Raw genomic sequence first — 72,089 nt, 5'->3', positions numbered from 1 at the left:
CCTGTGGCCTTGAAGGAAACCAGCTTAAGCTGAGGCTATCATTCATAGGAAGACAGCTGAGACCAAAAAATAAACAAAATAAGCAACAGCAACGGAAATGGGAGATGTAGCCACAGATTAACAGATTATTCATAATCCACAATCTTTATTGCTGAAGAGGATTCGAATAGAACTCCCTGTCTCTGGCTAAAAACCAAAAACAAACAAACAAACAAAACATCAACAACAACAAAAATGGTCTACTAACTGATGAGGCTGTGTGAAGAACTTGAGTAGACATCCTTGCAGTCTCAGGGGCTGTGTTGAGAGGATGAGTTTCAGACACAGATGCATAGTTTCCAGTCCACTTGTTACATGGTTTGGATCTTAATTACCGCCCCTGCTCACAATCTCATATGTGAAAGACTTGGTCTCTGGTTGACAGCACTATTAGAAGCTGGGTGTGGGGTCTAGGAGGAGAAATAGGTTGTTAGATATGCTTTTGAAGGTCAAATCAGGACTACCTTCCCTGCTCCAACATCCTCCTTGTCCTTTGCGACCACCGTGAAGTCAACAGCGGCTTTAGTCTCCCTTCATACCATGGCGTTCTGCCTATTTACAAGTCCAGAAATAACAGAGTTGGCCCACCATGGACTGAATCATCTAAAGCTATGAGCCAAAATAAAATTTTGATCCTTTACATTGATTTTAGTCACAAGATGGAAAGCTGACAACCTAAGTGTAGAATTAACCCAAAACAGTGTGGTAGGAAAATGCAGCAAAATTTGAATTGGTTAAGGGGAGCAATGCCACGATAGCAGGAGTTAATACATGTCAGGTGTGTGTTAGGAGCAAGAAACCTCACTGCTACTTCTCTGCAGTTTGCTACCTGTGCAATGACAAGAAAGCCTCATAGGGTTGTTGTAAACCCTAACCACAACCACAACCTTAACCCCAACCCTAACCAAAACCCTATCCCTAACCCTAACCCTAACCCCAACCCCAACTCCTAACCCCTAACCTTAACCAAAACCCTATCCCTAACCCTAACCCCAACCCCAACTCCTAACCCCTAACCCTAACCTTAACCCTATCCCTATCCCTAACCCTAACCCTAACCCTATCCCTAACCCTAACCCCAACCACAACCACAACCCTAACCCCTAACCCTAACCCCAACCCCAACTCCTAACCACTTACACTAACCCTGACCCTAACCCTATCTCTAACTCTAACCCTATCCCTATCCCTAACCCTTGCTTGTCTTTAGTGCATTCTCTCTCTTGACTAGTGTTGTACTTTAGTGGTGGCTTCGAGAACAAATCATGGAATACAGCAAACCTACAGGGAAGTTTATTGACAGGGGCTGGGCTCGGGGAGGGGGCTGCCAGCTGACAGGGGGCAGGTCAGCATTATGCCAGAATGCCAACAGTTAAACTTGTAACTCTACAAGGACCTGCGATCTTGTGTTTTGTTCAACAACGTAGCATGGGGTCTAGGGCTCCATGGGTGCCTGGCAACTGTGATCGGGTGAATGGGAGAGAGCCTGCCATTCTGCACAAGGAGAAACCCCATGTTGAATGGACCCTGATCGTTGCTTCTGCAGCTCAGTGATATTATTCAAAGATATGCCTTCCATCTTCACTGCCTGCTGTTCTTAGTGATATGGCTTGGCCTCGTTGCCTGGCTTTCTTCATGATTCCTAGATAGCTGCTAAATGGGACTAGAGGGATGACTCAGTATCTAAGAACACTTGAGTGCTTGCAGTGGACCAGGGTTCAGGTCCTAATATTCACAACCGCTTGTGACTACATTTCCAGGGGATCTGATGCCCAGAGGACTCTTGTAAACATGTGTGTGATGCATATAAACTCATACAGCTTCAGACACCACATCTTGACAAGACTTAGCTAATGGCCGCAGAAGGCTGGCTGCTTCTCATCTGCTTACATATTATCTCTTCTTTTTTGGTAGTCAGTGAAGAGTAACATTATTTTTAAAGACCACACTTGAGTCTGTTTGAAAATAAATGCATATAATTGCCCGAGAGTCTGAACCAATGCTGACAAACAAGAATATGTACTGTTAATCTAAGTTAACTTGAACACTGTGCTAGTTTTGAATGAAGTGTGTCAGTGTCTGTCTGTGAAATGTTAAAAATGGCATTTCAGGGTGTACTGAGTTCAGTGGCTTACAAATTGCTTTAGAAAAGTTTAATAGGTAAAAAAGTTAATTAAAACCTATATTAATTTCTTTTAATAAAATTCTTAGAGGAGAAACGTTTTATGTACATGACTAAAAAAAGAGACAGCTCTGAACATATCAAAGACAAAGTATCTGAAACTTGTGAAATTGTAAATTAAAACACAACTTCCCATAAAGGGGTCATGCAGCCCAAATGCACAGACTGTGTGTGTGATCAACGGAATACATATTTCATTTAACTTAGCTCATATTTTAAATGGGTTAAGAAAGTTTACTCTTCAAAGAACAAAGAAAGTTATAAGGGGCCAATTCTAGTAGATTCAATATCGACTATTTTGAATATACAATGTGAAAGGGTTCGATGAAAGGATCTCACTGGATAAAAAAATTAACATATGTGAGGCTCCTGCTCATAAAACCTGGAAGTGAAATAACTACAAATCACTCTTTTAATCCTTTGGGCATTCCTAGCTGAATTACGTTTGTCCTTGCTAAAGCAATTATCCCCCACCCCACCCCACCCCAAGGCATGCATGTAAAGCAGTTCCTGTCTGGATGGACATGTGCCTAAGGCGGGAAGTTCACTGTTCAATTACCTGCTAACTGGAGTCCTGTTTTCCTCTGACCTCTGCTCTTTTCTTCCCCTCAGCCCTTGCAGCTGTTTGGTATAGGAAGGTCTTGACCTGAGGAAACCATCTTGGGTAACCACGGCAAGAAAGAGGAAAATGCAACACCTAGGAGATTTCAGCAAACAGTAGAATCATGCCAGCCTAATCTGTGTGAAAATGCTAGGAATGTGGGAGCCGCTGGTGATGTCTGTTGTCTGTGTGTCTCACGGAATCCTTTCTTTTTTAAGAGCGGCAAAGCCAAGCCTGGGAACCAGGCCAAACGCCTGCCACTTACCTTAAATTGATCAGCCACTTTGAGATTAAAACCCCTGAAAGCTGCCACACCGTGAAAACAAGGCCTCCTTCACATTAAAGGCAAATTGCGACTTTGGGTTCGCTGTGATCTTTTTTCCCACTTTATCCAGTTTTTCAGAGTGTGGACTTTTCTTCCCCCTCCTCATGGCTCCCATGTGGAAGCCAATAGTTATAGCATCTTGACCAAGCATTCATTAAGGTTTATAAGAACAAAATCTATGGTTATTTAGGAGTTGGCACAGAAGCTGGCTGTGTGTGTGTGTGTGTGTGTGTGTGTGTGTGTGTGTGTGTGTGTGTGTGTGAGAGAGAGAGAGAGAGAGAGAGAGAGAGAGAGAGAGAGAGAGAGAGAGAGGTACAGGTGGGAAATATAAGTCTTGACAAAGGCCTGCACTGTAGAGCAATATGCTAGGCAGTCTGAGGGAAAACTAAATACTATTAGAAACCACTTACTCCTCTCTTCTGGATCTTTCATTTTATGACTCTGTAGATTATTGAAACAAGTATTCTGATGATTCCAATAATTTTATATTATATTTTTGTCTTGTCTAAAGGCTACTGATCTCAGTGACTGGATATTATAGAGATAAATAATGTGTGGTAAGTGGGGTGATACTCTGCCAGCTTAGCTACTAGATAAGGGGTAGTTCATGTATTCATATGTTTTATAAATACATATATATACACAGGCATACATAGGATTAGACCCAGGGCTCACCCATGAAGAGTCTTTCGATCTTCCTAAGTAGACTATATATAATGGCCAGGTCTGTGTCCCCAAAAATTTAGAATGTAAGCAATAAACACCCTTAACCTCCGAATTCAGCAAGTAATGAGAAACTATGGTACAAGATAGAAATCTATAGTCATCCTTCCAAATGCTTAATGACTTTTCTTCCTTCTTTTAAAAAATTGGATACTTTGATTTCCTTCACTGGGGGAGTAGGAAGACTCCTTGAGCTGTTTTGACAATATTTGACAAATATTTTTTTTATTTCTACTAATTGTTGTTCAAGAGTAACAGGAGTCACTGAAAAATATTCTTGTTTCATGGAGTAAGCAATTTTCGAAATGTTATCCTTATTGTTCATCCAATAACTCCTTATGTAGCTTGGGGCAATAATGACTTTCTGTGTCCAGTTACCTGCCTAGAAATATTCACACTGCTCATCGTAATGATGGATCCTCATTAATGCACTGGGATACGGCGCTTTCTTGGTTTCCACTATCTTGCACACAGTGGAACACTTGCATCTTTCTGCCCATAGAATTAAGCGCAGCTCTTTTTGCTAACTTTGTGCAGAAGATATTTTACCTAGTCCCTTCTATTCTCTTTGAAATCTGCATCACCTTTGTATAGCCACACAGTTTAGGGACTTGCTGTTTTTACCTGTTGCTCTGGGAATGACCCATCTAGCAAGCTTTTCTCCTAACTGCACGCACTGTAACTCTCCAAGAGCGGAGATCGTGGCCTGTTGTTATTTCCCAGACACAATTATGACAGCCTCTGCTCTGATGAGATGCATGCTACGTGTAGAAAACTGAATATGGACCGAATCCATCACCTCCTTCCACAAAAGGTCAAGCACAGCAACACAAGCAGGCAGTAGCAAGGATTTCTCAAGGAGCCTGTGTAGAAGGCCTAAGGAGTCATTTTTCTCTTTTGTAGAGAGCCAGCATTTCAAGAGAAGGGAGCACAGGCAAAGTTGTAGGCTCAGTCAGCCCCCTGGCAGCTTTGTTGCCTAAGTTTTCTGTCTTATTGGATAGATTTATTTTGACTCCTAACTCTATCTTAACTTGCAAGTCTTCATGTTTTGTATTTTATATTCTGGTTCTTTGGTATTTTGTCAGTAATCAAGATTTCATGCAGGGCCCTGCATGCTAGCCCAAGGGTAACAGGAAATTCTCTATAGATCAAGACATAGTTGGCAGGAAAATAGAAAACAAACAACTGTCTGCAGAGGGTTTCCTTTGTACCTTGTTGTGTAGGTTAATGATTTGAGGGCAATTCAAGAGAATCACGGGGGAGTGCTATTTTATAAGCAGTCAGTACTTCAGTTCAGACTGCCAAAGCAGTCACAGGCTGCACAACTAGATGGAGAAGAGAAGTCCTCAAAGGGAGGAAGTGGCATAGAGGTGGGGATGCAATGGGTAGTCCCCCAGACTCTGTACATCATCCTGGAGGTGGGGAGGAAGTGGCATAGAGGTGGGAATGCAGTGGGTAGTCCCTCAGACTCTGTATGTCATCCTGGAGGTGGGGAAGTGAGAGTATGCCTATAATAGTGAGATGTGTTCAGGTAGAACCTCCAGCTCACTCCTGCATGGTCTGAGAAGCCCCATCTCTCTTTCTCCAAACCCCGCAGTCCTCTCAGAGAATCTCCAACAAAGAAAAGGCACTAAAAAGCCCAGTTCTTCCTTGTCGGTGGAGTTTTCCTGTCCTGCAGCCACTCTCAAATAAGCACACCAAGGCTTATATTAATTATAAATGCTCAATCAATAGCTCAGGCTTATTACTAACTAGCTCTTACATTTTAAGTTAACCCATATTCCTTATTTATGTACTACCACATGATGGTACCTTTATTAGCATGGCACGCTTATCTCCTGCTCCCTCTCCTACAGGCTATATAGTTTGGGTGTGTGGCTTCTCTGACCTCAATCTCGGGGACTGAAGAAGTCACTTGGGAGTTGCTTTGCTCAAAGAAACCTGTTCTTTTACTTTTTCAATTTAGCTTGACATGGTTTAATGTCAGTGGGGAAACCTCTTATTAGGCTACAGAAAACGTGTGGTGGGGGTATTAGTGAGTATCCAACCAATGAGAGTCCAAAATGACAGAGAGGAATTGTACCTGGCCCTTTTCAAGATTTGTGTCCAAGAAGGAAACATTGTAAAATAATTATCAGTTGGTTTTTTTGGTTTTGTTTTTTGTTTTTTTTGCAAAGAGCCCTGGATCTGAAACCTGAAAACCTAAGCTCTTCTTTGCACCATTTTCAAGACGTGGGATCTTGAGCAGGCTACTGAGTCTTTCAGAGCCTTAGTTCTGAAGTTCATTAAATGAACGCAAATGATCTTCCCAGACTTCGAACACCATTGAGCTACCATAGCCGTATTGTTGTGAAGAATGAGTGTGAGTGTGTGTGTGTGTGTGTGTGTGTGTGTGTGTGTGTGTGTGTGTGTGTGTGTTGGGTGGGGGGTGGTAATGGCTGCAGAAAATGACTGGAAGAAATGAACCACAGAAATGCTGAGAGGCTAGCATTGCATCAGGTTGGTGACTGTTTTGCTGGGGCCGGAAAATATTGGCGTCTCTGAAACTTCATCTCCTTATCTCAGCTTCACCATATAACACCATCTATTGCTGCTTTCTCTTTTACAGTGTCACTTTTGGAAAAGAGCAGTTTTTGTTTTTGTTTTCCCCTTTTTTGTTTTTCAAGACAGGGTTTTTCTATGTTAACAACCCTGCTTGTTTTGGTACTCACTTTGTAGACTAGGCTGGCCTTCAACTCACAGAGATCTGCCAGCCTAAGTCTTCCCAGTGCTGGGATTAAAGGCGTTCACTACCAAGCCCAGCTAAAAGAACAGTTCTTGTCTTTACACAATCAAAGAAAATGCTCTCTGAGGCAGTGGTTCTCACCTGTGAGTCATGACCCCCTGAGGGTTGATGATGCTATCACAAAGGTCACCTAAGACCATCAGGAAAAATGGAGATTTACATTAGGATTCATAACACAACCTGAGGAACTGTGTTAAAGGGTTGTGGTATTAGAAAGGTTGAGAACCATGGCTTCCAGAGGCCTGGCCTGCGCTGTCTCTTTCTCTTTCCCCTCTCATGTACCCTTCTGCTAACAACATTTCATGGTGATGTATGTCTTGGTTTCTGTAGGTCTCCTGAGCCTCTGGTGGCTCAGATGTCAAAAGAGTTTTGTTCCCCACTCAAAAGGGTTCTTGAGACTCTTATAACAACAAAATGACGGTAATGCTTTGAGGCTTTTGTCTGTTTTTCAATTTAGTATGAGGCTGACTGTAAGTTCTAGGCAAAGCAACTGCATAAGAAAAAGAAATAGAAGGTATGTAAACCAGAAAAGAAGAAACAAATGTTTTGTGCCTAGGGGGCTGGAGGGACGGCTCAGTGGTTAAGAGTGCTTACTGCTCTTCTAGAGGCCCTGGGTTTAATCTGATTCTCAGTATCTATGTCAGGAAGGTCAAACCTTTTTGTCCACACTCACACAGACACATAATTAAACAAACATTTTGCTTTCAGATGAGTTTCGGTCTGGAATGTCCCTGAAGGTTCATGTATTGAAGGTTTGATTCCTCCATGCAGCAGCATTCAGAGGAGGGTTTTAGGGGAATGATTATATATGGAAGACTCTGACCTCATCACTGGTGGACTACTGGGAGCCTATAAAAACTTGGGAGGAGAGCCCTAGGTGCAGGGAGTGAGTACTCGGAATATGTCCTTGGGTGCTTTCTTCCCTGGACCATCCCACCCCCCACTTAATCTTCTTCCGTTTGCAGAGAGGCTCTCCTTGCCATTCTCTCCCTGCTGTGATATCCTGTCTCACTACAGGCACACTGACTACAGATGGAAAAACCCGGAAGTGGGAGCCGAAGTAAATCTTCATTCCTTTCGGTTGGCTTGTTTTCAATTATTTTGTCGCAATAATGGAAAGCCAACACAGGTACAGAAACACACACACACACACCTAAAAGACTTTACCAATACATGTTGGAAGGGAAAAACAAATCCATTAAACTTAAAGAACAGCAAACCCACAAACACAAGCTGAGCATTGTGTGCACTTGCAGTCAGTCCTAGTGCTGAGGAAAGGCATACATGTGGTTCCTAGGGGAGTGTTGGCAGCCAGCTTAGCCTGCTTGGTGAACTCTAGCCTAATGGAAAACCCTAATCTCAAAAGACAATGTGAATGGCTTCTAAGAAGTGCACCCAAGGTTGGCCTGTGACCTACACATACACACACACACACACACACACACACACACACACACACACACTCATACATACACACATACTAACATGTACATCCACATGAACCCATATCTCCCCACCCACAGAAAAATCATCAAACAAAGAGCATTCTTAGACACTATGCACAAAGAAATTAAAATTATTCCTTTTGGGGGAGGTTAGGTGCTGCAATGATCTGACTTCAGTCCCTGAAACTCATTTGTAAAAATAGAATTGCCTGGAAGCCATGGGTCAGCTATCCTAGAAACAACCACAGAGACCCTGACTGAACAGGGTAGAGGGAGAGAACTTTTCAGAACGTTCTCTGTCAGCTCCACCCACGTGTCTTGGCTGGCATGCAAGTACCGCCACCACTATCACACACACTAAAACAGCTCAGTTTATAATAATATCAAAAAAGAAGAGAATGCTTCAAAATAAGTTTAAATAAGCATGTTAAAGATCTTGCAACTGGAAAAGACTAGGGAGTGATGAAAAGACTGAAGAAACCAACAAACATTAATGGGTAGCTTTACAGTGTTCATAGATTCAAATGAGTGGTTTTGTTAATCTGTGACCCATGGATTTGATGCAGTGCACATTTAAAAAGCAGAAATAGAAAAAGTCCTAGCAATTGTGCAGAATTACCAGAGACCTTGAACAATTAAGACAACCTTGAGCAAAAGATAAAAGCTGGTGGTGTCAGACTTTCTGATTTCAACCTACATTGCAAAACCATAGTAACTGGAGTAATACAGAGCTGATGTAAAAATAGATGGTTAGTCCTGCAGAATACAGTAGTGAGTCCAGAGACAAACTTATTTGTATATTCAACAAGTCTTTGACACTGGCACAAAGAAAGAATACAATAATGAGCCACTGGGAAAGGACACATTCAAATCATGGTCTTGAGAAAAGCGAAATGGGGGAGGGAGGCACTATAATTGAATCCCTCTGATATCTATACAATAACTCAAAATAGGTAAAGGACCTAATTATCAGATCATATGCCATAAAACTCTAAGAAGAAAACAGGAGAGAAACTCCTTGACTTCGATCTTGGCAATACGTTTATGGATACAATACCAAAACTCTGGCAGCCAAAGAAAAAAGAAGTTGTGAGGGTTGCAAGCTAAAACAGCAATATCTAGGGCGGGAGGCAATATTTATAGATCATCCCTCCAGAGAGGGTTACATGCAAAGCACACACTGAGTTCATGCAACTCAAGCACAAAGAGAACCAATTAAAAATTGTCAACAGAAAAATTCTACAAGGAAGACATTCAGTGTTCAATAGGTATTTGAAAAGAGTCCCAACATTGTTAATATTCATAGAAATGTAAATTAAAGTCATGACAAGATATTATCTCACATCTCTTTGCATGGTTAACATAATGTCAAAAGAAAACGAGTTTTGGCAAGGATGTAAACTAAAGGAATCTTTATTCACTGTAATGGGAATGGAAATTTCCATGCATAATGGAAAGCACTATGAAGAGTCCTACATAAATTTAAAAAAATGAAGCTACATATAATCCAGAATTGCTATGGATATAGTACCTATATTCAAAAGAAATTAAACTATTTCTGTACACAAAAGAAATTAAATCCATGTATTGGGTTAGGCAGCTACACTGTTCATTGCAACAGTATTCATAGTAGCCAAGAAGGATGCTGTGGGGTGGTTTCAAAGCGATGTTCTTCCTAAATCTTGGGTATCTGAATACTTGATTCCTAGTTGGTAACTGTTTGGGGAGGATTAGGAGTTGTGGCTTTGCTGGAGGAAGTATGTCACGGAGTGGGGGGGGGGCAGGTTTCAAAAGACTTGTTCCATTTCAAGTTAGCTATTGTGTTTTCCAGTTGTAGATTAAGATGTGAGTTCTCAGGGGCTGTTCCAACTCTATGCCTGCCCCCCTGCTGCCATGTTCCCTGCCTCGGTGGTGCTGAACGCTTGTCCTTTTGGCATCAAAAGCCCCAAATCACCCTGTGAGTCACCTCAGTCATGGTGTTTTATCATAGCAATAGGAAAGTAACTGCTACAAAAGTAGAAACCAATTGTCAGACTAATAATGGACAGAGAAAACACGATGTCGACAGACATGCTTGCACAGTAGAATAGTAGTCAGCCTTAAGAAAGGAGGAAGTCTGGGGATGGGGAGATGGCTCAGTCAGTAAAATGCATGTTGAGGAAGCAAGAAGGTCTGAGCGACCTGGTACCCATGTAAAACAGCCAAGTACAACTGTGCAGGCCAGTCATCCTAGCATGGGGAGGTGGAGACAGGAGCATCCTGGGGCCTTGCTGGCTAGCCAGTATAACTGAATTGATGAGTTCAGTGATGACTCAAAAAACGAGTTAGAGAATCAGAAACACATCTTAATTGAATGTGGCTTCTATACACATAAACCAGTACTCTTGCATAACACCCGCCCTCACACACAAAGGAATAAAAAAGAAGAGAAAGAAACAAAAGAAAGGAAGGAAGAAATCACACTTGCAACAGCATGAATAGACCTTGCAGACCTTGTGCTCCGTGAGGTGTAAGAAGTACAGAAAATCAAGTACCCTGTGATCTTATATATGGAATCTAACAAAGTTGAACTTGCAAGGCAGGCTATAGAACTCTTTTCAAGGTACAGAAAGCCAAAACAGAGGGATGCTATAAGATGATTAACTTCTGGACTAGGGTCATTAGTATTAAGAATACATTTAAGGGCTGAAGAGATAGCACACAGGTTAAAATCGCTGACCACTCTTCCAGAGGGCCTGGGGTCAATTCCCAGCATCCACATGGCAGCTCACAAAGGTCTGTAACTCCAGTTCCAGGGGACCGGACTCCCTCTTCTGGCCTCTGAGAGCACTGTATGCCTGTTGCCCAGACATGCAGTGAGGCAAACACCCATATGCATAATACATTGAGCACTTGAAATCTCCCAAGCCAGATGAACCTAAGTGTTCTTAGCAATCACCCCAGCACAAAAACCGTAACACGGAGGCAGCAAGTTGTCAGCTACCTTTGCTGTGGCAGTCATTACACAATGCACAAGTATATAAACATTTCGTTGCACATCCTAATGTGTATGACATGTCAGTTGTAAATGTCTCAGAAAAGCTAGGAAAAGAAAAACATTCCATTTTTTCTACATTTCCAAATCTCTCACTAATTCTTTCATTCTTGTTTGTCACTGGATCCAACAGTACCTCTCCTCTTCCTCCTCCTTCCCCATCCCCCTCCTCCAGGCACGTTATAGGAGCCTGAAGTTTAGTGAACTGTATACACAACCAGACACCTCCATAACAACATGACACAGATAAGGAATTGCGACACACAATCTACACACTCCAGAGGAATTTCCCCGGAGGTCTCAGCAGATTGGCCGTGGTTGATGTTGCTGGGGAGAGGCAAAGTTTCACTAGTGTTCATCACAGAGCTCGCCCTTCGAGCTTGATCATGGCTTGAGCTGGGACTCGGCTCCTCTCAAGACACTGAAAATGGGAAACATCTCTGCTCTCCATCCACCTTGACAGCCTGTTTCTGAAATAAAGAAGCCAACATGCCCTTCGATTATTTTGAAGGCAGTCGTATGTTTATGCTTCTCCTGTCTGTAGATCTGGAATAATTGGAGCCTAGAGACAACATCTGAGGTATTTTATGGAGCAACCTCACCCTTGCTTTCTATTTAGCTCCCTAAATGCACCCGGGACACAACAAATATGTAGAAGGACAAGTTTCCCACCCCAGGGAGCTTAGGTTCCAATGCAGACTCACACAGCAGAGTGGGAGGGGTCTCGGCTGGGGAAGAGTTGGCTGGGAGGGAGGGGATGAAGGATTCTTAAGGAAACCCTCTTAAAGCAAGCGGGCTGTTTCCTCAGTACAACACCTTTGAAAGGAAGAAGGGTTAAGGAAAACAGGAAAGGCAGATGCATTAGCTTTCAGCAGCAACTGAAGCACTGAAGGCATCGCACACCAGGGAGTGGTCCCATGAGGGGATCTGTGCCACACTCCTTGTCATTCCCCAAGTTCCCAAAATCAGATATCTGTTCTCCATTGGCGGACACTAGGCTGATTTCAAATCTTGGTATTGTGAATAACAGCACATTTATTTGGAGAAACTGCCCTCCAGGACGTAGAGGATGCATCTTAAAGTCAGTCATCCGTAGTTTGTTTCTAGATCTGTTACTATTTGTTGTATGATCCTGGAAAAAACTATAGAGCCTCCCTGAGCTTCAGTATCTCAGCTGTAAAAAATCTATAAACAGTATATGAGACAGTATACGTCACACACCTAGTCGCTGACATAGAGAGCCTATAATGATGCTTTTCACAGTCAAAAAAGCCAATCCTCCCTAGGTGCCTTAATTAAGACACTTAAAACCATCCCATGTAGCCGGGCGGTGGTGGCACACACCTTTAAACCCAGCACTCGGGAGGCAGAGGCAGGCGGATCTCTGTGAGTTCGAGGCTAGGCTGGACCAACAGCCTCCACAATAATACAGAGAAACCCTGTCTCGTAAAATAAAAACAAAAACAACAAAAAATCCCATGTTTTAAGTGCTCAATGTGAACACCTTTCTTCCTGTTCCTAGGGGCATGTTGCTTTTGACTGTTGCCCTGCTGATTATGGCCAAAGCAACCATGCCTTAACACTCACCCTGAGGGTGACACCATATGTTGCAACAGGGGAGCTGGAATTTCTGCCTGTCTGGAGCCATCTCCTGGCATTTGTTATCCTGCGGAAGTGGATACAAGATGTTTCTTAAGGTTTGTGTTTTCCCTCTGTGTTCTTTACAGCTGTCTGTGGGTCTTTAATCTCCCACTGTTACTCACCTTGCCTTAGCTCTTTCTGAACGACCACAACAGCCTTCCTCCAATTCCGAGTTCCCAAATTTGAGAATGTAAAATACAGATGAGTCAATCTGATCAAATTGTGGGTCCATCCCTATGAATATTTTGGTCTGTGCCAAAGAACATTTCATCAAGGAGATAACACTTCCAGCAACTGCCTGATGACCTGTTACTTCCATACCTACACTGTAGGGGAAAGGGAGATCCTAAAAAGGAAATCATAGGGTTTTTTTTCCAGTTTAATCTCAAATTCTTCACAGAGATAAAAATCACTTACCCAAAGCATGTAAGCTGGAGGGTTTTGAGGAAGGGCGATAAGTGGATTATGTGTTTATTTCAAATAGAAGTAGGAAGGAATAGCTCTACCCTCCCAGGAAAGGTAGCTTCAGAAGGAAGTGATTCCTGCATATGAAGCCTATGGACAAGAATGGCTTGTGGCCGGTTCCACAGACACACAGCTGATTGCTTCTAATTTCCAATCCTTTTGTCTATCCTGGTTTATGTTTTCCAGGAGAAAACTGTCAACACTTTGATAATTCCCATTTAGGCCCGGTGAGGTGAAACACAAACTACTCTTCTCTGCTGTTTGTCAGCCGGGAAGCCTGAGGAAATGGAACCTCCGGCTCCTTTCTCCTCCTGCCTCAGGGACTTAACCCACCTTGGGCCTCTGCTGCTACAGCCTGGCTTCTAGGGTGTGCCTCAAGGGAAAGATGTGGGGCCCGCTCCCTCTCTTAAATGCTGAGAGCACAGACAAAGTTTCACCTCTGCCTGCTGATCGAGCCAGTCACACAGCCCAGCTGATCGCAAGGAGGTAGGGTTTCTATTCCGGTGGGTCACAGGCAGGCAGCCACCAGACGGCTGGGCATGAAGGGAATAGGGAGGGGGCTAAAGAGTCACCAGAGGGAAGACAGAGATCTGGGTCAGAGCAGACAGCGTGGTGGAGCATGCGTGGTCCCCCAGCTCTGGAGCCTGAGATGGAAAGGCGAGTTGAGGCTAGAAGTTCAAAATCAGCCCAGTACATAATAAGATCCCGAGTTAACCAAAGGAAGAGGGAGAGGAGGAAGACAAAGAGGAGTCGGGGTAGGGAGAGCAGCAAATGTGTCAGAGGCAGCTTAAGCGCGGTCTACCAAGTTCTCCAGAACCATGACTCAGCTACAGAGCCTGAGCGGTCCAGTACTTGGCGCCGCCTTAAAGACCAGGAAGGTGTGTGAGGGTGTGTGTGGCGTCTCTGCCTCTACTGGGATTGAACAAACACTGCACTGTGTTGTGTGGAATTCAGCTTTCCAAGTGGGTGCCGAAGGGACTGAGTCCAGCTACCTAGAAGTGTTGGGGAACTGCAGCCACGCCTTGCCTAATGGAAAGGTGGATTCCCGATAGCACTGAGCAGGTATGTTCCCTCTTCGGTATTCCCTTGGGGCACTTTCTCCCTGATGCTCATGGTGTCTGCTGTGTCTCTACAGGGCTCTGTCATCCAGGGTCTGTGTGGAATCTTTCACCTTAGGAAGCATGCTTTTGTTTGTTTCTAAGACGGGCTTTCTCTGTGTAGCCCTGGCTATCCTGGAACTTTGTAGACCAGGCTGGCCTCGAACTCACAGAGATCTGCCTGTCTCTGTCTCCCAAGTGCTGGCATTAAAGGCGTGCGCCACCACCTCCTGGCTGAAAACATCTCATTTTTACTCTCTCACTTTCTTTGTCCTTCCTTCTTGCTATCCTAGGATTGTGTTTCCAAATAAAACACGGACGACTAATCCATGTCCCAGAGACTGCTTTTCAGGGGAGCCAGAGGAAAAAGAGAGCTTTGTGCAAATCATGTTACACATGTTTACTTGAGGTCTAAACATACTAGCTGTCTTTCAGATTCACACCAAGGAAACTGAAGAATGGAAGTTCAAGTGCTTAAATTAGGAAATAAAAATGTATTCTCAGAAAGGATGCTTTACCAACCAGCCTTCCCCTGTAAAGTTGGGGGAGGATGGCAAATGTTAGGAGCCTTGAGATCAAAGTAAAAATGCAGATGCTGGCGTCTTGGAGAGGGTTCAGCAGAAAAGAGCACTTGCTCTTTTCCTCGGCACCATGTAAGAAGCTGGGCATAGCCACTATCCCTAGTGCTGCGGGGCATGGGGGAGGTGACAGAGGGGTCCCTGGGACTTGGTTCAGTGAGATAGCCCATCTGGAATGGACGAGGTGGATAGCTAAAATCAATATGTGGGGTTAGGGATATAACTCAGCCTGGTACAGCTGGGTCTTGGATTTCTACTGTTGGATATAAATTGTCTCACAGAATATCCCCCTTTGCAAGCCCACTCTATGTTAGATGAAGACCCTGTAATCACATATGATCAAAGTATGAATTGTCACAGCCTACTCCCTGACGTTAGAGCTTTATGCTCTAGTCTGATCTTCCCGTATACTGGGTTTATTGAGAAGCCCGATCACAGGTTTGTGCTTCTGACATTCCTCAATCTACTTAGAGTGTTCCCGAATCAAAGAGTCAACACCCAAACCCATTACCAACCTCCTCCTTTCACCTTCTTATTGATGTGTCCCATAGTTTTCCCAAGATGAGTGCTGTTCTGCACTTCAGTGAATAATATAACCAGCTCCAATCCTAGTGGCCTTGGATCAAAGGCATTGACACTCACTCTGTCGGAAAAGGAGACACTGTCACACACATAAAGACACACACACACACACACACACACATAGAGACATACATACACACAAACACACACACATAGAGACACACACACATAGAGACTCACATACAAACATACACACACACATAGAGACTCACATACAAACATACACACACATACACACATATACACAAACACACACTCACATAGAGACACATATACACACCCACATAGAGACACACACACACACACAATAGAGACTCACATACACACACATAGACACACATGCACACATAGAGACACATGTAAACACAAACACACACCCACATAGAGACACACACTCATATAGATACACACATACACACAGAGACACACATACACACACATAGAGACACACATAAACACAAACACACACCCACATAGAGACACACACTCACATAGATACACACATACACACAGAGACACACATACACACACACAGAGACACACATGCACACACATATAGAGACACACATACACACACATAGAGAGACACACATACACACACATAGAGAGACACACACACATACCTATAGAGACACACACACAAACACACCCACATAGAGACACACACACATATAGAGACACACATACACACACATATAGAGATACACACACAGAGACACACATACATATAGACACACACACACATATAGACACACATACCCCTGGACTATAGGGGTGAGGTGGGAGCCCATAGTCACACACCCTTTGTATTTTCTTCAATAAGGATTCAGGATAGCTCTTGGCTCTTCCAGTAGGAAGAGGAATCAGCAAACGATCCCCCAAACCATGGCTACAGTTCTCTCCATGCTAGTGCAAGCATGAGTGTTGGATCCGGGCCAGAATCTGTGTTGTCCTGGTTGAGTGTCTCAGTACATTTTGTGTTTGCAGCCAGGCCCAGTGATACCCAAGTGGCATAAGGAAACTACTTTGCTTGTGGTGACCATGGCATGTGGCTTTGGGAGAACAAGTCTGAGTTGTGGGCAAGGCTGGCTCATGGGCTGAGGCCAGGGGTGTGATGGAGATAAAAACCCCTCTCTTTGTATAGCATCCACTGGGAGCCAGATTCCCTGAAGCAGGTCCAGAATTACAACTAGTATTTTCATTTATAGCTTGGTATATTCCTTTCATTACAGGAAGCATCAGCGTTTTCTTGGCTTTGGCTTCTATTTGCACTTGAAGCCTGTGATTTTGTTTGCTTGTTTGTTTGCTACCAATTTACATATTAACTCTTGTTTCTTCTTACAGGCTTTCTCTTTCCATTTAATTCAGCAAGCATCCACTTACCGCATACCACAACACAGCATAGAATAACAAAGATGAATTAAATATGAACAAATAATCTCAAGAAGAGTATTGGCCAGGCTCATATGAAAGAGCATTTCTCTCTCATCCAACAAATATTTATTAAGCAAGTAGTCCTTCAAAGGAGATCAGTTAGCCAGATGTGGTGACACACGCCTGTAATAACCATCTATTTGCTGAGCACGCCTGCATGTGAATGCTGGACCAAGAACTTTGGCGTCTGTCTCTTTCTTTCCTAGAATGAGCCTTTGTGATGGGTGCTGTCATCACATAGCTGATCACTGTACCACTTCCTAGGTTCCTGGGGCTAGTTAGGTGCTAGAAGTAGGATTAAGGCCCCGTCGAAATGACTGGGTCTGTGCCCTTCCAGACACTTGTGACTTGCATTTGGTCATTCTATTCCTCTGATTTTTCTTTTACAAAATGTTGTTGCTCTCTGGAAACTTCTGCTTTGACAAAGCTTTGAAAGTGTACACAGAATCTGCATGTTTTCTAAGGACTTTGACTTTCTTCTCCTTCATCGAGTAACTTATAGAGACACACACACACACACACACACACACACACACACGCGCGCGCGCGCGCGCACACACACATACACATAGAGACACACATACACACACATACATACATACATATAGAGACACACACACACACATACATACATACATATAGAGACACACACACAAACACACAACAGGCTCCGGGATAGACAGTAGACTCTGAAGCTGACTGTACTTCTATTGCTCTATGCATTCTGCACAGCCTTGGGAAGTTATTTTTAATGCCGCATGCCAGAGTGGCGTGTTGAAAGATCCATAGTAACTAGCTAACAGTAACAGCAGGGCCTGCCAAGTAGAAGTTCCATAAATCAGTCATAAACATAGTTACAAAATCAGGGCCAACATCGTGTGCATGAGGGAGTGTCTTTGGAGAAGGCACAGTTTGAGCACAGTTTTATGGGATCACTTTGGATCTTTCATGGGGAGTGAAGAGCTCATGGAAAAGGATTTTTAAGGAGAAAAAAATGGAATGAGAAAGAGGCCTTCTGGTACTTTCTTCTGACTCGGACTTTCTTCTGGGCCGTCAGGCAAACCAGGGAAGTCAAGGTAGAGATCAAGTGATGACTGTATCAGATGCCAGAGTTACCTTCCTCATGGCTGCAATGGTTTTGGAGGCATTCCCTTTCCACTATCATAGCTCATGTTCGGACCTTAATAACTTGACAAACTGAAAACCCCATTGCTGACCTGTCAGACCTCAAACCTACCAAATTCACAACAGTGAAAGCAGCCCAGGTGGCATCTTGAACATCTCATCCTCTGAGTGAGAATTGTACAAGGAGCTGCCAAGTGCTACCAAACTACTTAAAAACTTGCAAATTTGAAACTCTAGGGGCTTCCTTCTGCTGTAAACCTACAGCACACACTTGCAGGGAACGAGATATTTCATTTAGATTTCAATTATGTGTTGGGAAATATAAGGGCTTGCTCATCTGGCAATGGGTGTATTGCCAACAGATGCTAACAAGGAATAAGTCACTTTTGAAAAGGCAGAGAAGTGCCTTTTACTTGTTTGACTTTCTGCTGTTACAGACGATACAGACATAAAGAGAAGACAGTCACCTTCCTCAGGGACTGTCACCCAAGGACACAAATCCATCAGCAGGCAGGATATGCAACTTATGGCTCAACAACAGAGCTGGCGTGTGCTGAAAGGAGTCTGCAGGCCTTCCGGTAGCCACACCCTTCACGTCAGATGGGATTTATCCACTTTCTCCCAGTGGCTCTCCTCTTCCATCCTGTTGGTTCAGAACCCACCATCCTCTTTGTAAAGGGAGATATTGTGGAGGGTAGGATGGGTGGTAGAAACAAGAAGGGAGAAGCCTTGGCATATGCCAGCCAAAGAGAGATTCTACATTAGATAAAACCCCTCTGCATACATAATCAGAGTTCCTGGGGAGAGTGGGAGGAGAGCCCGATTTTTCTTACAACCTTACAGAAACATGAGGTGTGTCTGTGTAACTGGAAAGGCTGGAGGCGTGTGAAGAGAGAGCTATCCCCTGGGATCACCTGTTGCTGCCTCGTCTATCTTCCACTAGCACTTAAACATGTTCAGGATTGCCTTCATCAACCATGTCCCCTCTCGGCCTCCATCAGGAGCTAACAAACGTCTTGCTATGCACTATCTCTGTTTCACTTGCTACTCTACTCCAGCGTCAGAGTGAGGTCTTCTCGAAGTCAGGGGTGGGACCTGCTTTGAAGATCTACCTTTGTGTACCCCGAAAGGATGTCCTCAAGTTTAATTCAGTGTACACGTGCAGATATCGCTGGGCTTGGCACTGTGAGGTAAATGAAAGGGGAACATTCTACTTGAACTTTACTAGGAATGGCTCAACGGAGGAGGGAAGGCGCTAACTATTTACTAATGACAGTGGATGTTTTATGTCACAAGAGAAGGGTGTGCAGCAGGTATTGAGACCTTCCGTGGTAGAAGAATGAACTTCTAACTTTAGAGGAGAATGACAATACGGCAATGACGACCTTCATCATAGGGGGGCACTTTAGGGTGGGGTTTGAGAGCTGGGTAGACACTGAAGTCTGGTAACCTTGGGATGAAGATCATGTTCCCAAACTGTGTTTTACAGCACTCAGGCATTCTGTGAAAAGGGGGAATTGCACTCCATTCAATTTAGAAGACGCTGTGTTCAGGAAAGCCACATTGTACTTCCATTCCAGGCATTTTTAAATGGTGAAGAAACTGTTTTTATGTCATGACAACAGGTGCAAATTGAGAGTGTCCCAGGCAGAATGGAACGGATAGTTATCCTAGTTCTAGATCATGTTCACTTTTGGAGATTTAAATGAACGCTACGGTTGTAAAGAAAGGAAATACGTTTTATACCACCAATTCCAGCATTTGCCAAATTCTTTTGACCACGCAACGCTCTCCTCAAGGGGCACTGACCAGCAACTATGAGAGACACAGAGCAGGTAAATGAAAGAAATGTCAATACCAGAAAGGATTTATACTGGCACAGAGACAACCATGGAAGATGGACTCGGGATGGTTTGTGGCTTGAGGCACATCCAAGAAGAGTGCTGGTGGCCAGATTGCATGCTTTTACTCCCTGAAGGCTTCTGCATGGCAGCAAGCAGTGTATGTGCCCACAACTGGAAAAGAGTTTGAAAGAGTAAGTGTTAAGAGAAACTTTTTCTTGCTAGCCGCTTTAGTTTATCCCCCGCCAGCCGCCTGGGCTCTGCCACATTGTAGTCCCCAAATAAACACACAAGACGCTGTATTAATTATGAAGCTGTTGGCCTTGCTTGTTTCTTACTGGCTAGCTCTGACTTAAGTAATTACCCCATAATTGTTAATCTAAGTATGTCTCTTACCGGAGAGGTTTCCGGGCTTCCTACCCCAATGGCGTTACATCTCGACTCTTTGTGTTTCTCCTACCCAGAGTCCTCCTGGACTCCTAGTCCCTCCTATCTAGATTCCCCATTGGCCAGACAGTACTTTATTGACAAATGCACAGGACTTCCCCAACATCTCCTCTTTTCTGTTTAAACAAAAAGAAAGGTCTTAACTTTAACATAGTCAAATTGTATATGACAGAACAGTTATCAAGTAAGAACACAGTTACAATATTTTGTCAACATTTAGCAAGATTTAAAGAAAATATCATCCATCCCATCCTTGTGAGTCCAAAGTCCTATATGTAGCTTATCTTTTATCATCACTAAGGAAAACTATAATTATAACTATCTGTCTTCAACTCCATCAAAGACCACAGAAGGATAATATATAAACACTAGGATTGACAGAGACATCTTACTGCCTGGACAGTCACCCGAAGTTCCTCTGTAACGTTGGGGCATCCATCTTCAGCCCATAGGCCACAATGTGTCTGGAACACTTCTCAGCAAAGCAGGAAATTTCAAACTGTCCATCTGCGTTGGCAGTCTGTCAGTCATTTTTCTTTGTCCTGCAGAAAGTCTCGTAGACTCTTCCATGAAGCAGGAACCCTGTAAGACTGAGTTCAGCATTCACTTTCCTGTGGGTCCTGCATGTCCAGTTTATACAGCAACAGTCAAACAGTCTAGGCAAGAGCAGTTTCTTGCCCAAATGGCTAATCTTGCCATATTGAAAGCAAACTCCATGACAAGTTTCTTCGATGACCATCTTCCTCTCAGATGTAATTAGTGCTGCCAGGAGCAGACATTTCTCATTGTCAAGAAAAGCCCTAAACCATTTTAAATGCCATTTTCTGAAGGTCTTTGAGAGGTTTGAAGACTGTTTATCTATCTCAAATATTTTTCTGTATATCTAGAAAACCTAACTAACCTAACTATAAGTTCTGACTATTAAAAGTAACTATCTATAGTCTGTATTCAATTATGCATTACGTTTTAAAAGATCAGTATAAGCACAATACTTAATCAAGAGGAGAAATATACATATCACAAAATTGACCTTGAATTTGTATCAATAAATGAAAAACAATACCCATACCATAATTCCCCTTTTTTTCCATTAACAAGAGATCGGCTGTGATCATTAGCCAATTATAAACAATCCCATTTAAATGAAAACAAAGATTTATAAACAAGATGGGAATTGGGACGTCGCTCATTCCAAACTGCTTCCTGCTGGAAGGGGGCGCTGTTCATACCATGGGGATCATGACAAAACTCAGAAACCTGTATAAGTCCGTATTTTCGGGGTTTGTAAAGCTGTATCATCTTAGCTGTCTCAATAGTTGGAACACCTGGTCCACTGCTTCCGGGGGTCTTGGTTCGTCAAACCACAGAAGCCTGGAAGGAATCCTCAGCTTTTCATTTTCTGTAGAAACATAAGCAAAATCTCCTTTTCCAAGTAACATATCCTTATACTTAAATTTTGAAGTCAAGGTATTTTCAAAAGATAGAAGTTGGATTAATTTAGCAGCATTTATAATCAAGTGTACTTTAGTAGCAGTTCTTTCCTGAGCAAGCAAAAAACTGAAAAACACAATAGCATACAGTATCCAGACTCTCTGTGTATTTTCCATCTTTACGTGGCTTATTTATTTATGTATTATTACTTTATTTATTTTACTTTTATTTATTTTTCTCTGAGACAGGGTTTCTCTTTGGAAATCTGCCTGCCTCTGACACTGGAGCAAATCTTACCGTCGTGCGCCACCACAATGCCGGCTTTCCTATTTATTTACCACTTTGTTGTTTCATTTTCTCTCTCAATCTCACGTATATTTTTAAACACACTGTAAACCTTTAGAGATTTTCTTCATCCAAGTCTGACTTTACTGTAAATCTTTATGTTTTTCTGCCCACGTGCCTTATCTGTTAAAACCGCGGCTGTTTTAAACTGCCGTTTCAAGATGGCGGGCGTAAGCGTGATTTCAGCTTACCGCCTCAGTCCATGCTGACATCTAGCAAATGCTGCCACTTCCAGCTGTACGTACACACCTATCAATTGTTAGCAGAGTCTCTTAAAAGAACCTTGTTGGGTTTTTTTTTTCCTTTTTTCTTTTTATGCCGAGTCAGGAAGACTCCAGTAAGCGAGCCACGTGAATCTCGGCTTGTGGCTAGCAAAACAGAGCACACCTGAGAAAAATGCTGCTACCAAAAATCTGTGCTTCTCTCCATTCTTCTGTTTCTAAAATTCCTTTAAAGCTTTTGTTATTTTGCGTGGAAATTCATGATCCCACTCCTGATCACCATTTTGTTAAGAGAAACTTTTTCTTGCTAGCCGCTTTGGTTTATTCCCCCCCAGCCGCCTGGGCTCTGCCACATTGTAGTCCCCAAATAAACACACAAGACGCTGTATTAATTATGAAGCTGTTGGCCTTGCTTGTTTCTTACTGGCTAGCTCTGACTTAAGTAATTACCCCATAATTGTTAATCTAAGTATGTGTCTTACCGGAGAGGTTTCTGGGCTTCCTACCCCAATAGCGTTACATCTCGACTCTTTGTGTTTCTCCTACCCAGAGTCCTCCTGGACTCCTAGTCCCTCCTATCTAGATTCCCCATTGGCCAGACAGTACTTTATTGACAAATGCACAGGACTTCCCCAACAGTAAGAATGTTCAGGAAGGTAAATGGTATGCCTTTTTCTTGCTTTTCTATTTCTGTTCCATCTTTAGTCTTTTAGACTACAGGAAGTGAAAACCTTCAGCCTAATTTCTGTCTTTTGTTGATAAAGGATGGAGGACTGAGCTTTAAAATTCACAACTGAAGTTGTCTCCTCTGAATCGGGCTTTACTTGTGAGGTCTATGGATGAAGGGTGTGGAAACACCCACGCTGGGATAAGCTGCTTGAATTTCCCTTGTGCTGTTGGTGCTCTAGATCCGAATGCACAGAACTGACAAGGCCTCACAAGTGTGCGAATAATAGGAGCATCAAGGGCTGTGGTAGAATATTATTCTAAGGTGTGTTGCTTTTGTTTGTGCTGCATTTGTCCAACTGTGTGAGGCTGTGTTACTGTGTCTGTCTAAAACCCCTGGTGGTCCTAATAAAGAGCTGAAAGGCCAATAGCGAAGCAGGAGCAAGGATAGGAGGGCGTGGCAGGCAGAGTGTAAACAGAAGGAGGACTGAGGAGGAGGAGCAGCAGGAGGACCAGGAGAGGAGGACATCAGGGCCCAGCCACCCAGCCACCCTGCCACCCAGCCAGGAGCACTGACTGTTCTTCCAGAGTTCCTGAGTTCAATTCCCAGCAATCACATGGTGGCTCACAACCACCTTGAATGAGATTTGGTGCCCTCTGCTGGCATGCGGTCAGAAGGCTGTATACACAATAAATATTAAAAAAAAAAAGATATGCAGAAGTAAGAAGGATAAAAGCCCAGAGGAAAAGGTAGATGAGATAATTTACGTAAAGCTGTCAAGAAACAAGCCAAGCTAAGGCGGACATTCATAACTAAGAGTAGGCTTCCATGTGTAATTTATTTGGGAGCTGGGTGGTGGGCCCCCTCAAAAAGCCCAAGGAGTAAACAACATTTTAAATAACAAAGAATCATCACCGTGTAACCACAGCTGTGTTTTTCTGAACCAGATATCAATCACATCCCTGGCAACCCGGTGTGTAGAAGTACGCACGGATTGATCGATTTTGCTCATTTTTGTTTTAGTTGGCACACCAAATATCAACTTTCATTATGTTCTTCTCTTTCCCACCACCACTCCCTCTGACAGGGTCTCATGTAGCCCAGGCTGGCCCCCAAATCAGTATGCAGCTGAAGGTGGATGTTAACTTCTGCTTTTCCCCTGTCCATCTTGCCCATGCTGGGGTTAAAGGTGGGGCCACCGTACCTTGCTAACCTTTTTATCTCTATACTTATGTTGTGCCCAGATTCTGAACCCCAAAATCACCAAGAGACCCGTTCCGGTGCAAAAGCAAAGAGTCTTTTATTGTTGTTGCTTAATGAGCTGACCCCATTAGCTCAGGTCCCTTCACATAGGCATCCCACCTTGTTTGCCTCCCAACTACCCCCTTGCCCCCTCCCTGACTATTATTGGTCCTTCCCCCTACCAAATCATCTTGTTTTTGCATTCATGTCACACAGTTCCCCTCCAATCTAGGTTCAGAAGCTACAGCATAGACCGAATACACACCCAAGACCTACAAACATGCTGCAGAAACAGATCCCCTTTGCTTTATGATTGAAAATAGACTTTTTTTTCTCCCTCTACTCTTCCCAGTTCCTCCTCACCTCCCCTGTCTTCCAGATCCACTCCCTTTCTGTCTCTCCTTAGAAAACAAACAGGCTTCTAAGGGATAATAAAATAAAATGTGACAAAACAAAATGAAATAAACAACTAACACATTGGAGTTGGGAAAAAAAATCAAACAGACGGAAAAGAGCCCAAGAGAAAGCACAGGAATCAGACACCCCATTCCTGCACACACAGGAATCTCATAAAATCACTGAGCTGGAAGCCATAAAATATATGTAGAGGACTTGGTACAGGGCCTTGTTTTCTTAGTGTCCTCCATCCCCTCTGGCTTTTATACACTTTCTGCCTCCTCTTGCAGAGGGTTACCTGAATGCTGAGGGGAGAAATTTGATGGAGACACTTCATTTAGGGCTAAGTGTTCCAAGATCAGGCACGTTTTTACTTGTATATACACTTTTAGTAAGAATGATGACCCAGACTTCTGGCACACAGGAAATGTAACAGACAGTTAAAAGAAGGAACAATTAGCAGTGGTGGGCACAGGTAAGGGAAAAGGAAAAGCAGAAAACTGTAGAATCCCATGGGAGAGCTCACATAGAATACTGATGGCTCTAAAGGCAAATGCTCCACCAGATCTCAACAAACGCTCTCTGTGTAGTCTATCTTTCTCTGTCGTCTTAGAACTGTACTTACTTATACATGTTTGCAACTCATTAAAGGGCTCTGAAGTGTGTTTGATATGGCAAGAAAGCGTATACTACACCTTAGGAAGGTTGCCATACAGTACGCTTGTTATTTTAAAGGGCTGTCCACTTAAAACGCCTCTGCTCTGTGGCGCAGTGAAGTCTGGTGGGCCTGACATTCCATCCAGGTGGTTTTCCTTTTAGAAAGAGGCTCATTGTCAGTTTTTCTGTTCCCAACTGTACTTCAATGTCAATAATTAACCCTATAGGTTAAAAGAGGCTTAACATGGCAACAACGTGTTTTGAAAACAGCCTTGTGATTTGAAAGCTAAATAAATCATTAAATTAAATGACCCCAACATCAAATGTTTATGGCTGTTTAAAGTGAGCCAGCCAGTGGCACTCTACAAAGAGATACCGGCTAAATTATGTCATAAAATACAGCAGCTAGGCTTTATCTTATCATCTTAAAAGCCACTTGTGGTTGTGATAGAGGATGTTGGCTGTTCAGGTTGGCAGGCGACAATCCTCAACATCAAGAAGCAGCTGTGGTCACTGTATCAGAAGGCCACTAGCACAGTCCCAAAGGAGCTTTTGTTTTCCTCTAAATTTAGCATTTGATTTTGGAATACGTCTTCCCACTCTAAAGGTACTTGACAATTTTTATCTCATCAAAACGTGGAGGCGTGGGACAAATAAAGGTAAACATAGGAATCTGGAGGTTCTGGAAGAATAGCATTGCCACACAGTTTACCACTGTGGGAAATAACAAACCACTGCTCTAACATATGGCTACCGTCCTGACTCCTGGTGAGCAATGGCATTCCCACTTGCCATTCCAAACTGAGCTGACAGCTCATCACTAAAAGCCTGCATTTCCTCTCTACTCACCAGACCACACCAAGATTTATTTATCAGTCTTTGTGTCATAACTTAAATTGACTTACTTTCATCCATTTTTTTTTCAGGAGAAATATAGATGGATTTCTAATGGAAAAAAACACCTATCCCACATGCCTAACTTAGTGGCAAATTCTGGAATTTAAAAATGGGAATAGATAAAGACTCTGACAGCATGTAAGATACTCTTAATTATTGGGGGGGAGGAAGCCCTATCAACCTCATTGAATGGCCCAGGGGTTATGTTGGCTTGATTTATGTCAATTTGACCCACGCTAGAGTCATTTTGGAAGCGGGAACCTCAATTGAGAAGAGTCCCCTACAACCTCTCCCCACACACCCATGATGGACTGTGATTGGAACATATAACTGGAAATAAACCCTACCTCCCTGAGTTGCTTTAAGTTATGGTGTTTTAGCACAACTCAATAGAAACTCTAAGAAAATGATTGATCTACCAGGGACAATATCCTTAAATAAAACAAACTCCCTCTCTCAGGGGCTATCAACTATTAACAGTACTCAACTAGGGATGGGATTTTTCTGTTCATTTCCCCTCTCCATCATGGAATTTTATCTGGGTTGGGATAGATTGTACAGGTTTTGTGCATGCTACAATAACCTCTATGAGTTTATTCTTGCAACTATCCTGTTATGACTGGGAAATACTATTGTAGTTTTTCACCATCTTTGACTCTTAGAATCTTTCTGCCCCCATTTTCAAACTGATTTCTGAGCCTTGTAGAGGAAGAGCCTTGTAAGGGGATGTGATACAGATGTCACATTTTTTTCCCCTCTTAAAAATTTAAATTAGAAACAAGCTTGTTTTACATGTCAATCCCAGTTCCCTCCCCTCCTCCCCTGTCCCCAACAACTCCCTATCCCATCCCCTTTCTTCTCCACAAGGAGGGTGAGGCCTTCCATGGGGAATCTTCAAAGTCTGTCATATCATTTGGAGCAGGCCCTGGGCCCTCCCCTGTGTGTCTAGGCTGAGAGAGTATCCCTCTATGTGGAATGGGCTCCCAAAGTTCATTTGTACACTAGGGATAAATACTGATATATTTCCAGAGGCCCCACAGATTGTCCAGGCCTCCTAATTGACATCCTCGTTCAGGGGGTCTGGATCAGTCCTATGCTGGTTTCCCAGCTATCAGTCTGGGGTCCATGAGCTCCTACTTGTTCAGGTCAGCTGTTTTCTGTGGGTTTCTCCAGTTTGGTCTTGACCCCTTTGCTCATCACTCTTCCCTCTCTGCAAATGGATTGCAGGAGTTTGGCTCAGTGTTTAGCTGTGGGAGTCTGCTTCTGCTTCTATCAGCTACTAGATGAAGGCTCTAGGATGGTAGGCTCTAGATTGATAAGGTAGTCATCAATCTCATTGTCAGAGAAGGGCATTTAAGGCAGCCTCTCCACTATTGCTTAGATTGTTAGTTGGGGTCATCCTTGTAGATCTCTGGACATTTCCTTAGTGCCAGATTTCTCTTTAAACCTATAATGGCTCCCTCTATTATGGCATATCTTTTCTTGCTCTCCTCTATTCTTCTCCTCACTTAATCGTCCTGCTCCCTCATGTCCTCCTGCCCCCTCCTCTTCTCCCCTTCTCTTTCTTTTAACTCCCTCTCTCCTCCCCCAAAGCTCACAATTAGCTTAGGAGATCTTATCCCTTTCCCCTTCTCCAGGGACCATGTATGTCTCTCTTAGGGTCCTCCTTGTTTCCTAGCTTCTCTGGTGGTGTAGATTGTAGACTGGTAATCCTTTGCTCTATGTATAAAACCAATATATGAGTACATACCATGTTTGTCTTTTTGTGACTGGGTTACCTCACTCAGGATGGTTTCTTCTAGTTCCATCCATTTGCCTGCAAATATCAAGGTTCCATTGTTTTTTTTCCCACTGAGTAGTACTACATTTTCTTTATCAATTCTTCAGTAGAGGGGCATCTAGGTTTCTTCCAGGTTCTGGCTCTTACAAATAATGCTGCTATAAACATAGTTGAACAGATGTTCTTATTGTATCTTTTGGGTATATACCTAAGTGTGGAATTGCTAGATCTTGTGGTATACTGATTCCCGTTTTCCTGAGGAATCTCCATACTGATTTCCAATGTGACTATATGAGTTCACACTCCCATCAGCAATGGAGGAGTGTTCCCCTTTCTCCACATCCTCTCCAGCATAAACTGTCATTGGTGTTTTTGATCTTAGCCATTCTGACAGGAGTAAGATGGTATCGCAGAGTTGTTTTGATTTGCATTACCCTGATGGCTAAGGATGTTGAGCACTTTCTTAAGTGTCTCTCAGCAATTTTAGATTCTTCTATTGAGAATTCACTAGTTCTGTACCCCACTTTTAAATTGGATTATAGCTTCTTGAGTTCTTTGTACATTTTGGAAATCAGCCCTCTGTCTGATGTGGGGTTGGTGAATATCTTGTTCCATTCTGTGGGCTGCTGTTTTTTCTTGTTGACTGTGTCCTTTGCCTTACAGAAGCTTCTCAGTTCCAGGAGGTCCCATTTATTAACTATCAATCTCAGTGTCTGTGCTACTGGTGTTATGCTCAGGAAGCAGTCTCCTGTACCGATTCTAAGAGGTTCAGTGTGGCTGGATTTATGTTGAGGTCTTTGATCCATTTAGACTGAAGTTTCGTGCATGACGATAGATATGAATCTATCTGCAGTCTTCTACATGTCAGCCTCCAGTTATGCCAGCACCATTTGTTGAAGATACTTTCTTTTTTCATTGTATAATTTTAGCTTCCTTGTCAAAAATCAGTTATTCGTAGGTGTGTGGGTTAATATCAGGGTTTTCAGTTTAATTCTGTTGGTCTACCTGTCTATTTTTTGTGCCAATACCAAGCTGTTTTCAGGACTGTAACTCTATAATAGAGCTTGAAGTCAGGGCTGGCGATACCTCCGGAAGTTCCTTTATTGTATAGGGTTGTTTTGGCTATCCTGGATGTTTTGTTTTTCCATATAAAGTTGATTATTTTTCTTTCATGATCTGTGAAGAATTGTGCCAATATTTTGATGGGGATTGCATTGAATCTGTAGATTGCTTTTGGCAAGATTGTCATTTTCACTATGTTGAACCCACCTATCCAAGAGCATGGGAGATCTTCCATTTTCTGGTATCTCCTTTAAATTCTTTCTTTAAAGACTTAAAGTTCTTGCAATACAGGTCCTTAACTTGTTTGGTTAGAGTTGCCCTAAGATATTTTATGTTGTTTGTGGCAATTGTAAAGAGTGATGTTTCTCTGATTTCGTCTGTATATAGTATGGCTACAGATTTTTTTGAGTTAATCTTGTATCCTGCTACTTTGCTTAAGGTATTTATCATCTTTAGGAGTTCCCTGGTAGAATTTTTGGGTCACTTATGTAAACTAACATATCATCTGCAAATAGTGAAAGTTTGACTTCTTCCTTTCCAATTTGTATCCCCTTGATCTCCTTTTGTTGTCTTATTGCTCTAGCTAGAACTTCAAGTACAATATTGAAGAGGTATGGAGAGAGGGGCCAGCCTTGTCTTTTTCCTGATTTTAGAAGAATCACATTGAGTTTCTCTCCATTTAGTTTGATGTTGGCTGTTGATTTGTTATGCTTAGGTATGTTCCTGTTATCCCTGATGTCTCCAAGACCTTTTCCATGAAAGGGTGTTGGATTTTGTCAAAGGCTTTTTCAGCATCTAGTAAGATTATCATGTGGTTTTTCTTTTGCAGTTTTTTTATATGGTGGATTACATTGATAGATTTTCGTATGTTGAACCATCCCTGCATCCCTGCATCCCTGGGATGAAGCCTACTTGATCATGGTGGATAATTTCTCTGATGTGTTCTTGGATTTGATTTGCCAGTATTTTAATTTTTGTCAATGTTCATGAGGGATATTGGTCTGTAGTTCTCTTTCATAGTTGTGTCTTTATGTGACTTGGGTACCAAGGAAATTGTAGCCTCGTAAAAAGAGTTTGGCAATGAACCTTCTGCTTCTATTGTGTGGAACAATTTGAGGAGTATTTTTTTATTAGCTGTTCTTTGAATTTCTGGTAGAATTTTGCACTGACACCCTCTGGGCCTCGGCTGTTTTTGGTTGGGAGACTTTTTATGACTGCTTCTATTTCTTTAGGGGGTTATATGTCTGTTTAAATATCTTATCCATTCTTGATTTAATTTTGGTAAGAGATATCTATCCAGAAAATTGTTCATATCCTTTAAACTTTCAAATTTTGTGGAGTACTGGTTTTTAAAGTATGATCTGAAGAGTCTCTCAATTTCCTCAATGTTCATTGTTATGTCCCCCTTTTCATATCTGATTTTGTTAATTTGCATGTTCTCTCTCTGCCTTTTGGTTAGTTTGAATAAAGATATGTCTATCTTGTTTTTCTTGAAGAACAAAGTCTTTGTTACATTGATTCTTTGTATTGTTTTCTTTATTGATATCAGCCCTCAATTTGATTATTTCCTGGCGTCTACTCCTCTGGGGTGAGTTTGCTTCTTTTTGTGTAGAGCTTTCAGTTGTGTTGTTAATTCTCTAGTGTGACTATTCTCCAGTTTCTTCATGTGGGCACTTAGTGCTATGAACTTCCCTCTTAGCACTGCTTTCAAAGTGTCCCATAAGTTTGGGTATGTTGTGTCTTCATTTTCATTGAATTCTAGGAAGTCTTTAATTTCTTTCTGTATTTCTTCCTTGACCCAGGGAGATGCAATTGTGCATTGTTCAATTTCCATGAGTTTGTAGGGTTTCTGCAATTTGTGTTGTTCTTGAATTCTTTAAAGCATGGTGGTCTGATAAGATACAGAGGGTAATACAAATGTCCCATTTAAAACTGAGCATTCGGCAGTGTCTTATTCTTGTGCACCTTGGCCATTTGTGGGTTTCCACACTAGAAGCTTCAAAAAGAAGCTTCCCTGATGAGGTTGATAGATTCGTTAATCCATGAGTTGAATAATAGGCCATCAGGAATCAGTTTACTACTGTCTATATCCATTTACATGAGAATAGTAGATTCTCCCCTAGAGTGTCTGTCATGCCTAACCCTCATTTGTGACCTTAATAATGGTGCCAGGTATAGGTTCCATCTTGTGGAGCAGGCTTTATGTTCAAGCAGAAAGTGTTTGGTCACTACTGTGACACTCATGCCATATTGCACCAGTGGGCCTATATGGCCAGACTTGTTGTTATTATAACTCAGAAAATTCACAACTGGGTAAGCCTGGTTCCTTTTATTTTCTAGCACTAGGAAAGCTAGCCAGTAGCAATGAAACTTCTAGGTGAGTACCAACTCATTTCTCTATGCCCTTTGCGCATCTGCCAATGAAAGAAAACATGCAATGCTTGTGGTTCTGCATTTGGGGTCCACTTAGAATGTTTCCAGCCCTATCAAGTTACCTTTAAATTTTATAGTTTCATTTTCCTTAACCACCTAATAATATTCCACTGTGTAAACAGACCACCTTTTCATTATTCAGTCATATACTGACGGATATCTAGGCTATTTCCTATCTATTGTGACTAGAACAGCAACAAACATGGATGAGCAAGTATCTCTGTACCAGAATATAGAATGTTTGGGGTATACGTCCAAGAGTGGGATAGTTTAAATCATTCTTCTGTCAATGAGGCCATCTTTGCTATTTTGACAATTATTTCACTGGCTGTATTTTTAACCAAATCATCAAAGGCTTTAAGAATACCTGTTGTTTTAATTACATAAATGATACATGTTTAATAAGAAAACATAAAAACATCACCAAAAAGTTGGGATGTTCCTTTCTAAGTAGGGGGCAGGGATATTAGGTGTTGAATGTTTTGAAACAAGGAAAAGCACAGCTGAGGGCTTCATTTGTATTCTAGCTGCTAAGTAACATTGAGAATAGTGCCCTATTTTCAACCCTATGCAAAAGACTACAGATAACTTAGGAAAGCGGGGAGTGGAGTGGGTTGTCCTTCTCAGAAAGGGTACTCCTGTTGGTCGTCCTGCACTAACTGGTCAACCCTGAGTCCATGTGTGTGGGTAACACTGTATGGATGGAACAGGTGAGGAGTGCATGTGTATATACACGTGCTATAACAATGAAAAAAGGGGCCATTAATTTAATGGACAGTGGGAATGGTTAGGTAAATGGGGATGGTCAGAGTGAGGAAAAGGAATGGAGGAATGTTGTAATCAAATTACAATCTTAAAAACAAAGAAAAAAAGTGCACAGTCTTCCTATTCCATTCTGCACTGGTAAAATGGAGACAATCAAGTCTACCTCATTGCTTGCTGTATTTAGATGAAATGCTGTTTGTAAATCAGAACTTCAGACAATGGTACCTGTCATCACGACAACTATCACATGACTTTAACGTATGTTTTCTAAGAGAATCATGCTGTACTTTATGAGTTGATATCCTCTTTGCAGTCAAAACAGCTTTCTGCTTCATCAGCTTAATTCTTTTTCTTTTGAAGTTTCTATAGATTTTGAAAAAAATACTGCAAGAAGGCCATGTATCCTTCAGTTAGCTTTCTCATTATGACAGTACCATACATGAGTATGGTAATTACATTATCAGGAATTGGACAATAGTGAGCAGACCGCAGGTTTCATACATGTTGTGGTGGTGTTAGCAAACTTCCATTCATGTAATTTTGGATTGATGTGTAGCAGGAAGCACTGTTTATTCAGTCATGACAATGCTTCCCTCTGGGGAACATTTTGGTATGTATGTGTTTGTGTGTGTTGTGGCCATAACAGTCTTGCTATTGGTTCGAGATAAGTAACTGTGTGCATCTTTCAGTGTTTAAACTAAGAAATCCCTAAAGGGCAATGGTGGGATGATAGGCCTGCATAACCCTGTTGACCTTTCACAATTTTCAATATGCACTGCCGATGGTCCCAGGAGGACTTACCAGTCCACATTTCCATATGAAGTATCATTGAATCCTTGTTTCTTCAGAGTCTTTACAGTACTGAGACTTACTCAGCTTCCTGATGCTTGGTAGACTGGAGGAATTATGGGTTTAACTTCTTCAGTTAGTAAGAGAAAAATTTTGTTAGTTAATAGTTTATATTTCTTTGTGTGGCTGTTAGTTTAAGTCAATTCAAGACTGATTCTTTAAAACACCACACACACACACACACACACACACACACACACACACACACACACACACACACACACAGAGCCTCTCCCATCCTGTATTTGTAGTATTTTTGTGTGAGCCAGGAACTTGCATTTTCCCCCATTGTAATTCTCAGTTAATTCAGTCAAATGTTTCAACTGGCCTTTCTGAGTTGTTTTTAACTGAAAATCGGACAAACATGTAAACTATCCTTTGATTCTCCTTTGTCAACGCAGTATGAGCAGGACAGAGCTTTGTTCACAGCTTGTGATATCTTGACATCAGTCCATTTGTGAGATGATCTTGTGAGATTGCTTCCCAGTAGACAGAGCTACCACCAACTCTGAGGAAGTGACTGAATGCCAGACATCCCCATGTTGTCCTGATGGTGGGTCCTCTTTGCAGCAGGATCATGGCTTCCATTTCCGGTTAGCTGTACAAGTCTAACAGGTTGCGAATGCTGCCTTAGTCATAGTACCTCTTTGTATGTCTGTCTTCATTCCGTCTCCAAATTCTTGTCTGTAACAATAATTCAGTAGACATGTATAAAATTCAGTATAAACTTTCTGGTTGATTTTCACATAGGCCCAAATGATTCATCTCCTCTTTCTATCCCACAATGACCCGTCTATCAATCCCATATCAGAGTAACAGTCTACACCTGGTAAGGCCTCAGTTAGTCAAATTCTAAGGGATTAGATGGCTTTTCCATCATTGAAAAGGGAGAGGAAATATATTAAAAATCCTCACACCCTGCTTTGCTACTATTGTTGTTTGCTGGACTTTATATAGTACATATTAGGAAAACAGAAGATTTGGGATTGGAAAAGCATGTGATTGAAGTCAAAGTACGTATGAGTAAAATTCTTCTATAAGTCAAGTGAGAATGACTCCAAGTAATTTTTTACCTCAATCTCTTGATTACTTAAATTGTAAATAAACTAAAACACACAGATGAGATGTATTAATCATGTTTCTACAGAGTAACAGAACTGATAGCATGAATATATATATAATATATATGAATGTATTATATATATGTATATATATATAACCACACACACAAACACACACACACACATATATATGTATATATATATATGCATGATTTATTAAAGCAATTTACAGTCTATGGTCTAGCTAGTCCAACTTTGTCTTCGGATGGAAAATCCAAGAATCCAATAGATGGTCAATCGGTGAGGCTGGATGTTTCAGCTGGTCTTCAATACACATTGGAATTCCAAAGAAGTGGGCTCTAACAGCGGCGAAGGCATGCCTCAGCAGCAGGGTAGGTGAACTTGCCCATGAGAGTGAGCTGGCAAAAAGCAAAGGCTTTCTCCTTCCATGTTCTTGTAGAGAGACTGCCACCAGAAGGTGCAGCCCACATTTAGAGTGTGTCTTTCGATCCAGCTTTAAGGTGCGTCTTCCCACAGCAAATGATCTGGATTTAGTGTGGGTCTTCCCACTTCAAATGACATAATCAAGAAGAAACTTCTTCACAGGTGTGTCCAACTACATGAGTTTTAGTAATTCGAGATTTAACAAAGTTGAGAACCAAGACTTGTCTGAACAGGAGGTGTTCTAGGAGAATGAAGAAAAAGGCAAATTGGTTGTTTAGAAGTCCCAGTCCTCAAATTGCTTACCACCCAAGTAAGAGGACCTGAGTTTAATTCCCTAGGACGCTGTTTGGAATGCCGGGTGTGGTGACTTATGCTTGTGCGGTCAGTCAGTCTAGCATAATTGGTGAACCTGAGGTCAAGTGTAAGACCCTCTCTCAAAAAAGAAAGATGGATGACTCCTGAAGAATGATGCCCAAGGTGCCCTGTGGCCTCCACTTGCATGCATGTGCATACATGTACATGTATGCACACACGTGCACACACAGACAGAAAAAAAGAAACAATACTTTCTCCCTGCTCCTCTACAATTCGCATCCTGTGTTTCAGCTTTCCTTTTCCTTTTTATCTGGGCCATGTGTGTGTAATCATACTCACACATACATATATATTTAGCAGCTTATAAATTGGTACAAAATCACATTTAAAAATTATTTATTAGCCATCCGGGAAATGCAAATCAAAACAACTCTCAGATACCATCTCACTCCTGTCAGAATGGCTAAAATCAAAAACACCAATGACAGTTTATGCTGGAGAGGATGTGGTGAAAGGGGGACACTCCTCCATTGCTGGTGGGAGTGCCAACTGGTTCAGCCACTTTGGAAATCAGTATGGAGATTCCTCAGAAAAATGGGAATAAACCTACCACAAGACCCAGCAACTCCACTCTTAGGCATATATCCAAAAGATGCCCATTCATACAACAAAGATGTCTGTTCCACTATGTTCATAGCAGCTTTATTTGTAATTGCCAGAACTTGGAAGCAACCTAGATGTCCCTCACCTGAAGAGTGGATAGAGAAAATGTGGTACATCTACACAATGGAGTACTATTCAGCAGAAAAAAATAATGGAATCATGAGATTCGCAGGCAAATGGATGACACTAGAAGAAACCATTCTGAGTGAGGTAACCCAGTCACAAAAAGAGAAACATGGCATGTACTCTCTCATATATGGATTTTAGACATAGATCTGGGGAGTGCCAGACTACAATCCTATGGCCAGAGAGTCTGGGAAACAGAAACTTTATTTAGTGGCTGACCGAAGAAGAGGCAGACTCCCTTGGTTAAGTAATGAGCTGAACTCAAGAAAGCCAGTAACAGAGAGGGAGGACTGATGATCAAAGGGATTAAGACTGGGCTGGTTTAACCCCCAGAAACAGCTGACCAGACAAAGGTTAACTCTTGAATCCCAGGCATCAGCCTGGGAATCCAGCATGGGACTGATCAAGACCCCCTGAATGCGAGTGTCAGTGAGGAGGCCTAGGGAATCTACTGAGCCTTGGGCAGCAGATCAGTACCCATCCCAAGTATACACACGGACTTTGGACTCCCATAGAACAATGTGAGGTGCACTCTCACCCCGAACTCTTGGGGAAGGGTCTAGGCCCTGCCCTATATGAAATGACAGACTATGGACACCCCCATGGAGGGCCTCACCCTCCCTGGGGAAATGAGGGGATAACGGGGGGGGGAGGGGGAGGGCTTGGGAGGAAGGGAGGGAATGGGAGAGGGACCTGGAACTGACTTGTGAAGCAACCTTATTTCTTATCTAAATAAAAAAAAAAAGAAAAAAATTTATTTATTATGTACACAGTATTCTGCTTGCATGTTATGTCTGCATGCCAGAAGAGGGCACCAGATTTCATTATAGATGGTTGTGAGCCACCATGTGGTTGCTGGAAATTGAACTCAGGACCTTTGGAAGAGCAAGCAGTACTCTTAACCACTGAGCCATCTCTCCAGCCCTCCAAAAAATCACATTTTTAAAGACAGGGTTTCTCTGTGTAGACCTGGCTGTCCTGGAACTCACTCTGTAGACCAGGCTGACCTTGAACCTAGAGATGTGTCTGCCTTTGCCTCCCAAGTGCTGGGATTAAAGGTGAGTTCAATACCACCCAGCTACCAAAATCACATTTTAAAATAAATTTCCATGTTAGACATAAGCCATTTTGATGATTTGTGTATTTGTTATAGTCAGTTGTGTTTATTTAAGTTCTACTATTCTTTTCCTTGAGTAAATAAATCACTTTAGGTACTTTCCTAAGTTGTAGACAAACAAAATCCATTCTCTTTTAACTATTGGGGCACATGGCATTAATGGGTAGACTGGAGCAGTGAAATTGTGTTTCAAGAAATGTCCATGCAGCTACAGCCAGCGCTCTGCTTCCCCCTTTCCTGGCCTGAGTACCATGGCGTTCAGCATCCCACTGGTCTCTTGTTTCACTCAGGGCCATATGTTCATTTTTCATTACCATCTTGGCCTTTGTGAGCATTTTCATTTGTGACTCATGCATACGACCAATTTCAATTTTTCCTGTCTGAAGTTGACTTTTTATAGGCATGTCTCCTAACTATCCTAAAGCAAATAGCATTAGTTATCCTACATGCTGAAGAGCTGAAGTCAGGCCAACCCTTTCTTGGTTGGAAGTCATGTGTGACACCTTTCTTGGTCTGGCTAATTTTGTGTACTAACTGTGAAAGGAGCTGCCAGGAGCTGTTCTCAATCTGATGGTTGGCCAAAAGATGCTGTGAAATCATGTTAGCATATGCCAAGCTGTCATGTCTACACCTATGTTCATCATTGTACAAGTCCCCTGTCTACTGTGACATATTTACTTGTTCTGATAGATAAAGATCCATGCCCAGATGAACGGAATTCTTAGGAAAGTTCTGTTTATATCCAATTCCCTAAACCACATATGCGTGACAAATATTTCCATAGGATTAATGACTAGGTGTTCCAGCCTCCTCCACCCTTATTAAACACTAGCTTTTTCTTTCACACTTGGAAATCTGTTGAATATGGGGATGAGAAATATTTTCCATATGTAATACATCCAGAGTCTTTAGCCTATTAGACTTTGTTGTGTATATTGGTTGCTCTTTAAAAGAATGGTTTCCAATCTAAGACCCTAATCTGATACTTCTTAGATAGAATATTTTCATGTTTTAAAAGTAACATATGTAGACTTTATTTTCTGATAGGATTAATAATTAACCAAAGGAATTGGTAGCCTTAGCTATCCATATTTTTATTATTTGCCAAAAAACTTTCCCTAGCTTCACAGAAACCACACAGAAACTAAATGATGTGGTTTTTATTTCTTTTTCTCTAGGCAACAAACCAGTTTTTCAGTCTCCATAGATACCCAGTTGAACAACAGTAGTTAGATATGTAAAACCCTCTATCTGAATTGAAATCTGATGATGATCTTGGGATGATGATAACGGATGAATCCTTTGAGGGACAGGTGACACAGAGATTGCACAAGAGCATCCAGGACTGTACCACACTAATGGCCCTCCTGCTGTGTCAGTTTCTTATTTATAGAAACTCCTAAGTTTAGTACAAATTATGTCTTCATGGCTGGGGAGTTAGGAAATTCCAAAAGAAGACACACACACACACACACACTCACATTCTCTCTCACACACACTCATACACACACCCACATACACACACATACCCATACTCTTTCTTTCAAACACACACACACACTCTCACACATTCACATACCACCACATTCTTACATACACACACACACACACACACACACACACACACACACACTGCAAAGTCAGGAAGTCAGATCTGGTTGAAATGCTTTTACTTTCCACTTGGTAAAAGAAGAAACCTCATTTGCAGATGGATATGTTAACTCTGTTAAGAAGCACATATTTGGAAATCCTTGCGGAAACCCCCCAAGTAACACATGAAATAGAAATGACAGACTTTATATTTTAGTGTATATGAAGGTCAGCTTAGGGTACAAACAGAGGCCAGGCAGTGTATGTATTTTCATCCTCAGTGGAGAAGATTGAACTTAATTATTCAGTGTATATCAATTATCTAGGACTGGTCCCTTCCAATCTAGGATAGTGATTATTCAAAAGGTTAATCTGGCTTCCAGATTTATGTGGTATTAAACTCTCCATTACTTAATTGTTCCTAAACTAAGAAATTAAAAACTAAGTATTGCAGACCATTAACTGTTGTTGGGGGCGGGGCAAGAGAATGAGTCACATTGGTACTTTTCCTGGCATTAGAGAACATGATTCAATCACTATGCTGTACTGATTCCTTGTTATTGGAGAAGCTTCTTATTCGACTTATGTACAGGCATATGAGACAGGCATACAAATTAAACCTTATTTATAATAGATCACAAATTCATTTTAAAATAATTCTTTGCTATACATATGCTTTTACTACCATCAATTACAGTCAAAATTGCATGCTAATCAAATAGACACGTTTATTTTCAGATGAAGAATTAAATTATGGCTGGGTGTTTTATGCTGCAGGATGGAGAACATCTTTAACATGTTCAGAGGTGACTGAGATTTTCGCTTTATGATGTCAGAGCTGATAATGTTGCTTTGTGTAACTGTACTAGAATACGGAAGAAGTGGCCTTGTCACGAATTGCTGGAAACTATGTCCCAATCCAAAGCCAAAATTCATTTAACATTTTTTAATGAAATTCGAGTAAGCAACTCAAATATCATTTTAAAAAATCTAATCCAGTATAATCAAAAGATACAATCATTTGGTACATGTAGAGAAATATTGGTAGAAAAATATTAAAGGTCTTTTCTTTCTGTAATTAAATCATTGCATTTTAATAAGAGTAGAAAGCCCCACATGGGTGGGAGAAATCCATAACATGCAACAGACCCACATCTGTGCCAGGGCGTTTCAGACCATGCGTGTTGGCTTGCATGGTGTGGCATGTGTAGTAGAAAGTGTACGTGTTGAAGGTTCCTAACCCAGGCTGCTGTCAAAGCGTGTACTACAACACACAACCACTGCTAGATATGTCTTGGAGAAATTCTACATTTGATTTTGAATTGATTTTTGGTAGTGGTGCACTTAGAAAACTTTCACTGTCGCCAAACTTTTGGAGACACCGTATTTCAGGTACAATCCTGTTGGAGTTGCCAACCGTAGCTTAAGAAGCTTGGCGTTAGCCCATTATAGGAATACTGTTTTTCCTTCTGTGTTCCGTGTCCTCATCTGGAAGGGGTAGAGAGTGATTGCTGATACTCCTCTTGCCACTAACATTACACTTCTGGATGGGGGAACATTCATGAACACACAGCAGAGGGCAGAAATGTGAGAGATGTAGTTTTTCATAGGAAGAAAACTTACAAGTTCATACACAAGGAGCCAGACAAAAGAATCAAAAAGTTTCTGGTCTCAGTTTTTTCTCCTTATTCTATGATGGCTCCTGTGAATACTACAGAAAGTGGGTTCCTGGGGGGCGGGAGAGGGGCTGCATTTCTTAGATATTTTCTGTTTTTTAAGGGTTTTTCTGTGTAACAGTCCTGATTGTCACTTTGTAGACCAGACTAGTTTTAAATTTACCAAGATTTACTTCCTCTGCCTTGTGAGTGCTGGGGTTAAAGGCATGCACCATAATGCCTGACTATCTTTGTGTGTGTGTGTGTGTGTGTGTGTGTGTGTGTGTGTGTGTGCGCGCTTTCCTTTTCTTTTTTCAAAATATAATTCTGAACTGTAACATTTTTAACAGGAGGAGGTAGTACTGAGTGTTAGTTAGCTATCAGAATCCAGGCATGGTTTTTAGGGTGCATAATGACCTGATGATTTGAGATGATGATACTTTGTCATTAGAAAAAGTTGATGAGAGCATGAGAAAATTTTGGGGGAAATGTTATTGACAAAATAATGAACTTTCTCAAATTCAGATTGTCCTGGGAGTTCCTTCACTGTGAGTGAGCTTCCAAGGAGCTACACCTCTGCAGAGGGCAGAGTGATTGACACAGCGAGGTCCGGAGAAGCAGTGCAAGCAGTGTGTCAGTTTAACCCCAACAAGTTATGTGGGAAGGAGAGCAAGTTTAGTTGTGGGGGGTGGTGGAAATAGAAAATAGAAAACATTGATGAGTTTAAATTTATGGAATTTTAAGCACTTCCAGTGGTAGATAGGTCTAATGAAAGCTCATATGAAGTTTCAGAGACTGTCATGATCATTAATGAAAGTTGAGAAGTCTAAGATGAAAAAATCTGAAACATACCTGGTACTAGTAATGATTGGAGGCAAATAAAACTCTCATATGCAGTTTGTGGGAATGAAAACAGTTTAACCACTTTGGAAAAGTGTGTTAGATTAGTCAGATGTGCCTCTGTGCGTTTGTGTGAGTGTGCGTTTTCTCTCTCTCTCTCTCTCTCTCTCTCTCTCTCTCTCTCTCTCTCTGTGTGTGCATGCCATAGATAAAAAGAGATATGTGGTACCCAAAGATGGAAATTTTATTTTTAATACCAAAAGCGCAGGGACAACAAACTATTCACTATAGCAAGTGGTTCTTTGTCCTGGCTGGTCCTGCTGCCTTTCAGCCCCAAATGAACACACAGATGCTATAATAGGTATAAAATTGTTGGCCGGTGTCTAGTTCTGTCTTAATTATTAACCCATTTCTATTAATCTGTGTGTTTCCATGTGGTCTTGACTTACCGAGAATGCCCAGACTTGTTACTACTTTGGCAGCTTACATGGTGACCGACTCTGGTTGGCTTCCTCTGCCTACTTTTCCCAGAATTCTCATCTCCTAGTCCTACCTATCTTCCTGCCTTATTGGCCAACAGTGTTTTATTCATCAACCAATGAGAGAAACATATATTATATATATGGGCTTCCCCCATCAATTCACCAAGAAATGAACGGAAAACAAGTCAGTATATTTGTAGAACAGAGTAACACTCATGAATAAAAATAACCATCTATTGGTTGAGCAGCAATATGAATGAATCACAAAACACAAAGGTTAAAAGAATCCAGACAGATTGTGTCTCGGGTGTAATATTCCTCTGTAAAGTAATCTAGAAAACAGAAATGAATCATTGAGGTTTGTGGAATATTCCCTATAGGCTCAGGTGTTTGAACAGTTTGGGAAAGCAGAGGAGCTTTTAGGAGGCGGAGTCTCATTAGAGGAAGTGAGTCACTGAGGCTGCACTTTAGCTTTTATAGCCAAGCACCGCTTCCTGCTCACACTCTGCTTCCTGATTGCAGATTCAGTGTGACCAGATGCCCTCAACCCCTGCTGCCAGGATACACGGTGTTTCTTTTAGCTGTGATTCAAAACAAACCCTCCCTTAGGTTGCCCCTTGTCAAGTATTTTTTTTTTCATGGCAACAAGAAAACTAACCTACACACCAATCTGTTGTGATAGGAAGCAGATCAGGTGCTTCCTGGAGATGCATGGGCTGACATACAAAAAGGCACAAGTTCCGCATCATCAACACACACACAAAACAACAACTACAACAAAAACCAAATCCTACAGGTGACACATATGTTAGCGATTATGGCTTGATAACTACCATCACAGGTTTAAACCTGTGTCTTTAAAAATAATATTTAAAGAGTTTTTGTATCATCAGAAAATGTTCATACTATTCAAGGGTCATGTGATTCTGATTTATAATCATTCATTTACAAATGGTGAATATTGTCATGATTTGAATGTGTCCTTTCTGTAAAGTTCATCTGTTGGAAAATTCATTGGCTAGATTTGCATGGTAATGGTATTTGGATGCAGGGCCTTTGGGAAGTAATTAGAGTTATGTAAGGTCAGGCAGGCAGGGCTACCATTACAGCCTTAAAAGGCTTACAAGAAGAGAAGAGAGACTTCAGCTGGCATGCTTGCTCTTTCTCAACATGCAACACTGTACTAGGCAGTGTTCTCTAGAAAAACAGAACCAAAAGGGGATACATATATCCGCTTTTATATGTATGTATGTATGTATGTATGTATGTATGTATGTATGTGTGTGTGTGTGTGTGCTTGAGTGTGTGTATGCACATCCATTATCATATATATTATTTTATTATACATATATAGTATTATGTATATGTAATGTACATGTAATATATTATATATCTATTATATAGTATAATATATCATAGTATTCTATATCTATTATTTATCCCCTTTTATTATGTATATGATTATGTATATGTGTATTTACATATATATTTAAAGGGGATATGTATATATAATATATTATATATAATAAAAGATAATATTTTAAGTTGGCTTACACCATGGGGGTCAGGTAATTCAACACTGACCACTTGAATGTTGGAAAGAACCTGGAAATTGCTCAGACTAAAGTGCTGCGTGTCTTAGAAATGCAAATTCGGTGCTGAAAGTCTACAAGTTCATTTAAGAGTTGAACCACAGCTATGGTAGAAGTGGCCAGGCTATATTTAGAACTGGTGGCAGCATTTAACAGTAGTGTTCATGCAGTGGTCATTTTGCAGGTGTGAAAAAAATGCAAGTTAAAGATTTTTTTCTTTTTTGGTTTTTCAAGAGAGGGTTTCTCTGTGTAACAGCCCTAGCTGTCCTAGAACTTACTCTGTAGACCAGGCTGACCTCAAACTCACAGATCTCTGCCTGCCTCTCCCTCCCTAGTGCTGGGATTAAAGGCATATGTCACTGCACCAGGCTCAAGTTAAAGACTCATGGTTTATACCCAGGCTCGAGAAAGCTACTGCAGCCACCCAATGTGTGTCAGGGCTGGAGTCATTGCAAGGAAGTCAGCCATATGAAGCCACTTCATGCAGCAGTGAGGGAAAGCCTAAGTTTTGAGTAGAGACCCTGGGATGTTTGAGATGCCCCAACTGTGGCACACCCACCAACGAAATCTGCAGGCGCGGAGGGGAGCCAGTCACAGAGAGCCGCTACACATGCCTCAGACAGCAGAGCTGGAGAGGTGGGGCAGTAGATGAGGTCTCCACAGACTGCAGATGCTCGACATGGTGCAGGCTTTGGCAGTTTCTCAGCTGGGGTGCAGATCTGACTTTGGTCGGGACTTTCCTTGCTGCCCTGAATGTAGGTGGCACCATTCCATGGTCTGAAGTCTTACACTGAATAAAAGAAAAGACAGAAAGTCACCTCAGTACTGCCTGCCCCCCACCCCTCCCTCAGCTCCAGTCCCTGAAACCATAGCAATGAGCTGACCCCACTGCATGCTTTTCTTGTCACGATGAACGCTGTTCTTTGAACTGTGAGCCTTAAGTTGATTCCATTAGGAATCTGTCAAAACGACTACGAGAAAAGTAACTAATGTGGATGCTCTCTTCTCTATTATAGTGCAGCAAGGACGCTCTTGCCAGATGCTAAACAGATGCTGGCCCTGTGCTCTTTGACTTCCCAACTTCCAGAACTGTGAGCCAAGCAGACCTCTTATGCTGAACGAGCTACCTGGTCTTGGGTATCTTGACATAGCAACAGAACACAGAAGACGACAGATGTTAAGCAGATGACAGCATGCTAAATGGGAAAAGACAGAAAAATATATATGCAACACAATGTGATCCCAATTGTGGTAACTTTCTCTTTTCTGTTTCACGGTTGAAAGGAAATAATCAAAAATGTTAATATTGGTTGTGTCTGTTAGGCAGAGCGACACATGATTTTCATTTTCTTTCTTAAGCTTTTGGAGCTTTCTCTAAAATTAAGCAACCATTACTTCCAAAACCAGACAAAAACCCAGTAAGTGGTGTTTTAGTAAACTCTTGCCTACTTAAGGGAATGCAAAGATGAAAATATTTTTAGAAAATATATCAACATGATTAAGGCACAAAACCTCCTTTCCTGTGGTTTGTGCACAGTAATGTGCCCCACGGTGATTTTCATAGATCTGGGTGTGGAGTCATGGACTGGAGGGCTGTCCCACCAGCCTCGGCCTGCTACCATGTGACACATAGCCCAGAAATCCCTGCTCATAACCGCTCTTCTGGGACCTCAGGAGCTCTTCTGGCAGTGTATTGACAAGACCAAAGGCCGCCACAGTCAATTTGCTGGGACTCCTGGCCAATTCTGTCAGGAAATGTTCACCCGAGATTTTTCTGATCAGAAAAGGAATTCCTGTGAAATGTAGACATTTCCCCCAGGCTTCTCTCTGATGAGTGATGAGCCTTATGCATGTTTCTTCTTGAAAGAAAAAGATTTAAAAAAAAAGAGGAAAAAGAACGTATAAGGAGAGGTAGGCCAGTGAAATTACAGAGGTACGAATGCCTTTGCTTGTCAATGTGGGATTTCAAGTGAGAAGTGTACTCGAGTGTAAACAATACTCCTGAAGATGTGTCTTCAGGACAGCTCTCAAGATGCTGGGAAACGTTTGCCTTGGGTCTTGCATGATTTTATTCCGGTATGAAGACAGACAATGACTGGGTGTCAACTGAGGAGAAGTATAATTGGCAAGAGAGTGCATAAAGAGAGACATCAGCAAGACCCCAGGGAACCCCTAACATTGTGCTTTGCCAGGATTTTGAGACTGAATTTTATAGCCTATTCCAGTAACAGACATTCAAAATAAAAGAGGTTGTAGACTTCTTTTGAAAATCATTGGGTGGCTTGTCATATTTTAATTTTGTGCATGTGCACATGTGTGTTTGTGTGTATATGTGCATGCATGTGGAGGCCAGACATTATCATTGTCTTCTTCGGTAGCTCTCCACACGTAAGGTTTTGAAACAGGGACTCTTCCTGAACTTGGAGCTTGCTGATGGGGCTACACTAGTGGACAGCGAGCCCCAGGGATATTCCCATCTGCCTCCCCAGCACTGGTATGGCACGCCCTATGTTGGTTTATGTCCATGGGTACTAGATAGCTGAACTCAAGCCCTTATCCTTGTATGGCAAGCTCTCTACCAACTTAGTTATCTCTTTAAGCTCATTTTTTTAACTTCTAGACTCCACCTTTAAATTATTTAATGATTGATAAGCAAATCCATAAAAATATATTTCTTCAAATACTCTAGAACCCAAGGCTTCATGCATGTTAGGCAAGCACTCTACCAACTGAATGACATCCCCAGCATATTGCTTATTGCATTTGTTTACAAAGCATGTCAGCAAATATATGATGCTTCTTTGGTACCATAAGTTCGGAGGGTTATGCTTAGTGAGTTAGTATCGAGAGCTCCTGTGAGGGGTTAAAGTTTAAAAGCGAGGCTTGGAAGGAGCTAACAAGAATCTTATCTTTGGCTTTCATTTGCTAATCAGATCATGCTGCCCTCCTTCAGATGTCCCTGGCCTTTTTAGAAGGACATCTGGTCACTGCACCACAGCTCCTCAACCTTCTGGACCTTTATTTCCGCCTCCTGCTATTCCCTCAGCAGGAGCATCAGGGCACAGAGACTATGGCTACTGGGCAGAAGAAATGGAAATCCAGTTCCTGTTGCTTAGCTAAGGTGTGTATATGGTAGAGGAGAAGAGTCCTCTATATGGAAACAAAATTGCAGGTAACACTGGTTAGAAGTCCAGGAAATCCTATCTTATGAACAGTTTCTTACATGCAGATTAACTCCTAGGATGCTATGATGGTGGAACTCAAGGCATTTGAGGCTAAAAACGTTTCACTGAGCTTCCATGGGCCGAGAATATCCATGAGAGGTGAGAGGTGTTACAGTATTTATGTGTATATTCATGTTCTGTATTTATTATATAATTAGGTATACTAGGGCGGTACATACCTTAATCCCAGAATTTGGGAGTCAACTGTATGAAGGTCTCTGAATTCAAGGCCAGCCTCATCTACAAAGAGAGTTCCAGGCCAACCATCCTGTTTCAAAACAAAACTATTATATAGAATGCATGTATATACATACAATTATATGATTTTTATTAAACTAATGTTTTATTTAATAATACATTCCTCAATTTTAAATAATACCTTCCTCAATTATGTTTGATGGTAGGAGTAGCTGTATTCAAATGAGAAAGAATAAGATGACGTACAACAGCCATGTGTTCACAGATGTATTTTCCTCTCTGTGGAAATACTCTTCTGTGTTATGTTTTCTTTCAGTGTTCACCACATCTGGTCGCGGATCTGAGCTCTTTCATTCTATATAAATAATCAGAAACATGTAGTTAGACTATAACTAATACATAGCTCAGTCTTCCAGACTATTACAGAAGTATCGAATCTTATCAGGGCAGGAGTTGCTTCATAGCATTCTTTCAGAGCTTGAGGTTTTTGTACCCAGGTGTATTCCACATGTGTGAACAAATAGTGGTTAAATTTTAATAATGCCATTGACTAGAAAGTAGTTTTTAGGCATTCTTGAGAATCTAAGCCATGATCCTGCTGTATACCAGCATTCAGAAAAAGAGGTATCCAAAATAATTTAGAGGTGGGGAGAATTTCCTAATGAAGTAGACTGCTGTGCATAGCCTTCAATAAAAGTATTTAGGAAGTCAGAAATAAAATGTGTGCAGTACAGGTGTTAATAATCAAATTTAGAATATTTTAAAACAGTGTTTTCAGCATTGAACCAAATTTCCTTTTTTTCTTCTTTTTTGCAGTACTGGGGATTGCTCCTAGGGTCTCAGTTATCCTAGGTGATCTTCCATCCTTCACCTCTGTCCCCAGTCTTCCTAATGTAAATTTCCAAGTACAGCTTATTGAGGTACTCAGTCAATAGGGCTATTGTTCTTTTAAAGCATCCTCTGGTGAGAAATTGACTACTGCATAATATTTTGAGTTCTGAGGGTTATACACAAGTCTGATTTATGCTCCTTTGCACACACAGAGGAAAACAGTCATTCTGAAACAGAAAACTGCTTCGTCGAATAAGCATGCCATTGATGCATGATCTAAGATGTCACAATTTGGATGAGATAACCAAATTCCTCCGATGAGTCAGATGACAGCAGCTGTTTCCCTCAGAAACCGGTTAGAGATATTCGAGAGGAAGAAGGTAGACTGGGAGAGTGAGGAACGTAAAGCTGTTACTGAAAACTCACAAATCTGTGTGACAGTTGCATCAATCGAGAAATTCTCTTCATCTTGCTTCGTCAAGACCCAACTTTCAAATGAAACGCCGTCAGACCGCGGCAGTTGTTGATAGATTCGAATCATTGTTAGAGCATACAAATGAAGTCTTTGGCAATAAAAAGAATGACCCAAAATCCTCTGCCAAATCTCCGTCCATGAACTTGATAATAATAGCAATTCGCACTGTGAAGAGTCTCTCATTCTGCTTTTACAACTTCATGTGTAGATGTGCTCCCCTGATTGGTGGTGTGTCTCTGTCTACGCAGTATAACCTCATGCTTCGGTGCTTTGTGCACAAAGCCACTCTTTATTTACTGTGTGAAAGCAGCCTCTGCCCTGTCACACAAATTCCCCACAGATCACACCTTCTGACTCTCCCTCCTCCGTTGCTCACAGAGGCATTGTCAATGCAACCATTCCTTAAAGCAACTGCTTAAAAAATCCTTAAGAACAAAACACCTGTGTTTTCTGGCAGACCAACAATGTGTCAGCCAAAATAGTTTTAATGATTGCATGTGGTTAGTTGGCTCCCCATAATTCATTTCATAACTGGGAAAAAATGTACCATTTCTGACGTCATCTGAACACTGACCTGAAGCCACTGAACAGGGAGTTTTCCAACAAAAAAAAATTTAATTTTCCACTTCACAACTCAGGAAGAATTTAGGATCATGGCAGTGATAGGCTCTAGAAATTGTTTTCATTTCCAGGGTTTTGGTTCAAAATTTGGACAGGAAGGATGGCTAAGCATGGTTTAATTTCCAAAACAAAGTTTTATTTGTCAAATCTCACTTCCTTGTACACATATTGACACCAGTCTGGTCTCAAACACAGTAAGCTCTGAAGCGAAAAATAAAGACTAAGAGAAGGAAAGTGGCCATCATAAATTCTATTCTGTGAGTTTCTTAAACAAATAAACATTCACCTGGTTCTTTCAACTGGGGCTCCTGGTTCCTTTGAACATTTCCAGTGCAAAATGCAGGTGGAGCACATTAGTAGTTGACTAAAAGTTGTATAAGCCCATTATTTTAATATGGTAAGGGCATCATGCTTTTACACGACCTACTACACATGTGGTCAAAGAGTATCTAGACATCTTTCTTTTTTATTTACGCGTAATTGTGTGCCTATGTGTCTGTATGTACACCAGGTGTGGGCTGTGGAGATGAGAAGATAATGTTGGCTCCCTTGGAACTTGTTATAGGTAGTTGTAAGCTACCCAGTGTGGGTGCTGGGAGCTGAACCCAGGTCTCCTGGAAGGGCAGTATGCTTTCTTAACCAGTGGCCCGTCTCTCCAGTCCCACATCTTTTCATGGGAACCTATAATACTCATCTTTCTTAAGAACTTATACAAACCTTCATCTTTATATCAGAACTGAGACAGAGAAATTGATGTGTGTGTGTGTGTGTGTGTGGTGTGTGTGTGTGTGTGTGATGCTTGAGCATGTGCAGGTGAGAGATAAGATCGGGTGTCTTCCTCTATTAGTCTTCATCTTTAAATAATCATTAATTTACTCTCTTAGAATTTCGTACATTTATAGTATGTATTTTGATTGTATCTGTCACAATTTGTTTCCTCTAACTCCTCCTGGAATCTCCCACTCCTCTGTGTCCTACTCCCTCTTCTCTGCTTCTTCATGACCCACTGAGCCTAATTAGTGCTACCCATGTGCACATAGATACAGGGTCACCCAATGGAGGAGCATTGGTGGCTTATGAAGAACCACACTCCTGAAGAAAAAAGAACAATAAAAAACTGACTCTTCTTCCCCAGAAACCATCATCTAATAACAGCTGGTAGTTAGGGGCAGGGCCTCATGGGTCCTTCCTGCCTCCATGCTAGAATGACAACTGGCTTGATCTTCCGCAGGTAGTTGCAGGCAACCCCAAGCTGTATGAGTTCATGGGTGCAAATTGCTGTTATATCTAGAGGATGTCATGTCACAGCAGTGTGTCTTACATCTGGCGTTTACAACCATCCACCACCCATGACGTTTCCTAAGTCTTGGGCTGTAGGAGTATGAAACAGATTTAGGCGTGAGCACTCCACAGCCAATTTTTCTCTGCACTTTGACCAATTGTGAGTCTTTGTACTAACTGTCGTGCACTGCAAAATGAAGTTTCTCCGATGAGGGATAGGGCTGCACTAGTCTGTGGATTTGGGGTTAAGTAATTAGAAGGCAGTTTAATACTGTGTACCTTCATCGAAGTAATTGTCATGACTCTACTTCTAGGGCCTGTGGCTTCTAGGGCCTGTGACCTCTTCAGCTACTGGTTCTTATCTAGGTTTACCATACTAACATGAGTAGTCTCCTTCAGAGTGAACCTTAACCCAACCAGAAATCCATTGGTGGCTCCCATGGGTATTCCAAGATTAGCAAACAAATCTAAAGATCCAAAGCAAGTGGGGCGTTGGTGGCGCACGCCTTTAATCCCAGCACTCGGGAGGCAGAGGCAGGCGGATCTCTGAGTTCAAGGCCAGCCTGGTCTACAGAGCGAGTTCCAGGAGAGCCTCCAAAACAATACAGAGAAACCCTGTCTCGAAAAACAAAAAACAAAAAACAAAACAAAACAAAAAGATCTGAAGCAAAGTCCTTTTATGGGAGAGAACGTGTGGAACCGCCTTATTTTTGAGGTGTGGCATTTCATGGAATATGGACCTCACCAACTATCTCAATGGCTGCATCAAGTCCCTGGGATCCTTGTCTCTGCCTCCCCATCATGTGGGGTTATAGCCATGTACTGTCATTCATGGGTCCCGGGATCATAACACATAACTTCACGCTTGGGCACCAAGTACTTTATCCGCTGAGCCATCTCTCCAGATACCAATAGACTAAAGTTTCCCATTATGTTAATTTACCTACTTTGTGTATGTTTCACACACAGCACACATGTAGAAGTCAGAGGACAATTTTCAGAAGTTGGTTCTCTCCCTCGATCACATGGATTCAAGGGATTGAACTCGGATTGAAAGGCTTGGTGGCACGCCCCTTTACCCACTCAGGGACACAGAGGAACAAATTTGGAAAAGTTGATATTTCAATATGGTTGATCTTATCTATATCTTTATTCTTCATCTGGGTTTCTTTGCTAGACTTAGATCACAGCGTGGGTCAGACCTACTTGACTGCTTACCCTGTGCCTGCATCTGAGCAGATGAAATAGCCGACAGTGTCCCTTTATGAGTTCTACACACGTAAACCTTATGGGGACACTCAACATGTCCAAAATCTGAATACACTTTCATAATATTTTACCAGCATAATTCCCACATAACCATTTTATATTCTCCCTGAAACTTTCATATATCCAGCCTCTGTGTCATGCTTACAGCTGATTGTAAGTTTGTCTTCTAGTTACCAGGAAAGTAAGGGTGTTAGTCAGGAACCAAACCATTTCCCCAAGAAAGTGACCAGTCTGCAGCATTGTTCTTTCTTTCTGTCTCCCTTCTTATTACTGTGGAAGATGTGTCTGGATCCAGGTCAAAGGCAAACTCTCTGAAGGCCTCCACTGTAGCCCAGAGCCTTTCCGGGAAATTAAATTCTCCACTTGCCCCCTCTCGAATCCACACTTCTTTTGCTGTCTCATTTTTCTCCCTTTTACAGAACTTGTCTTTAAGGAGTCACAGAGAGTGTCTAGCTACTCTGGACTCTTGTGGTTTCACTATGAAACGTTCCCCCACAGGCTCGTGCTAGGAACACTCATTCCCCGATGGTACTGGTTTTGGAGGTAGTGAAATCTTCAGGAGATGGGGACACAGTTGATAGAAGTGGTTCCTAGAGCTTGGGCTTTGACTGTTCTATATGGCCTTGGATTTCTGTTGTATTCTCTCTGCTTGCTGATCCACAGTGATACATGAACAGTTTCTACCATAAATGCCAGCCACCATGATCACATAAGCTTAGTCATACCTTCCCCATCATAATGACTGAAACCCTCTGAAGTTGGGAGCCAAAATAAAGTTTTCCTTCCTTAAACTGTTTGGCTCATGTATTGTTGCCACAGTGACACATAAGTAGCTAATATACAGACTCAATTTTATCCCCTATTACAACTACATTAATTGAAATCCTAAACCCCACCACTTCTGTGACTGTGTTTAGAGACTTGTCTTTAGGATATTTAGGGAGGTAATTAGGGTTAAGTGACGTTACAATCTGATGGGACTAGAGTCCTTTAAGTAAAAAGAAGAGAACTGGTTGGTGTGTCAGTTGTATACTGCTTTTCTAACACTTGCAAGGCCCCAGGTTCAGTACCTGGATTCCTGCATGGCACCACAAATATAGCAATAAGTTATGTGAGTCTACAGCAAGATGACAGTCATCTACAACCCAGGAAAGAGGCCTTCGAAAGCCAACTCCGATGCTACCTTGAGCTTGGGTTTCTAGTTTCCAGAACTGTGAGACAATAACATTCCTGTGGTTTAAGTCACCCAGCATGTACATGTATGGCACCCTGAACACGGTAACACACCGTTACTGTGGCTTTTTCAATACTTTCTTGGTCTGATTCAGTTACATGTCTGATGCTACTATTTCTTTGTCTTTCCCTGGTCAATATTTCAAACAGCTTCTGCATTCCAAATGCTAATGGTCTCTCTTGCTTGCCATCCTGACAACGTTCAATACAGGCCACCATCCTTTCCTTCTTGAGGTAATTTTCTTGGAGACCACCAGACCCAAATATTCCAGTCTCCTCCCCTTTCTACCTAAATGCTAAAAGTGTGAGCATTCCAGGGCTTTTTCCTGGGCCGCCTTCCCTTCTCTGCTTACATGGTTCTCCGTATCAATCCCCTTTTGTCACATGGTTCCTCTAAAATCTGTATCTGAAGGCTGCATATGAATACCAAGTAAGGATCTCAATTTTAATTGCCCTGAGATGATTTGTTCCATATAATGGCCCTTTTATAATAAGCTTCAATTACTCAGCTAAAAATCCAAGAGATCGCCTTGATTTAATTCCTCCCTACATTTTTTTCTCACATGTAAAAGTATTTTGAACATGGTCTTTCAGCTCCCAGATATTGTCAGGATGCCTGAATCTTTACCCACAAACCTTTTGTCTATAGCAGAACTCCTTACCCCTCAGCCTCAGTCTATGTGGATCCTAGCAGAATCTTGCAGCACCTGGAACATATGTACGAAAATGGATGGTATCAGTCACGACCCTGTAATCCTTTAATGTTTTCTCCAATGTGAAATAATCCAGCTTCATGGGTTCTTTTTTTTTCCTTTCTTTTTTTAAAAATTTATATTCTGTATATGCAGGTCAGAAGAGGGCATCAAATCCCATTATAGATAGTTCTGAGCCACCATGTAGTTGCTGGGAATTGAACTCAGGACCTCTGAAAGAGCAGCCAGTGGTCTTAACCACTGAGCCATCTCTCCAGCGCCCAGCTTCATGGTTTCTACCAGCCTTGTTTTAGCTGCTGGTGTTGGTTCCGTGCTGTATTGAGGAGTTCATTGAGTGCTTTTAATGGGACATTCTGAGTTTTTGCCAAATACTGTGTCTGTGCTACTTGAGCTGCTCTTCTGGATATTGCCATTTATTCTCATACTATGTCCTATCGTATGACTTGATTTACCAGTCTTGCATTCTTGAGTAAAGTCCACTAACTCGTGGTGTAAGGTTTGTTTTATTTTAGGGTGCCTTTCTTTGGTTTGGGTAAAAGCATAATTCTGACCTCACAGAACAAGATGGGAAATGTTCCCTCCTAAGTCTCTTTCTTTCAGAATGTTCTATTTTAAAGATTGGTTGTTGTTGTTGTTTTGTTTTGATATTGGGTGGAATTCACCAGGAAGCCAACTGGTGCTTAGACTTTCATTGTGAGACATTTCCCCCATTGATTAAATTTCTTTAATTGTTCTAAGTCTGTTCGGATGTTTCACTTCTTTTTGAATCAATTTTGGTAGATTTTTATGTTCAGGCACCTGTTGAACTATACAGATCATTTAATTTGTTGTACGTAGTGCTTCCAGGTTCCCTTATGTCCTTATTTGCAGAGGAGTCATAGTATAGCAAGGCCCTCTCTTGCATTCCTTGTTTCAGCGACGATCCGAGTCTCCTTGTTTTCTTGTATTCTATTTAGCTAAAGGTTTGCCAGTTTCAGTGGTGATGTCAAAGGACAATCAGTTTCTATCGATTTCCTATATATACTAAATAATACTATATTACAGTATATATTCTATACTATACTATACTATACTATACTATACTATACTATACTGTACTATACTGTGACTACTTTCTTCTTTTTGGTTGTGAGCCTAGCCTTTAGCGGCCTAGCCATCTCTCTAGCCCTACTTTCTTTTTCTCACCTCCGTTGTATTTAGGTTATTCCCCCCCCCCCTTTTTTTCCAGCTCCTTGAGGTCTAAAGTTAGGCTACTGGCTTGACGTTCTTAAGCCTTTCTAAACTATAGACATTTATTCACTCAGAACTAGCTTTGCTTTAGCTTCATTTCATTAAATTTTGATACGCTTTGCTTCCACTTCAATTAACCTCAAAGTGTTGTATAATTAATGGTCTTGTTTCTTCTTTGACTCACTAGTTATTTGGAATTGTGTTTAATTTTCAGCTATCTGTGGAAGTCCCAAATATCCTTTTGTCTCTGGTTTTTAATTTCAATCCATTGTAATTAAAGGTCATATTTTGTGTTCTTGCAGTTCTCTTGGTCACGGTCAGGCATTTTGAGGCTTTAAAACATAGTCTTTTCCAGAGATTCTTGGGTTTGCTTGAGGAGAGCATTATTCTTCTGTTTGTGGAAAGTTCTGTAGATGTTTGCTACGTCTGTTTAGTTCATGGCTGACTTCTCTTTCTCTAATTGACCTTTCCTCTGGTTGGTATACATGAAAAGTCAGCTATTAAAGACCCTGAGTAGTGTGGTGGAATTCTCTATTTTCCTCAGTTTTGTCTCATTTTGAAGTCCTCCTATTTGGGACAGATATATAAAGATGTGCTCAGTATTGTTATGACCTCCTGATAGACCAATTATTTATCATTTTATCTTTCTAATAAAAGTTTGGCTATAGGGTTGGTAGGTTGGTGATGATCCATGCTAATTGTCATCTTGATAGACTCTAGAATTAACTGGGAGATGGGCCTCTGGGCATGTCTGTGGAGAATTGTCTTGGTGTGGGGACCCATCTTGACTGTGGGCGGAACCATTCCCTGGGCAAAGGATGCTGGGTTGTACACAATCCAGAATTTACACAGAGTGAGTCGAGCACTAGGAAGCATTTGTTGCTGTAACTGTTTCTTGACTGTGTGTGCAGTGACACCAGAGCTCTAAATCCTGCTGCCTGACTGTGCATGCAGTGCGCCCACCGCTTTAAGCTCCTGCTGCCTTGATTTCCCCTCCATGGCAGATTGAGCCTCGAACTGTGGCCCTGAAGCAGCCCTTTCTCCCTGACACTGCTTTTATCAGGGTGCTTTCTTCCAGGAACAGCAAAGAAACTTATGTCTAATTTGTCAGATGTTAGTGTAGTCACCTAGTGTGCTGGTTAAAATGGGCTGCCTTTCTTTCTCTGTACTGCTTATAGCGTGTCTTTCCATATCGTTTTGCTTTTCAGCTTATTTGTGACTTCTAATCCAGAGTGTGACTCTAGTAGAGTTGGATCAGGCACTTTTTAAAAAGAAATGCAGCCTGGAAATGTTTGCCTTTTGATGAAAATGTTTAATTCATTAAATTTAATATCTTTCTGATGCTAGGATTTGTTATGTATGTCATTTTCTCTGACTTAATTACCTCTTTAAAATTCCTTTCTCCAAATATGGTCACGTTCTGAAGAGTCCTGAAGATTCTACTAGATGAGTTTCAGAGAGATGCAGCACTATAATACTATTGATGCAATTATTTCTGTCACTGCTGTTTATTTCCCCACGTGATTTGAGTTCTTGTTTTTCGTCCTTTCATTACCGTCTAAAAGACTGAGGGTTTTCTTTAAGTGGATCTGTTAGTAGTGGATTCTGCTTGGATTTATCTTTTCAGGGTTTTGAATTACTCACCTCATGGATTTCCACTGAGAAATGAGCATTAAATAACTTCGAGGATCTCTTGTGTGTGAGGAGTTGTCTCTCTCTGGCTTCACCAATCTTTGTGTCTGCCTGGAGCTGCCTCTATCTTACTTGAACACCATTGTGTTTCTGGGACCTGTCAATGAACTTGGGGAAGTCTGATGCCGTTATTTCCTCAACCATTCTTCCTGTCAACTCGCCCTCCCCCTCCCTCCTCTGTACACCCACTGTGCACAGGGTGATGTTTACAGATGCCCCCCTTTCTGATGCACACCGTTCTCATCCTTCCCTCTGTTTATTTTTTGCCCATTTGTTTTTGTTTTCTGTTTATTTTGTTTTTGTTTTTCAAGACAGGGTTTCTCTGTGTAGCCCTGGCTGTCCTGGGACTCACTCTGTAGACCAGGCTGGCCTCAAACTCAGAGATCCGCCTGCCTTTGCCTCGAGTGCTGGGATTAAAGGTATGTGCCACCAGTGTCCAGCCCTCTTCTAGTTCTTCAGGCATGATTTGCCTTAGTTTTTGGAAGATTCCGATTGCCTAATTTTGATTAAAAATGACTTTATTGAAAATAATTCACAAAAAGAAACATCACACAGCTAAAGTAGCCACTCAAACAAACACTTGCCCAGCCCCAATCTGTACATATCAGTGAATTTCTCTCATGGAACTTGGCTTAGAGTTTTATGCTTTCACTATCAATTACATTTTTGGGTACTTCTTCACCACAAAAAAGAAAAAAAAAACAGCTTTGACAGAGTTGAAACTAGAAAAATGATTAGTTTTATGTCCTTTTTTCATGACTTACATATCTTTCTTGTTACCTGCTTTCTGTTTCTGTCCTGTGTCATCTCTCAATAGTACCCGATCTTGGTATCCTTTTCAAAGGTTATACTATTCACATACATACATACACACATACATACATACATACATACGTATGTAGTTATTTTAAGCCATGATCCACGTATGAGCATGTTTTTTCCAGATTTTACTTAGGTTTTATTCATAACCATAAACTTAACTCTGCAATCCAGCTAGACTTGGAGGGGAATGAGGAAAATATGGAACCCAAGAATTTCAGTGAGAGCAGAGATTACAGGGCATCACGAGCAGATTTTGTGTGTGTGTGTGGGGGGGGAGATGCTCTCCTGAGCTACAGAGGGAATGGTCTGGTGGGTAAGAAGCCGGCGAGTCAGAAGAGTTAGAGTTGCCCCCAGTTGGAAATGGTGACCTTCTTGCTGGTCTTGCCGCTCCTGGACCAGAAACGCTCCATGGCGTCCACAATGTTCATGCCTTCTTTCACCTTCCCAAAGAGTCTTGGCGGTGCAGATAAAAAACTGGGAACCACTTGTGTTTGGTGCAGCATTTGCCATGGACAAGATGTTAGGACCTGTGTGCTTCAGGATGAAGTTCTCATCCTCAAATTTCTCTCCGTAGATGGACCTGCCACCAGTGCCGTTATGATGTGTAAAGTCACCACCCTGGCACATGAATCCTGGGATAATTCTGTGAAAGGAGGGACCCTTATATCCAAATCCTTTCTCTACAATGCTCAGAGCACGAAAGTTTTCTTCTGTCTCTGGAACTTTGTCTGCAAATAGCTCGAAGGAGAGGTGGCCCAAGGGCTTGCCATCGGCCGCAATGTTGAAGAACGCAGTGGGGTTGACCATGGCTGCAGGAAGAGGTGACAGGGGACAGCGGCATCTGCAAAGCCAAGCATGCTTTTTTTCATTATGAATTGGGTTTCCTAGCTTAATGTTATATATGTTATGTCCATCCATTTTCTCACCAGTTTTGTTATGTCAATTTTCTTTTCTTTTTTCCAAGACAGGGTTTCTCTGTGTAGCCCTAGCTGGCCTGGAACTCAGAGATCCTCCTGCTTCTGCCTGCACATCCTAGGATTAAAGGTGTGTGGCACCATACCAGGGTTATTTTAATTTTCTTGGGAGCTCAATAGTATTCTGTATTCATATGCACACACACACACACACCTAGATTTGTTCTATCTCTTTGATATGGTAAATAGAGCAGCAATAAACATGGATGCACAAATATCCATGGAATGCTATTGACATATGCCCATAATGGTTGTATTTGTATTGCCCTGGGCTGTCTTTAAAGATGCCAGTTTAAAAATGACTTTGTTTTAGGTGCACTTGTCTTGTTTGATCAACTTTGTAAAAAGTCATAATAGCCTTCATTCTTGTGCTGTATATCAGAGCACCACAGTTTCCTATGCCTTACTTAATAAACTAAAAAATATATATATTATTAATGGGTTATAGTTCCTCAAATTTCTATTTTGATATGAATTTGTGTACATTTGATTATGTTTCCATTTTATTTATTTGTCTACTTTCATTTTGGAATTGTGGTTTTGCTGAAAACAGAAAAAATTGCAACTAAGGATTGAAAGAAGGTCATTTGGATTGTTTCCTTTTTCTCTGTTTTTTCTTAATTTATTCTGCCCCCCCCCATGGCTTCTTCCTTAGGTAGATGTGTTTTTCCAAACCCCGAGTGTCGTCCAATGATTCCAACAATGTCTCAGGATCGAGTTGACACCTGTGTCTGAATCTGTTCGTGTGACCAGAGATTTGACTGCTTCATTGCTGTGACTGGGCAGAGTGGAGTGAAGCCCCACTGAGCTTCAGCACACGAATTCCTCAGACTCGGTAGCTTGTAAATGACAGAGGTTTATTGCTCACATTTTTAGGTGTTGAGAAGATCATGATCAGGACATCATCTTCTTTCTGTGTTCTTACATGGAACAAACAGTGAACAACCTTGGAGCATGAAGTGAACAAACCCACTTGGACCTCTCTTATGAGGTCATGGATTTCTTTCATGAGGCCTTCGCCGTACTAAACCTGATCAGTTCTGGAACACCTTACTTCTTAATGCTTCGGGGATTAGGTGCCATAATAAAACTTTGTAGAGACCCAAATATCCAGACTCCACAACATCATGGAGTTAGTGATAGAGTCAGCCATAGCTACCCACAGGTATCAACAGTCAAGGATGAGTAGTTCCTCAAAAACCTTCTAAGGCTCTCTTATCAGAAATCAGAAGACACGTGCCAGCAAAATCAAGATGCCTTGGTTAATCATGGGAATTAGAGATTTACCAGTGGAAACACACATCTGAGTATGTTGTGAAAGTGTTTTGAGAGATGTCAGCAGGGAAGAATCCCTTGAATGAGACATCCCTTCCCATGGCCTATGGTCCCAGTTGAACAAGGGGGAGAAAGAGAGCTGAGCATCAGTGTTCTCTATGCCTGTCCTGACTGAAGATGCAGTGTGACCAGCTGCCTCATGCTCTTGTCACCAATCCACCCTTGCCATGAAGGACTGTGTGCTGAAATAAGTCCCTCCTTCCTTAAGTCGCTCTGCTTGTGTATTTTGTCACGGCAACAGGAAAAGTAACTAATACAATGACCAGTGTCATACTGTGTTAGATTATGAGATTTACTAGAATGAATATTTAAAACAGATTCCTGGGCCCTGTCACAATCTTATCAAAGGAAAATCACTAAGGGAGTTGTCTAGAAAACTATATTTTCAGTCAAACTAAAGTCTGTACCACTTCAGTCATTTATTTCACTGAAATATAAAGAAATAGTTGGAATATTCTCTCTTTCCATCTATAGTAAGCTGTACTTAGTGAGGTTCCACACTCAGGTTAAAGAGAACTAAATAACTGTTGGTTGCAGTTAGGCTCTGTGAATGGACACTTGAAATTCAGAATGTGACAGTCTGAAATAGATATTGGTATTCCTCTTAACCATTAAGAAATTATTCAACCCTTTGTTAGACTTCTGCAATATAAAATTGGAAGTATGTTTAATTTTGAGAAAAAAAGAAAAAATAATAAAATATAAACAGTTTTAACTCAGCTCTCATTTTCTCCTGACAGGAAAAGACAGACAAATGGCCACAACTGATTAAGGAAACAACCGTTGTTTTCACATCTTGGATTGTACGACATTCTTCTGTTATTATTAAACATCTGTTTTGGCTTTGAAAGTAGAGGAGACTAAGAGTGCCCTGCTTAGTGCCAATTGTGTTGACTATTTAACTGTGTGGTGTGTGAAATGACCTTGAGAATGAAAAAAAGCATTGCTATTTTCCTTAACGGTGTGTTGATATCACATGTGCCAATGCTCTTACGGATCTGAGTTTTAAAGCTAGCTTGTACTAACTCCAAAGGAATCCAAGGTACAACAAACACACACACTATGTACAATTACCACTATAGAAGTCATGTGGTTTTAGGTTTTACTTACTGGCAACCATAATAAAGGCAACAATACCTACAGCAATAACTTGCAATAAAATCGACATTTGCTAAGTCTTTTTTATATGGCTACCATTGGAAACAATTTACATGAATGAGCTTATTAAATCTTATATAAAAAATTCTGAAGTAGTTGCTACAATAAGTCCTACTTTATGAAGAGGAAATGGAAGTACCAAGGAAATTAAGTAATCTACCCAGGTTCACACAGCTATAGAATGACAAAGACAGGATTTTAGGACAGTCAGCCTGTCTCCATCCACATCCACCTACCCTTTTGTTCTGGTGACTAATGGATTTGCAGTGCCAGTGGGGATATGTTCAGTTGGGATGCATTCAGTTAACACATAGGAGCATGGGGCAGCAGGATCAAATAAAGGCTGAGTCAATGGCCTTGACTTCATTGAGTCTGTGCTTCAATGAGCCTCGCAGACTTGGTGTCTCAGGACATTCCGAAATGATGAAAGCCTTGCCTCCAAGTTAAAGGCTGTTTGTTGGCTTGGGAAATAAGAGGCATTAGGAGGCCCTTCTGTTGGTGTTGGATGGAGTAGATTCACAGACTAAAGGCCAAGAACACGCAAGTGACAACCTGTGCCCATTAAGTTCAGCGGAAAAAAAGAGAGCAGAGCTTGTCTGTTTATGGGCACCACCAAGAAGTCCTTGCTTTTCAACCTGTGTCTCGAGGGGAGATGTTTTCACCTTTTAAAACAAAAAAATTCTTCTCCACATTTATTTAAATCCAGTAGAAATGATGATGGAATATTCACAAGATTATTCCCCCCATTGTCATCAGCCTTTGGGAAAGCTAGACATTGTCATGTAGTCCCCCAAGTTGTTCTCAATCTGCTGCACATCCCCATGTCCATTGACCACTGAACAATTTGAACTTTGCTGCACTGCATCGTCTGACTTTTTCTAAAAGAGATACAGACAAAAGGGAAAGAAAGAGCCTGTCTCAAAGGTCCTCAGGAAAGAGCCCCGGCTGGCTTGCTGGTAGCTGTTGTCAGCCCTGAGAAATGTGCATATCTATTGCAATAAGCAGGGGCTGTGGCATGCGTGGTAAGGACGGGCCAAGCCTCTCGCAGGGCTGTGTAAATGGAATTCAGTATACACTGCAGCCTAAAAATATCGTAAGAACTTACCATTTTCTCTCGTGACTTTTCTTTCTTATTCGTCCGTATTTGGATCCCTGTAGGGAGCGAGCGAGAGTAGAGCCTGAGACGGTGCAGTGAGATGGAAAAGCAGCAGAGATTTCCAGAGAGCCCTCGGCGCAGCCTTGAAACTTTCCATTTGTTCACAACACTTGATAGATCAGCTTGGTCCAGAGTTCACCGATACGGAAGAGATATTGACTTGCCCCGTTGTGCAAACATAGGAAGCCCCAAACCACAACCCTTGCCACTGACCCAGAGCCCCAAGCTCTATGAGCTGTGGGGTGGAGACAAGAAATTGTGAGGGCCAACAATGGCACTGACAACCATACGTTATTGACTCAGACTGATTGGAAATTAAAGCACCAACCACAGAGGAAATCCTGCAAAGCACTCGGGGCATGCTCACCGAGTCGTTATTAGCAAAGAGAAGTAGACAAACTACCAAATGCTTTTTTTTTTCCTCTCTCTTTGCTGAAGTTTGGCATTGAGGCAGGTCTGTGAGAGAAGCCAGGGTGGGACTTGGAAGATGAATGTTATGTTTCACCTCCACCTTTGTGGGAGTCCTGGCACCTCTGTTTCATTAATTTGTCTATTAGTTAATAGATCTCTGCTTTGTTAGTTTGTAAAAAGTGAGCAGTTAAATGGGAGCAGATGCAGAGACCCATGGCCAAATATTAGGCGGAGTTTGGGGAGCCCTGGGGAAGAGAGGGAGGAAGGATTGTGGGAGCAAGAATTGTTGAGGACACAGCCCACAAAATGAACTAAGCAGGGCTCATAGAGCCTCACAGAGACTAAAGCAACAAACATGGACCTTGTATGGGTTTGCATTAGGCCCTCTGCATATGCCTTATGGTTGTGTACTTCTTGTGGGATTCCTAACTGGGGGAGTGGGGGCTGTCTCTGACTCTTCTGCCTGCACTTGGGACCCCATTCCTCATACTGGGATGCTTTGTCCAGCGTTGATATGAGGGGAGGTGCCCAGTCTTACTTGATGGTTTGTCGATGTCCATGGGAGACCTGCTCTTTTCTGAAGGGAAACAGAGGAGCAGTGCATCTGAGGGAAAGGAGAGGTGCGTGAGGGGAGGGGTGGACAGCTGGGAAGAGTGGAGGGAGGCAAGTCTGTAGTTGGGATGTATTGCATGAGAGAAGAGTTTTAATGACTTTAAAAAATAAAACAGTTTGAGCCGGGCGTTGGTGGCGCACGCCTTTAATCCCAGCACTTGGGAGGCAGAGACAGGCGGATCTTTGTGAGTTTGAGACCAGCCTGGTCTACAAGAGCTAGTTCCAGGACAGCCTCCAAAGCCACAGAGAAACCCTGTCTGGAAAAACCAAAAAAAAAAAATTAAAAAAAATAAAACAGTTTGATTTGGATTGGGGGGAGGTTGCAAGAGCAGAAGGTAGACAGGAGGCAGAAAGATAAGGAGATGCATGCTATGAAATCCACAAAGAATCAAAATAATTAAAAAATAAATTATAAATAAAACAAAATGAAAAGTCATGGTCAGAAAAAAAAAGTAAGCATTGTCCTCTTTCTCAGTCATCCAAGACAGCTACTGACTAGGACTTGGACAGTGAGGTGTGCCGACCTGCAAGGAGGCGATGAAGAAAGCAGGCCAGGCGCCCACTCCTTCCCTTGCTCTGCTCGCCCTCCCTCCCTCCCTCAAGAATCAGCAGCTCTCTGCACCTGACAGACAACAGTGTAGTGCAGATCTGCCCTGTCTTGTCCCAGCTATCTTCAGTCTCCAAATACTCTCGGTGATTTCACCAGTAGCAACCCAGACCTTGGGAAGTTGGGTTTGCTAGGTAACTGGTACTCCCTCTGCTGGCTGGCTGGCTTGTATTCCTCCCCCTCTCCTCCTTAAGGTCTGTTTACCTACTTCCAGCAAAGGAAGCAACCATGGGGTGTGTTTAGATTTTTCTGAAGTAACTTAGACAAAGCTTTTTTTTTTTACAATTAAATTCATGGTACTTGATTTATTACTAGCATGTGATTAACAAATGATAGACAAAGCTTTTGATACTGTGTTTCCCAGTGTCTACGAGACTCACCATTTTCTCTAGCAAAACTAAAGGCCAGGGTCTTGTCAAGAGTTTTATTGAGCAATGCTAGCTGACACCAATTAGTATGAATAAAACAGGTATCAGGTGTCAGCCGCTGGTGTGAAAACACTGTAGATGTAGCTGCAGGGACATGGGAGAATCTGATTTTAATGGCAGCAAGAGCCATCAAAAATGTGCTCAAGTCCATCATCCGTTCGTAGTGATATGAAAGAGAGAGATCCTTACCTAGCCTGCCTGGAGGGCTTGAGCTACTGCCATTTTGTTTGTCTGAGTCGCTGTGTAGATTATACTGTTAGGCGAGCTAAAGTAGACAGAAGAAATATTACTGTGGGAACACCAGACCTTGAGCAGAGACCCACTTCCCCTTCTGCCTGGGAGTAGGCAGCTGTAAGACAATGTTTAGTAAAAACATGTTTACTAAAAATGATACAATAAGTTCCTGGGAAAGGCCTTCCCACAGAAACTGCCCTGACCTCGACCTTGTCCAAAGACTAACCGCACCTTCAAAAACCCACACACATCCACCTCTGGGTCAGAGCAGAACCAGCCAGGGTAGAGGAGAGAGCAGAAGCTTCTCTGGTGGGAGCCTTTCTTAGGAAGTTTTTCTTGAACCTTTTTGGAGCCTGTTTAAAGTTTTCTTTATATCATTGAACGAGTCTCTGTGTTTTCAATACCCGACACCCTCCGCACGTTCTCGGACACAGGCCTAGAAGCAGACGTGACAATTGGAGGTCCCACTGAGGTCGTGAAAGCGAGGTAAGTGGACGGGGTTAAGAAACTATGGGGAATAGTTCCGGGAAGCTAGAATCATTACAATATCAACTAAAAAAGTTACTTAAAGAACATGGGACTGCAGTCAAGTCTAAAACCCTAGAAGGCTTTCTAAAATCGATCGAACAAGCCAGTCCATGGTTCATTACTGGGGGAAGCTTAAATATTCCAGATTGGGAGGAGGTTCGCCGTGATCTTCATAGACTTTTACGAAAAGAGGGATCTGAGTCCTTGCCCCCTACAACATTCTCCTTATGGAGATTAGTGAGGGGAGCACTTTTGACAGATAAGGTTCGTCACCGCCAGGTAGTTCAGGACACAAAAGAGGCTTTTTTAGAGTTACAAGAGACTGAGACTCAAGCCTCCTTGAGTTCAGGGGCAGAGAGTGATGATGAAGAGACCGTGATTGAAACTAGAGGCTCCATTGTTAGTGAGGATGAGGAGGAGTCTCTTAGTAACAACAAAAAACGGGTAGACATCTCCGGGCGCGACCCAAAAAGGACTCCGGTCAGAATCGGTTATATCCTTCTCTATCAGACCTAGAAAATGGAAGTAGCTCAGACTCAGACTCGTCACAGTCTGAAAAGGAACAGTTACTTGCTGAGATCGCGGCCCTTAAAAAAGAACTAAAAAAGATTCTAATTAAGGAAAGACAGGACAGGGAGAGAAACCCTTCCCCATACTCTGAAAAAAGGGACTCCTCCTATGAGATAACCCAGTCCTTCTCGGACCTGGAGGGAAGACCCAGAGGAGGGGTCCAATGCTGCCCGGTGGTGGCCCCAGTAATGGAAGTTCCAGATCCGAACAATTCTGGACAGGTCATTAGGCGTCATAACCCTTTAAAATTTAAGGATATAAAACAACTTAAAGAGGCAACTTTAAATTATGGAGCACAGGCTCCCTTTACACTTTCCTTAATGGAATCTTTTGCGTCTCTTAATTTGACACCTGGCGATTGGCAGCAGCTTTGCAGAGCAGCTCTGTCAGGGGGAGATTATTTGATTTGGAGAGGTGAGTTTCAGGAAAGATGCAGCCAGACAGCCCAAAGGAATGCACAGGCCGGACAGCCCCAGAGAAATGTGGAGATGCTTACCGGGAGTGGTCAATACGCCACCATTCAGCAACAAATACAATATGACATCGCAGTCTATGCCCAAGTGGCAGCAGCGGCCCAAGGGGCTTGGAAAGCATTGCCTTCCAAGGGAGGAGGGGATCATCTGTCCAAAATCCTTCAAGGACCTTCCGAACCTTTTCAAGACTTCGTAGACCGTCTCAGTCAGGTAGCAGAAAGAATATTTGGGGGCATTGGGCCTGCGATGCCAGTCATCAAGCAGATGGCATTTGAAAACGCAAATAAGTATTGTAAGGAAGCCCTTCGCCCCTATCGCAATAAAAGTCTAAATGACTATATCCAGATCTGTAGGGACATTGATGGGAACTTCATCCAGGGCCAAGTGTTAGCTGCTGCTATTCGGCCCCAAGTGGGGAAAGAAAGACCTACTCTGGGAGGGAGAAAAACATGTTTCAGCTGCGGTAGGGAGGGACACTTCCGTAGAGAGTGCCCTCAAAATAGTACTACGGGTCTCAAGAGACCTGGTTTATGCCCCCGTTGTCGAAGGGGATATCATTGGGCCAATAACTACTACTCTAAAACTGACAGGGAGGGAAATTTCCTTTCAGGGAAACGGGAGGAGGGCCCCGCCCCAGGGCCCCAAAACCAATGTGTACGGGGCAATGACCCCTGCTCTGGGCAGTGGCAGGACTCATTTTCTCCCCCAGAGCAACCCCTTCATATCTCAGACCTCCTTAGAGCCACCTCGGGGAGTGCAGGATTGGACCTCGCTCCCTCTGCCCGGGCAATCCTAACACCGGAAATGGGGATCCAGTCCCTCCCTACTGGGGTGCATGGGCCATTGCCCCCAGGCACGGTTGGACTACTCTTGGGACGGTCCAGTACTATTCTTCGAGGCATCCAGGTACACCCCGGTGTTATAGACCAGGATAGTGAGGGGGAGATTAAAATAATGACATCAGTGGGCAGTGGGGTTGTTGCCATCCCTGCAGGAGAACGGATTGCTCAGATACTCCTTCTCCCTACAGCTCCTTGTGAGGCTAGAAAAATTAAAGAGAAAAGGGGCAACCAAGGTTTTGGAAGTACCGGCCCGGCAGCATTTTGGGTAGCCACTATGGAGAACCGCCCCCAGCTTACATTAAAGATAGAAGGCAAGTCCTTTAGGGGCGTCTTAGATTCTGGGGCAGATTTCTCTGTCCTCTCAGATAAATTCTGGCCCCCCGCCTGGCCGAAAGAGGAAGGGACAGTGACCCTCCAGGGAATAGGACAGGCTGTGCCCCAAAAAAGCCTCAGAATCCTAAAGTGGCAAGACTCTGAGGGCCACACAGGGCTTTTCCAGCCATATGTTTTGCCTGGCCTCCCTATTAACCTCTGGGGACGGGACCTCATGCAAGAAATGGGAGTGGTCCTCACCACCCAGGCACCCAAGTCCAAAAGCAGGAGCCCCCAGATGACGCAAGGGAGGGGCTGGAGCCCGGGGAGGGAACTAGGTAAACTAGAACAGGGAGAGGTTTGCCCTGTGGCATCCCTCCCTTTGGAGACCAGGGCCCCAGGGGATAGGAAGGGTTTTGGTCATTTTTGAGGGAAACTGAGAGATCTAAAAGGCTGGCCAGTAAGGCTATGCGGATGTGTTAAAAAGGGGTACCAAGCTAGGGGTACCGGATTAAATCTCCAGGCCTTCGCCTGACACCAAGGTCAGGAAAGAAAGGGGAACCTGAGAGATCACCCTCAGTTGGAGGATGGATTAAAAGTGAGTAAATTGAAAATTGGTAACAGTTAATAAAGGAGGTACTGGTATTAAGTAAAAAAAAAAAAAGAAAAAGACAAAGGTATATGGAATAGAAAATTTTGTTTACATTTAAGTTCTATTTTGTGAGTCATCTCTAAAAACTTTTGGCCAAAAGCCTGGCCTCTCTACCTTGCATCTACAGAGTTACAAGGAGTAGGTATGGCTGTACCCCATGACTGTAGCTCAAATGGAGGAATGATAAAAACATATAGGACTTTTTAACCTTTTTAGTTCAAGGATTGGCTGGAGTTGTTCTTTTACATAGATTTCAATTAAGGGAGCTTCATTGCAACAGACTAATCATGACCTAGGGAAAAAGGATGACTAAAAGATGAATGTATGTTCTGAATGTATGGTGTGGCCACACCGGTATGTATGAAATGTGATTGTGAATGTGTGAGTGTGAACTGCTAATATGATTAAAAGGATACTTAAATCCCTTCAAAAATAGTTAAGAAGCTACCTAAATTGCTTTAAATATAGCCAAAAGGAACATCCAGCCAGTCTGTTAATGTTTTAACAGAAAAATTTAAGATGCAAACGAGGCCTTGTCAGCTAGTGAGAGCTCTACAGGTTAGATTGGGAAAGACTGCTCACAGACTTCAAATAATTTTCAAAAGTTATTTGGACACAGTATAGTTTACAATCTTTGAGTGATTTTCAGAAGTTTTTGGGAAATATTTAATGGATATGTCCTTTTTAATGGGCATCTACAAATAATCTAAGTAGTAATCCCTATTTACCTAGATAGTTAACCAAGGGGGATAGACAAATCCTTCTACTGTTATGGTCCAGCTTCAACAGTTCAAAAAAGAAAAAAAAATTTTTAGAAAATAAAAAAGAGGGAATAATGCCCCCAGTCCCCACATGACTCATCAAATAATACACTCCTCATTTAAAAATTTTATAATGTGAATGCCAGTGAGCTTCAGACAGATTCTGGCATGATGGAACTTGAGCAACCATTGCTCAGATCAAATGGAGACATCCATACACTAGACAGTGGAGAAGACCCTAATTTGGGGTCGAGGGCATGTTTGTGTTTTCTTGCAGGAAAAGAATAAAGCTTCGGCAACTGTCAGACCATTTAGTGAGATGCATGGAGCAGAGAAAAACTGGACCTGAGACCATGGGAGCTTACCTAAGCCAGTTTGAGTGAGATCTCCTAAATCAGTGTTCCTGATTCTTGATGTCATTGAATCTAGAGCCCAAGAAAGAAAGAAAACAGTCAGTTCGAGATTTCCAGTTTCTCAACAGACCTGCTGCATCAACCTTCCGGACCCATGAGTTTTCATCGTGAAGCCAACAGAGAAAAAAGGACCCATTTAAAGCATTTGGACATTGGTATGGACTATGAGTGGCAAAAGCCTCTTTTCAGTATTTGAACAGGACATGGTCACTTGAAATATCAGACTTGATGGTTCCTATTTCTGGAATCACGACTAGGCCAGTGTATTTTTCTGGAGAAATGCAACTTGTCCTAATGTGACAACTATTGTTCATATTTTTCATAATGCTACATGTGTAACATCAATGATTGTGCCCAATGTATCTGTGCAAGTGCACTTTCTAAATGCTTTCCTGAGCAGATCTTGAAACGATTGGAAACTTTATCAAATTGTAAATGTAAATCACATGCGGGTTACCCTTGTAACAGATGAAGGCTGGTAGAATGTTATGGCCCAGATCTGGTGATGGGTATGGTGATGGAGAGGCGCTATGTCAATGGGGGTCCTGGAAATGGTGGCAGTGGCGGTAGGCATTCTGGCTTTATGCCGAGCTCAAACGTGCCTTGTTCCAGAGGCAAGAGATCCGTAACCAAGTATTGCTTAGCTTAGCCCATGGCAATCCCGATAGCCATGAAGGTTGGTTACAGATGATTTAAGGTTGGGGTATCTCCGATGACGGGCAACCTGTGGGGAAGACCCCTCCCACCTAAAACAGGGGTTCAAGGTCCCCCAAAGACGGGAAAGGGAGGGTGACCCTACTTGACCTAAGCCAGGAGTGCCTCATTTGAAAATAAAAAGGGGTGAGTTGTGGGAACACCAGACCTTGAGCAGAGACCCACTTCCCCTTCTGCCTGGGAGTAGGCAGCTGTAAGACAATGTTTAGTAAAAACATGTTTACTAAAAATGATACAATAAGTTCCTGGGAAAGGCCTTCCCACAGAAACTGCCCTGACCTCGACCTTGTCCAAAGACTAACCGCACCTTCAAAAACCCACACACATCCACCTCTGGGTCAGAGCAGAACCAGCCAGGGTAGAGGAGAGAGCAGAAGCTTCTCTGGTGGGAGCCTTTCTTAGGAAGTTTTTCTTGAACCTTTTTGGAGCCTGTTTAAAGTTTTCTTTATATCATTGAACGAGTCTCTGTGTTTTCAATACCCGACACCCTCCGCACGTTCTCGGACACAGGCCGCGCAGCAGACGTGACATATTACCTTGAAGAGTGCTCCAGCCAATGACTGTAAAGCCGTAGGATGGGAGTGTCATTGTTTGCCATTGCTGGTTGACCAGTAGTTCTCAGCATGGGCATTAATGCCTGCCAGCCAATGAGTTTCCTACGTGCTGTGCCGATGCCAAAGATGTGGAGTCAGACATCAAGAAGTCCTCAGACCCAGGTGCCAATGGACAAGAGCCCCAGAGGGTGTGGCCAGGAGGAGAAAAGAGAGGAAGGGGGATCTGCACTGTTGGCTGGGGTTTGAGTCTGCTAGATAAATTCAGTTTCACCCAACCTTATGTGGTCTTAGGCGTTTCTAACTGTGCCAGGTGGTGGTGCACACCTTTAATCCCAGCACTTGGGAGGCAGAGGCAGGTGGATCTCTGTGAGTTTGAGGCCAGCCTGGTCTACAGATCCAGTTCCAGGACAGCCAGGGCTACAGAGTGAAACCTGTCTCAACATCCACCAAAGGAATTTCTTACTGTATATAAGTTAGTATATTCATTTGGCTTTACATTTCTTTTAATGTGGTTTATCCTCTTAGCTCTTTGTAAGTTTAGATTAGATCTGAATGGTAATATGAGGAAATATTGTACATGAAGGTGCTCAGGAAACAACCGATTTTGTATCGAGCACCGCCTTTACCCAGGTACTGGCTACTGTTCTTCACAGGTCTAACTGAGCTCCTTTATGATCTGGGCACTTCTTACAGGCTCATCCTTAACCCCACAAAGGACGTGTTTCCATAACCTCAATCATATTATCTTGACTTTACAGATGGGTCTTCCCACCTCATTTAATCTCATCAACATAATTCCTCAAGGCTGTGCCCAGTGCTAACCTAGTCTAAGCAATTTCTCACAGGTGTGCTTGGAGGTGTGTCTCCTAGGGGATTCCAGACCCTGTTAAAATGACAATCAACACTAACCATCATAGAAGGGGGATAGCTAGAAGGAATGGGTCAGTGGGAGTGAGAGGGAGACAAGAAACAGTGGCGGGAGGTGTCGGGGGTGGGGTGGGTGAAGGGGAACGGGGGTGGGGGCAGCAGAGTGGGGGTGGGATATGATCACAAAATATTAACTACGTCTGTGAACTTGTCAAACTGGAAGAGCTTGACCAAGTCTGTTCAGCAGGAGTCTTACAAGAAAAGTATGACCATTCCAATTTAATTTCAACCTCTTTCTCTGTTAAAACGTTCAAATGTGATTGGAGAAGATGGATGTGTGTAGAGGAATTATTTCCAGGGTTCTTCAAGCACTAACAAACTGTCAGATATTCTTTTTTAAAGTTATCTGCCAAGAATCCAGTGGAAATATTAACTCAAATAATTTGAGTTAAATAAATAATACTTATTTGAGTTAATATACATAATTTGGTTTAAATAAATTAAACAAAAAGCAACTTTATATGCACATTATCTTAAGTTTATGTTCCATTCATGTTTATGAAAGTATAGATATTACACGTATTTTTCACACACATGAACACACTTTTTTGGGGGGGAGAAGTTCTATTTAAAATTTTTAAAAATTGGAAACAAGCTTGCTTCACAAGTCATTCACAACTCCCTCTTCCTCCTCTCCTCTCCCACCCCCAACTCCCCCAGCTCCCCACCCAGTACCCACTCCAATCCCCAGGGAAGGTGAGGCCTTCCATGGGGGATATCTAAAGTCTGTCATAACATCCAGGGAAGGACCTAGGCCCTCCCCCATGTGTCCAAGCATCCCTTCATGTGGAATGGGCTCCTAAAGTCCATTCAGATGCCAGGGATAAATACAATCTGAGGCCCCATAGATTGCCTTGTCACTGACACCCAAATTTAGGGGGTCTGGATCAGTCCCATGTTGGTCCCTCAGCCATCAGTCTGGGGTTTATGAACTACCCAGCTCAGATCAGCTGTCTCTGTGGGTTTCTCCAGCCTGGTCTTGACCCCTTTGCTCATCACTCCTCCCTCTCTGCAACTGGGTTCCAGGAGTTCATTCCAGTGTTTAGCTGTGGGTGTCTGCTTCTGCTTCCAACAGCCACTGGATGAAGGCTCTAGGATGGCATATAAAGTAGTCTTCCATCTCATTATCGGGGAAGGTCATTTAAAGTAGCCTTTCCACTATTGCCAGTTGCTGTCATCATTGTAGGTCTTTGGAAATCTCACTAGTGCCAGATCTCTCCTCAAACCTATAAATCCCTCATCCTGCTCTCCTCTATTCTTCCCCTGACTCAACCTTCCTGCTCCCCCATGTCCTCCTCTCCCCTCCCCTCCCCTCCTCTTCTACCCCTGTCTTTCTCCCAGCTCCCTCTTCCCTCCTTCCATGCTCCCAATCTGCTCATGAGATCCTGTCCTATTCCCTTCTCCAGGGTACCATGCATATCTCTCTTAGGGCCCTCCCTGTTTCCCAGACTCTCTGGTGATGGGATTGTAGGCTGGCACTCTCTTTTCCATGTCTAAAATCCATATATGAGTGAGTACATAACATGTTTGTCTTTTCGTGACTGGGTTACCTCACTCAGGATGGTTTCTTCTAGTCTCATCCATTTGCCTGAAAATTTCAACATTCCATTGTGTTTTCCACTGAGTAGTACTCCATTGTGTAAATGTACCACATTTTCTCTATCCACTCTTCAGTTGTGGGGGATCTAAGTTGGTCCCAGGTTCTGGCTATTACAAATAATGTTACTATGAACATTATAGAACAGACATCCTTGTTGTATGAATGCCCATCTTTTGGGTGTATGCCTAAGAGTGGAATTGCTCGATCTTGTGGTAGACTCATTCCAATTTTCCCAAGGAATCTCCGTGCTGATTTCCAAAGTATG

At 42.3% G+C, this 72,089-nt stretch overlaps 2 long non-coding RNA genes and 1 pseudogene across 2 annotated transcripts; all 3 read right to left on the bottom strand.

Annotated features, from left to right (window-relative positions):
* Positions 1-19,777: 19,777 nt before the first annotated feature.
* On the bottom strand, positions 19,778-20,339 carry LOC121133022. The gene is made up of 2 exons (XR_005869753.1): positions 20,294-20,339; positions 19,778-20,071 (listed from the first exon to the last, which is right to left on the bottom strand). It is a non-coding gene; the product is annotated as an uncharacterized LOC121133022 (long non-coding RNA).
* A 14,000-nt stretch (positions 20,340-34,339) lies between these two features.
* On the bottom strand, positions 34,340-46,442 carry LOC121133021. The gene is made up of 3 exons (XR_005869752.1): positions 46,378-46,442; positions 43,534-43,764; positions 34,340-34,835 (listed from the first exon to the last, which is right to left on the bottom strand). It is a non-coding gene; the product is annotated as an uncharacterized LOC121133021 (long non-coding RNA).
* Positions 46,443-56,241: 9,799 nt separating this feature from the next.
* On the bottom strand, positions 56,242-61,415 carry LOC106022275 (annotated as a pseudogene).
* Positions 61,416-72,089: the final 10,674 nt, after the last annotated feature.

Source organism: Mesocricetus auratus, unplaced genomic scaffold, assembly GCF_017639785.1.
Source record: "Mesocricetus auratus isolate SY011 unplaced genomic scaffold, BCM_Maur_2.0 Super-Scaffold_100019, whole genome shotgun sequence".
Lineage (NCBI taxonomy): Eukaryota > Metazoa > Chordata > Mammalia > Rodentia > Cricetidae > Mesocricetus > Mesocricetus auratus.
The sequence above is the reverse complement of the archived record's forward strand: the minus strand, read 5'-3'. Positions and strand labels throughout refer to the sequence as shown.